The following is a 72,089-nucleotide window of genomic DNA, read 5'->3' as shown; positions in this document are numbered from 1 at the left end:
CCTCCTTCTTCTTGTCTCTTTGACACTTAATTCTTAACCTTTAATATAACTGTACTTTGTATTTATTATTGTATTGACCTCTATTTGTAGTAGCAGTGCTATATAAATACAAATATTGATTTGCTATAAATATTGATGCAATTGCTAGTGATATTTTAAAGGGGTCTAGCATTGTGTAGAAATAGCTTTACCATATAAATGAACTGGAACTAGGGGTAGACAGACAAGACTTCTGCCAGCCTGGACCATTGGGGCACATTTTGGTGAATCAGAAAAGAATAAACAACAACATTGTACTGCATCTTTTTTGAAGCCTGAATGTGTTGCTCTTGAGTATCACGGTGGAACTCTCAACACTGAACTCGCACCCTGAGTGAATTTGGTGAACAGCTATAAAGTATTTGTATAACTCTTCCACTATATTGATAGAGATTGGTACTGACATGGCTATGATAGGTACTGGCTTGTGTTCTTGGAGATTTGTTTGGGATGATCTATGCAGCTTATACTGTATCAACCAATAACCACTGGAAGGCAAATGGCTTGTTATAATTGCTTTTATTAAACAACACTTTTTATGCATTTTGCCAAAGCTGTCCTATATTTCTTGCACTGTTCCATTCTTGCTGGGTGTTTTCTGCCTGTGTCCCATCTTCAAGGTACTATGAAGAAGCAACAGATTAAATTCAGCTTAAAGAACATTCTTATTTTTTATTATATCAGAGCACTCACATTATGCCCATTTTTAAAGGCTTTGAGTGCAAATAAAATGATATTTTAAGGAACCGTGTATTGTGTCTGTGCAGCTCTATAGGCAGGTCCAAGGATAAACTGAATTATGAGCAACTGTTGGGGACATTTGCAATATGGAATGAGGGATAATTACAGTTATATATTGTGAAAGATTTTTAATGAAGTTGCACAGTATTTAATAAAATCATAAAGGCTGTATAGTAAGGATATAGTGGACCACAAGACTTTGGAACTACTTAACAAGATGTTAAACATCTACCACATGTGCCTTTTTTCATGGCACCATAGGCAGTGGCAGGCCTTTAGTAGGAAGGCGTAAGAGTAACACATCACACTAAGGTAAAAATATAATTTTATATTAAAAAAGTGAAAAAATCTAGTGAAAAAAAAAGTACTAAATTTCCCTTTGTGAATAAATATTATATATGAAAAATCTGGCGTGGCTCTTTAAAAGATATGCAGAAGGGGTACCCTGGAAATGATGCAGTTGTGTCCTACCATCTGACTATGTGAAGTGCACTGAAATCAATGGGGGAATAAAAAGCCAGAAGTGGTGTATTCAGTAAAAATACACAGCTTATGTTGGTTTTCTAACTATGCCGATACCTTTTTGCACACCACTTTTACTTGAGGCTAAGCAGTCCCACACCAGTAATGACAGTAATTAACAGTAATGCTTACTACACTACCATTTGTCAATATGACCATACACCTATAAACACTTTAATCTAAAGTCAAATGCCAGATATGCATCTATGGTATGACAGGAGCACCCATCTTTCACTGGCTATATAGGCACATGATGTTTGTCTAAAGGCTATATAACATAGTATGTTTTGATTGTGTTTACTATCTGTACATATAGTATATAGGCCTTATTCACAAGCAGTGGATTCCATACAGCATTGTACTTTCCATCATATCAGCCCATGTGCTATGTATTATAGTGTGAGCTTTTAACACATTAGTGCCCAAAACGCCAATTGGAATCTACTCCTTTGCTAGTGGGTGGTAGATCACGCATCCGAGCACTGGCTACTAACAGCTCTGTTATATCACCCTCCTCGGTACCTCCACTTATTTGGATTTGTAAGAAAAAGCATCTCTTACTGTAATGCAATCAACTTACATTTTCCATGGCAGTGTAATATTCAAAGTGGTAGATTCTAAAGTGGTGCCATGGCTTTACTCCATGTGGGTAATATGGGCACCCCTGCCATAATGCATCACTGATTCTCAATGGTGTACAGCAGTGATCCCCAACCAGTGGCTCGTGAGCAACATGTTGCTCCCCAACCCCTTGGATGTTGCTCTCAGTGACCTCAAAGCAGGTGCTTATTTTTGAATTCCTGGCTTTTGGGCAAGTTTTGGTTGCATAAAAAACAGGTGTACTCATGTAGGCTGTCAGTCCATATAGGGGCTACCAAATAACCAATAACAGTTATTATTGGTACCCCCAGGAACATGTTTTATGGTTGTGTTGCTCTCCAGATCTTTTTACATATGAATGTTGCTCACGGGTAAACAAGGTTGGGGATCCCTGGTGTACAGAGAGGAAATATTTATTCTTACCAAAGTCAGGAAGCCATTTTTAATATGCCTTTTATTTATACACATTAGTCAATATTGGGGGTGGGTACATCTTTGCTAGGTTCCTATACCTTCCAATGCATTCATTTTGAGATTACTTACTTTATAGCAGAATTGTAATTACTGTAGTTTGATGTATAAACCTCCGGTAATACCAGTTCCTATTCCTATGGTAAACTGAGAAAGAAAAGGAATTTTAGTGACCGCAGAGCAACATTTAATTTACAATAAGTTATTGTTTGGTCATTATTATTGTATGGGGTGGAAAGTGAACCAAAATATGACCTTTCACCAATGTGTTCAAGGACTGGTGCTGGGAGTTGAGCATGAGGATGAAGTGCTGGGAGCTGTGCATGGCAATGACAGTGCTAGGAAGGGACTCTGATGTGGGCAGTTAAAGCAAAATAATAAAATTGTGGGGTATAACAAGAGGGTATCTGATTCCAAAAATATGCAGAAGAATTGTACATTTTTGTACTGCATTGTAACAAATAAACACCATAGATTATAAAGTATAATATACCCTTTCTCCTTGTAGATTGTAAGCTCTTTTGGGCAGGGCCTTCTTCACCTCTTGTATCGGTTATTGATTGCTTTATATGTTACTCTGTATGTCCAGTGTATGAAACCCACTTATTGTACAGCGCTGCGGAATATGTTGGCGCTTCATAAATAAATGTTAATAATAATAATAATAATAATACACCCCATTCTTCCTGCACATGAGAACAAATATCTGCAGTTAGGGAAAATGCTATTTTTAATCCAATTTGCATCAAGGGAAAAGCAATGTTCATAAGTTTGTCCCTGAGATTACTTTACCTCTCCTCTTTCTCTGTGCTCTGAACTTTGTTTTAGACCTTTTGTTCTTTCTTTTCCATGTTTGTCCTCTATTCCAACACTGATAAGAATGACCTGAAAAGAAACCTATTTCACCACAAGGATGTCATGTAATATACAACATGAAATATGCAACTTATAATATGCATGAAACCAGCAGGTCCTGCAGTAGAAGGTGACCAGTAAATGTTACCTACTGATTTCCTATAGGTTATTGAACCTGAGCAAATTGTATTCTCAGTTATTACATGTGTTCTACTTATTTATTACATTATGCTGTGATTAGCAACAAAATTCTTGAACTTAGTAAACTGTAAACTGATAATGATCTGACTGGTTAAACTACTCAACTACGTACATTAGAGTACTCATTATGTTCCATACCTAGTCTATAGTTTCCATTGTAGTCAAAGGCCCCTTAGTTGTTTCTTCCCGGACTGCTAATTGACATTCTGGAAAACTGAGAGGTCAGTCTTCTTACTGTAAGAAAAATGGATTTTTACAAATTCCCAAACCAGAAATCAATGAATTCAGTTAAGAATAAAATAAAAAGAAGATGCTAGCTGTAGCCATGTTCTCAAAGCTTTACTTAATATTAGTCTCCTGTGTGGGTATAAATTCAAGAGAGTAAATTCAGAATTTCTCTGCTCTACATAAATTGCAGCAGGTCTCTGTGCTCTGTTTTGGAACATAAAAGACCTGTGGCCTTCCCCATGAATACAGTGATGGAATGGGGAGGCACATAGGCACCCCTCCTTCTGCCATCTAACTTGCAGTCATTCAGACACAGCACAGTTAAAAGTGTACTCTGCATGAGCTTGAGGGGACAGTCTTATGCTTCTTATGCTCTTGCACTTCTGCCTGGGGATATAGTAACAGAGCTGTAAACAAACCCAATGTCATGAGGGAGATAATGATCCACTCCAGGCCTTCTTGACACCTTATTTCATGTTATCATGTAGCGTGAAATGGAATTCAGGCCTTAAAAAAAGCCAGGACTGGATCATTATTTCCATCATGACATGGAGATGGTTGACAACTCTGTAGTAATGACCCCTATATCCAAAATAACAAAGTAACTAGTAAAATGCATACCTCCCAACATTTGAAAATTAGAAAGAGGGGCATATCTTATTGAACCAGACACAGCTTTTATCCGCACCCCACATATACCATGACCTTAAAAAAACATATATATACCCCCTTCAGACAAGTTTATAAGATCACTGCAGAAATGGCCAATGAGCACTCACACATGCCAGTAAAAGTGCTGCAGAAGTGGCCAATAAGCATTCTGTTAAGCCCACCCATGCCAGTACAAGAGCTGCAGAAATGGATAGACTGAAAGCATTACCTACAAGAAGAATACCATAACCTTGTGCTCCCACCCTGCTTGTCTCTCTATGCCTCCCTTTCCTTAGCTGAAACCAATGTGAAATATTTAAATTCTAGGGGTTGGTACTGTGTCTGTCCCAAAAAAACAGATGGAAGGTATGAAAATGTACTGTTATTTCAAAGAATATTAGAAGTCACTACTAAGTCACAAAAAGCACAAAGCCACAGTCCTGCAGAGTTTACATTTTTATATTAAGATATATATGAAGTTTTAAAATGATATACAGTGACTTCCACTAGGATAAAACCTTACATTACACAAGGCATAAAAGCAGTAAAATATATGTTTATGAATGGCGCCTAGTAATGCTATCAGATTTAATTGTTGTTTCATGATATAGTTTGTGTCATGTGGCTCATCAGAACTTGTGTATTTTGAAATGTACTTCTTGCAAAAATATGATGATATCAGTAGTTACAAAGAAACCTCCATTATTAATGAATACCTTTATGATTAGGAAATCACTCACCTTCTTGAAAATCCAGGGCCTTCAGACTTGTTGAGAGGAAGAGCTTGTTTTGAAAGTAGCAAGTTTTTGTCCTGTTTTTGTTTGTAATCAACTGTCCCCCTCATCATCTGCTGATTAGATCCTCTACCAACCAGGTGATCAATTTACTGAATATCATTGGCTAATAGAACAGTGCATGTTGTGAAATTTATATTTGAGTCCAGCTCAATGCACTTATACCACAATTTAACTTCCCCGACTTGGTAATTTTCCCTGATAATGGTAGATGGGAGACTAGTTTATATTGCAAATCTACAGATTGCAGTGGGTTTCTCCTGAATATGAGTTGTCACCATAAAAGGTGGTTGAATATTGTTCTCTATTCCCTGTTCAATAGGATATAAAGAAACTGTAGAGGTAAGGAGGACTATGAAAAGGAGTGCCAGGTGTGAAGAAGAAGGTTATGACACAAAGTTGATTAGATAAGATAAAAGGACAATAAAAATAGAAATACAACTAAAAAACATTGTATATCATAATGAGAAAAAGAGATTTACAAAAACTTCTTAGGGATAATCATACAATTTTATTTATAAAAAGATACAATTGTATTTATAAAAAGCCATATACATTAAAAGGGATGCTCGTCTTTCAACAGGAGCCCAGGAGCAACAAAGAACAATTTTTCTGCAATAACTGTTTATTTTGTTTTATTTGTGCCAAAATAAACTGCCTAAAAGATACTACTCCCCCGTGAATTGTGATTGTGCCATGGGCTGCTGTACCCCCAGAAAGCTGGTCCCAGCTACATAACCCCTGACAGTATATATGTTTAAGTGCCCATGTAACCTGCAATATGTAGGGAGGATGAACCCTGAAAACTAGGTTATGAGAACATAGAAGAAATATTAAGAAGGGACTGCGACTGTGGAGAGCTTGCCACAGTCCACCATTCCCCAATGACACTGCTGCTCATTTATCTGTAGCCCTGTATAAACTAGAAAGGGAAGTTTGAGGACAAACTTCATGTTGGGTTGAAAAACGTAAAGTCACTGAATGAAATCTGATCTGTTGTTGGCTCCACCCACTTTTTCTAACCTTGGAGCACAGTTATAGAGTAAAAACCACTGTGCAAAATTTGGGGACCCTGGTTTTAATAGTGTCTGAATGGCAGCAATTTAAATTTCCCCACTGAAAGTCAACGAGTGCTATCTGATTGGTGGTTGGTTGCTCCACCCACTTTTTCTAACCTGGAACTGCAGTTACCCAGTACTAACTAGACTAACTCTGCAACCTAGGATTAATAGTTAAAGAACGGCAGCAGTTTAAATTTAGACCAATGAAAGTCAATAGGTAAATTATGATTGGTGGTTGGTGGGTGTGCCCACTTTTTCTAACCTTGAGTAGAAGTCACCCAGTGACAAACAGTGGGCACCCTGGCATAAATAGTGTGAGAATGGCAGCATTTTAAATTTAAACCAATAAAATTCAATGGATGATATCTGATTGGCTGTTGGTGGCCCAACCCACTTTTCATATTTTTGAACTGCAGTCCCCCAGTGACCAACTTTACAAAGTTTGGGGACTCGGGCATAAAAATTGTGAGACTGACAGCATTTTACACTTCACCATTGAAAGTAAATAGGTGAAATGTGATTGGCTGTTGGTGGCTCTGCCCACTTTTTTCTAACTTTGAATGGCAAATACCCAGTGACTAACTTTGGAAAGTTTAACAACCCTGGAATTAATACTGAAATAATGGCATCAGTTTAACTATGAACCAATGAAATTTAATGGGTGGAAATGGATTGGCTGTTGGTGGCTCCACCCACTTGTTCTAACCCTGAATATGCCAGAGCCAGAGACTGACTGTGCAAAGTTTGTGAACCCTGACATAAATAGTGTGAGAAAGGCAGCATTTTAAACCCAAAACATTCAATAGGTGAAGTCTGATTGGCTGTTGGTGGCTCCACCCATTTTTTAAAACCTAAAAATGCAGTCCCCTAGTGACCCTGGTGTTAATACCATGAGAATCGCAGCAGGTTGAATTTCTCCATTGAAAATCAATAGGTAAAATCTTATTGGCTGTTAGTGGCTCCATCCACTTTTCCTAACTCTGAACAGCAGTTACCTGGTGCCTAATCCTGCAAAATTTGGGGACCCCGGCGTTATTACTGTGAGAATAGCAGCAGGTTGGATTTCTGCCAAGTCAATAGGTAAAATCTGATTGGCTGTTCACAGCTCCGCCCACTTTTGGGCATCCAACAATCATCATATTTTCATTCAGGCTGACCCCATGACTGTGATTCAAGTTTGGGGAGTGTAGAATCAAAGCTGTAAGATTGGCAGCAGTTTCAATTTCCCCATAAAAGTCAATGGGTGAAATTTGATTGGCTGTTGTTGGCCCCTCCCACTTTCGGATCATCCAACAAATGTTGCTGTTTCATTTGGGGTGACCCCATGATTATGTTATGGGGGGGGGGTGTAGCTTCAAAGCTGTAAGAGTGGCAGCAGTGTGAAAATCTTCCCTGTCAAAGTCAATGGGAAAATTGGGGTTCGGAGCGGCGCCACAAAAAGACGGGGGGCAGGGTCGCTTAGAAAATCACAAGCAACCTGCTCCACTATAGGGCAAAGAAGTGTGGAGAGTTTGGGTGTTGTACCCCTAAACTGTAGGAGGAGTAGCGTTTAGAAAATGGGGGGCGCTAAGAAGAAGAAGAAGCGGAAGAATAAGCTGCAGTCAAAGAACATTAGGTTGGGGTTTTCAACCAAACATAATAAATAGAATATATTCAGCTCTATAATGTAAATCTTTTTGCCTTTATATCCATTACACTCTGTGGCAGACTGGACTTTTTCTCTTTTCCTATCTTTAATTCCCCATTAGTCTTTCTTATTTCCAGGCTTGACAGTCTAGTGAGCAATGTAATATAACCTACGACAGGTCTCAATGGCATCCTGGCCTTCTGCCTGGACATTCCAGACCCCATATCCCTCCTTAATTTAGAGTTTTCACTTCACGTAAAGGAAAAAAGGAAAAATAAAGACCCTTTAGTCCTTGTTTAGTGCTGTTGATAATGGTTGTGCACCCCTCTCCTATTGCTTTGTGGATGCCACCCTTTCAATTTGTGTCTTGCTCAAGTACTCTGCTAAAACTCTAAAGTTTATTAAAGTTTCTTTATGTGCTGTTAATGTAACTTTTCTCTGAATTACATGCCCAGCAGAGAAATTTCAGTAGACATTGAAAGCATTAAAACCTACGACTGTGAGATGTTGAGTATATATTACCTGTGATATTCAGTTTATGGACATCAGAGCTACATTATAAAGTCTGTGTTCGAACTTTAAGGCTCATCCACAGATAGATTCTGTATTTGCCAAGATTGCCGCTTTGCCCTAGATAGTGTATCTTGCAACCAAACAGGGTTTTCTGGAAACACAGGTAGAGAGAAGGGCATTTATAAATTGGGCTTCCTTCATAATTGTGGTGACATTTACCATTTCATTCCATGTGTGTCATACAGTAACACATGTGCGCAGGCATTTGCACAAATATAGCAAGCTATGCAGTAGTTCTGGGTGGATCTAGGAGACTTTACTCCCTATGCAGGTCACCGTACAGATCTGCCCAACTAACACACTGCAGCAGGTATTAATATCACTCCAACCACATCAGACACAGGTTCAGTAACTTGATTGCTAACCTCCCTAACACAAAGCTATAACACAAAAGTTGAACTTCATGTATGAAACTTTTAAGCTTAGATCAGCTAATTCAAGAATTTTAACATTAAAAAAAACATAGACTACCATGCAGACACAGGTATGGGACCTGTTATCCAGAATGCTGAACTATAGGTCAACTGAAAAATCTTTTAAACATTAAATAAACCCAATTAATGCCTCCAATAAGCATTAAGTATATCTTTAGTTGGGATCAAATACAAGGTATAGAGAAAAATGACCATGCACCGGATTCAAGATTGCTTAGGAACGTGGGTGTGTGGTCGCATTCCTACACTTCAACTCCAACAGTGAGCCATGCCTGATCCATAACATCAATGCCCAACCTTACTGAAGCAAATCCCAGCATCCCCTAGTTGAAAGCCCAGATGAGTGAAGGCTTTTATAGGGAGGGCCAACCTGATATTAAAGGGGTGTTTACCTTTAAGTTAACTTTTAATATGTCATAGAATGTTCTATTCCAAGCAACTGCGCAATTGGTTTATTATTTATTTGTTACAGTTTTTAAACTATTTGCCACCTTCTTCTTCTACATCTTTCCAGGTTTTAACTGGGGGGTCAGTAACCCCATCAGCTAAAAAAACTAAAAATGACTATTGTTACTTTTTATTCCATATGTTTCAAACCATTAAAAGCACTGCCTGGTTGCTAAGGCAAACAAGACCCTAGCAACCAGGTAGCTGCCAAAATTACACACTGGAAAGCTGATGAACAAAAAGCTAAATAACTAAAAAACACAAATAATAAAAATTGAAAACAAATTGCAAATTGACATGGTCTGCATTATAATAACTTAATAATAAATTAAAGGTAAACAACACATTTAATACCCCTGGTTTGGGAATGAGATGTTGGACAAACAGGTGTTTGAATACTTTGGGTCATGTAGTATATGGGGTTTTATGAAGTGCCAGGAGGGAGTTGTATTAGATAGGTTGTAGGAAAATAAATGAGCTGCAGATTGATTAACAAGTAGGGAATTGGCGGAAGCCATGGGATGAGGTAGTGTTTGAAGATTAGACAAGGACAGATATTTTGAGATGATAGGTTACGTCAGTATTAAGATATCAACATTAGTGGATTGTGAAGGATTAATAAATGAGAGTTCATAGGATGTCAATATATTGTACTTCCATAGGTATTTGTAACATTTAGGGGACGATTCACTTAAGGAAAAAACGAGTGATATTTATAGCATGCATTCAAAATATTATCACTTCTTATATTTTGAGAATTAACGATCGATTCACAAAAAAGACACTTGTCTGAATTAAGAAGCGATGTTACTGTCATTATTTATCTGGCGATGACATATTTTTAAGCGTTATTTTAAACCATGCAATATATTTATGTGTTATTTCGTAGCACGCGATATTAGGCTGATGCCACACCAGGCGTAGGGCTGATTTTTTCGGCAAGCGGAAAAACGCTTGCCGAAAATTCAGCCCTACGCCTGCTACTTGTGCCTGCACCCGAATGAATGGGATACGCTCGGGTGAAGGCACAAGTAGCCGATATACGCATGAAAACGCGAGAGAATGCAAAGTCTCGCGTTTTCATGCGTATATCGGCTACTTGTGCCTTCACCCGAGCGTATCCCATTCATTCGGGTGCAGGCACAAGTAGCAGGCGTAGGGCTGAATTTTCGGCAAGCGTTTTTCCGCTTGCCGAAAAAATCAGCCCTACGCCTGGTGTGGCATCAGCCTTAGCACACGCTATTACGCACGTAACTGTTACCTTCTGAAAACCACCGGTCTGAAAATTACCATTTCCCTGAAACACATACTTGAAAAAATCCGACTGCAAACTCCATGTTGTCACCACAGACAATCACCAGCTGCAATGTTGTTTAGTAGCGCCTACTCCTGGGAGGCGTTAAGTTTCACAGTAATTAGCGCCACATTTTATGCTTTTAACGCTTAAAGTATGTTTGTGAATTATGAATTAGTATTATTTCTATTAGATAATTACCGCAATGCAATGGAAATAACGCTTTGCGATAATTGGGATTATTGTGCATGCAATATGAGTAGTAACGCATGCAAAATGAGTTTGATCAATCAGTACTTAATTAACAAACACTTTTTAATGCATAAAACTATGCGTTAAGCATTAACAACTTTTACTGAATCGGCCCCTTAATATTTCTCAAATATTGTTTGAAACTGTTGGAAATGTTTAAGTCTCCCTTCACAGCAAAAGTAATGGCTGTTATACAAAGTACTGGATGAAACAAAATGAGGATTTTGATCTACTGTCATAAAAGAGCAAACTACTGGATTTGGGGCACGCTTCACAAATACCGAAGATGATTAGACCTGCGCTAAATTTGTCAGTCATCTGCTTTGTAGTCGTTACATGCTATGACATATTCTATCAAACACCACACTCGGAAATTAGGCCATAACTGCCACCCTGTGTTTTCATGTGGCCTAAAACACAGAAAATGCGCAGGGGTAAGACAGCATTTGACAGCTTAGCCAGTTATCTTCTGTTCTGCCAGGCTTGGTTCCGTGCTGCTAATGCAGGCTGTGCTTACAATAATGTCTATCCACTGTTTGTGGTGCTTTTAATTAGGTATTGTCTAACCTTGGCCAGTACTCTAGGGGTCCGCAGAGAATTTGGTTTTACTCATCTGCTGCTTTGACTGAGCCTGATGGATAAAAATGTAGACAAACTGTGATTGTTCAGTTACTGTTCAGCGGAAAGATTTATAAAAAATGAATATAGGGCTCACACAGGAATGAGGAAAATGCAATTGCAGCCACAATTTGCATGTTTTTTACAGAAGCATTTTCCCATAATTTTAGTATTATTGTCAGGGTTAAACTGGCCCACTGGCTTAACTGGAAAAATCCTGGTGGACCCCATACCTGTTGGGCTTTGCCACCTGGTGCAAGCTGGCCCCAGTCACCACTGTTCCCCACTCTGCTGTGGTACTTACTCTGCTGTAATAAAATAAAGATGGCTGTGCGTTCCGCAGTGTTAAAATGATGTCTGTGTGTTATTCTTTAGGAGCAAGTTTGCTGAACCTATTGATGCAAGCTGCCGTGGGGACACTAATTTACCACCATCTTGAAGGTGGCAGTAGTGGCAGGGTTCCCCTGCATCAATAGGCACACTTGAACAAGATTCACCAGAACAGACTGGGTGGCTGAGATGGTGCTTAAAACAATTACAGACAAGTGTGGTGAGCTTATTTACAACCAAGGACCTTTATGAATGGTGTCAACGGAGGCACTAATTGCATCCACTTTTGTGCATCCACATCTGGGCTGCAGCTGTAAATGAACCTTTTTATTTCTGGCACAGTATATCAATCAAATACATTTCCAGGTATTACGGGTGACTCACTGCTGAAAAGCTTCCTAAATCTTTACCCTGCTTCTGCTGAGAAATTATCCACCATTTTTGATTTGCAGAGATTTCTTAGCACAGCAGGAGTGTTACAATACAGCTGCAATTAAATTGTAAATTCTATTAAACTGGTCAAAGCAGTTAGGCCTAATTGTACTGGATATGCACTTCAGTTGCACTTTCATGTGAAACAAGATCTGTGCATGGGTAAATAACAGAGAAAACATTTGCCAAAAATGACTGCAGCCAAGTGTTTCAATGCAGAAGGAGCAGTGGAGGAGCTAGGAATACACATATACATATATTTACAGTACAGGTATAAGACCTGTTATCCAGAATTCTCAGGACCTGGGGGTTAAGGGGTCTTCCTGTAATTTGGATCGCCATACTTTTACTGTAATAAACAATTATTTTAACACTAAATATACTTTATCTGTATCTCCAAATTAGACATTGCGGTTGATTCAAACATATATTTTTTATAGGGCATGCTACACCCCAGATAGACTACATCATATCAACGCATACCAGATCTATGTACAAGGTGTGCGCTAGATAAAGGTACCTTTATACATATGATATGTTGTTGTGATAAGATTGTTCCATACTAGCTGAGAGTATTAGATACCTGAATATTACTACCTGAATTTAAAAAACAAAGAAACAAACAAACAAAAAAAAATTAAAAACCCAATAGGATTGTTTTGCCCCCAATAAGGATTAATTATATCTTAGCTGGGATAAAGTATAAGGTACTGTTTTATTATTACAGAGAAAAGGGAAATTATTTTCACAAATTAGAATTATTTGCTTAAAGTGGAGTCTATGAGAGATGGTCTTCTCATTCGGAACAGATTTTTGGATAATGGATCCCATACCTGTATATGTATACCAACATGGAGGAGCACTACTAACAACAAATGCCAGTTCACCAGGAGTCACAAAATGAAAAAAAGATATATTAAGGAAACAGTTTCTACATTCTGGTCACGTTTCTTCCTCGGGAAAACAAATACCAAGGCAGATGAGTGAATATGAACAAAATGTTGTGTGCTATGTTATATGAGCTTTGTTGTGTTATCAGTGAGAATAATTTTATTTTCTTTTTCATCTTATAATTAATACCTATACTAAAGTTGATATATTCTATTTGGTGCACTGCTTTTTGTGTATAGCTTTTTGTGTATTGCAGGATGTCAGCTGTAACAATTCTACATCTAGTCCCAGGTTTATATCCAAGAACCTGCCTATCCCTAAACTGTAAAGAACAGGGTACAACTTTCAGAATTCCTTTGCAAACCTTGATTTGGGTCACACAGAAATATTCATTGATGGTATGAAAGTAAAGGGTATCCATTCCAGAACATGCTGTGTACTGAATGCCTTTAAATTCCATTGTTGAAAAGTGTGTATTAGATTCCTATTAAGCCCACTGTGAAGAACGCACAATGGCTCCCTTGTGACTTGGAAATGGAGACATAAGCACTACATGTAATTCTGGAAATTAGACATTCATTATGAATATCTAACAGCTGGAGCTACAAATAAGTTCAAGTGTTACATGTCTACATTCTCATTCCTTACTTCATACAGGGGATAGAGTTGCAGCAATTTATATGAGGTCTCTTACAGATAGGATTTTCTGTCTTGCAAGTAGACAGATTGTTTTTTGCACCTGGTGGCCTCTTCAATGTGTTACCGAACCTGCTGCATAATTACACTGTTTGATCCTTTCCTAGAAATAAGCCTGGTCACAAGTAGAATGACTGGCAGCAGTTGGCAATGATTAACACCCTAGCAGAACAAGGTGAATTACACTAGCTTGAACTTGCCTTTCAACCAGATTTCTTTAGGCTTTTTGTTTATGAAAAGAAGAATCTAATATTGACCTTTCTGTGTTCTACAAAAAGTATTCCTGTTAACCTGAATCACACCTAAATGCCTATCAGTTCCCACCTTAAATGACTTAAATGCTCAGTGCCAGAATGTACCATTAAAGGACATGTAAACCCCCCCACAAAATATTTAATTAGTGAACTGGCTTTTTGAAATATTTAAATATCTGTCCCTCCAGTTGTTAAAAGGTTAATAATAAGGCTGCAGCATCCCCTTAATCACTTATGATTTTTTCTCCTCCTCTAACCCACTCAGCCCCCTCCCTCAGGAATTGAATTTGGCTGTTGGCTACTGGGCATGCTCAGTTCTTCACAGCTGAGATTAGTAAACATGCCCTCCAGTCTAGCAACCAACGAAGAGATAGCATTGTTGGTTTCCATAGAAACTTTAGCTGTCTGTTCCTATTTTTTCTTCTAGCCTCCTCACCTGAGCTCAGCTCAATCCAAGCAGGACTTTTTTATCAAAGTAAGTTCTGCCTGTGTAAGATAGATGGAACAGAACATTGACACCATGGGAGCAAATTATATTAGAATCAAAAATGATCAATAAGCCATTTTCGAAAACCTATAGGTACCTATTAAATGCCATGCCCTTATCAACCTGGTCATTCTGTAAAGCGTGGGATAAGGAGTTGGCCTCCAATATACCAGAAGAGGCATGGGAGAGAATCTTAAGCACTATGTATAAAACATCTAGAGCATCGAGAACAAATGAGGCAATTTATAAATTGGTAACACGGTGGCATTATACACCAACAAAGTTGAATAAAATGTATCCCAACACCTCCGACTTATGCTGGAGATGCAACACACATAAAGGGAATCATACACATATTTGGTTGACATGCCCAAAAATACAAAAATACTGGACGGAAGTACTGAACGCAATAAATGCAATCACGAAATTTAATATAGATATCGGTGACCCCGCGTTAATTCTACTCAACATCTATTTACGTAACAATGTCCCTATTTCAGATCCACTCACATTACACCTATTACAATCCGCTAAATCACTAATACCCAGAAAATGGAAATCAGTCGATCCCCCCCTCTTTACAGAATGGCTAGCTAACACGGAAGATATCAGGCAAATGGAGGAAATAACCTTCATGATACATAATCAAAGCAATTACTACAGAAATATATGGACTCCCTGGTTAGATTATTTAAGATCCCTATGAAAAAATTACCACATGTCAGTCATTCAAAAGAAGCATTCTGGAACTAATGTTTATAAAGTTTAGTTAAACGAATATTTACCTGAAAATGTAGAAATAACTTGATGACAGCTTGCTTGAAACTGTAAATGTATAAGAAATGTCAAGACTACCATATGCAATGTTCCTTCCCCCCCCTACCCCTCCCTTTTGCCTTCTGTATCCCTTCCCCATACCTGAAAAATTGCAAAATAAAGAATTATAAAAAAAAAAAAAAAAAAAAAGTTCTGCCTGTGTAAGCCTGCATTCTTGATAAAATTTACATTGAATAAGAGTCTTTGGGCACATATGTTGTCTGCAGATGTGAGGTATAAATTTACTGAGGCAAAGGCATAAGTTCCCACCACCTATAGGCCTATGGCACACTTGATAAACCTTGGGCCAATTTTTTAAGCACCACAAAATGTACTCCTATCACCTACCATTGTGTTCAGTGGGAATTATCTGACACTATTTAGGAGAATGTCAGTGCTGGTGCTTCTTTGTTGTACTAACTGTGAGGTAGAGGGGGCGATCAGGGAAATTTCTGACACCTTAGGCCCATCACAGGGCATTAATATTGTTTATGTCTTTGGATCACTGACCTCTGCATAACCAAGCCATGCCTAAACATCAACAGTGCATTTTACTTTCAAATAAGTTACAGGTACTTGTTGGCAGAGAAGGTCATTTTAAGAACTAAATGCATAAGTGGAATGTCTGTGAAGTTTATTGTAAGTTAAACCAATGCAAAAATTTGCTGTAGTCACCTGTCTATATGTTCAGCTCTTAAAATACCTGCCACTATAGAACTTTCCATAATGTCAAAATAAACCAAGCAATTACTTAATTTACACTGGAGCTTGTAGTTTAGAGTCCAGAGAGCTATCCAGTAAGTCAGTCCACCTCTGAATTCACCCTATTGTTTAGCTCACATGTTGCACTTTTTTCTGAGATGTTTGGGCAACTAAAAATGGTCTGCAGCTAAAGCAAATCCACAGAATCCAAATTATAATCAGTCATAAGAACCATAACCAAAATGTGTCAATGCGACAAGGTGTCAATTGTGTTAAGGTGTTGGTTTTGTGAATGTTTGTGTTGGCATCACTTGATTCGTAGCTCCCCCTCCCCATAAACATAAATGTGGACATAAAGAAAGAAGGATGAAGCTATGAGTGAATTCCTGAAGAGATTTCTTCGACCATAGCTATAAAACCTATTTCTAGCAAATACTGTAGCAGCCACTGATCTCACTGTGTGATATTATCTGCAATGTGTTATTATAAAGAAACAAACAAAGTAAAAATTTAGATACATGCTTCATTTCCCAGCAATCAATATTGTTCTTCTATTAACACTTCCCATGTAGATTTACTCCTTTTCAACTTTACTGAAATGGAAACCCCAAAACTCATTGTGAAACTTCGAGGTAACTTTTCCCACCCCCACTTATCTGATAATGTTGTGTGCATGAATCAACTGGAAGCTCTCATTCTGAAGTACAGCATAACCACAATACTTCCCCACAACCCAAAACAAACGGCAAATTCCATGCAACGCAAAGCATATTAATAACCACAGACATCATCAAAAAATAGTGCCAGAGCACTAAGGGGCACACAGAATAGCACCACTTAGTGCTCATTTACCCCACATTTATTTCTGGGTTATTGTTGTGCTCTGCACCTGCATCTAGTGATACAAAGCATAGCACTGGTGGGCACAAGCAGCCCTGCTGTAGGGCAAGCAGTAAGGACATGGCACGTTTGCACTCTGTGCCTAATGGCATTCCCTAACTTGTACTTCTGAATAACACACCAGTTAGGGGGTTTAAAGAGGCTACTCCTGTGTGCCTCCCCCAGCCTAATCCTAACCTGCAAAATGTACACTAATTGCCCCTTTATTTGTACATGAGAACTTCAATTGTTCTAGAACAGTGATCCCCAACCAGTGGCTCGGGGGCAACATGTTGCTCACCAACCCCTTGGATGTTGCTCTCAATGCCCCCAAATCAGGTAGTTATTTTTGAATTCCTGTCTTGGTGGCAATTTTTGGTCGAATAAAAACAAGATTTCCTACCAAATAAAGCCCCCTGTAAGCTGATAGTGTGCATAGAGGCTCCCTAATAGCCAATCTTAGCCCTTATTTGGCTCCTCCATGAACTTTTATGGTGCTTGTGTTGCTCTCCAAGTCTTTTTACATTTGACTATGGCTCACAAGTAAGAACCCATGTTCTAGCAATACTCCCTGCATTACTTGCATTTTAACACAAGTGGTCATTACTGTTATCAGCCCACAACTGTTGGGGGTCATTACAAAAAAAGGCACATTTTTTTCTGGCCTAGTAATATAAGGAAACCAATCAGCAGTTTTTTTTAATGCACTTGATATAACCAAAGAATCTTAATGGGAAAATCATATCCTTGTTTCTGTATAAACCTGCTAGTGTTTTAGGTATTTTAAGTTTAGTGTAAAAAATGAAAAAAGATCTTGGGGGTGCCAAAAATAGGTTTTTGTAGCCCATTTGTGGACTGGCAGCCCACAGGATTCTTAAAAATAAGCTTACAAGGAGCAACATCTAATTGGTTAGTAAGCAACACATTGCTTGCAAGCCACTGGTTAGGGATCACTGCCATAAAGCAACACCTATAACATTCTTGATAGCAGGAGAACTCTTGAAGGAAACACAGGTATTTTTGAGACTGAATATACTTGAGCAGGGAAACAAAAGTCTTATAAACTGAAATAAAATTAACCTTTGTCTAGAATACTCACACTACAAACGAACAAATCCTTTCTATAAAACCTTCCATGACTTCATTGCTGAAAAATGAGTGTCCTCTGCAGTATCTTGACTGCTAGACAAACAAGTGCATTAGCAAAAGTTTTGCCAAAGGAACAATCAAAGGGAACCCAACACCCAGGATTAGTCTTTTTTTTCCTGTTAGAATGATTTGGCCTGCTGTAAAAGTAAAAGACTCGTTTGAAAGTCCCAAAAAGGAAGCCTTTGGAAGCATCATCTGGAAACAGAATTACTGTTCCTAACATACAGCAGTTATTATTTGATAGAAGGGTTAAGAACTGGAAACTTATACCAGATGATGAAATGTAATGTTCAGCCTGTCGGTGGCCTACAGAAGGAAAGGATAATGCAATGTTTAAGCACCACTCACTGGAAAAAAGATGCTGGCGAGATGTGTGATACGTTTCCAGGCCAATAGGGGCAACCCAAGTTTCTGTGACATATTTATTATACTGAGCAGACAGCTCACATTACATGCCGGAAAGGACTATGCATAGAGGCTTTTTAAAGGGGGAAGTTAGGAACTCCTAAAAGAAAACACAAAAAGGAAAGTAGACGACAGTAGTTTAAAATACGTATGATTTTTCAGCTCATAATTCCCTGCTTTATACATCTGGTCTAGATCAGGCTAGTACAGTCTTAATAACATTTACATCGCTAATAAAACAAACACATTCATTCATAATACTGTGGAATATGTGCTTATTTCTAGTCAAAATGCATATAAAGAATGCTATCCCTTATTCAGTTAGTGGGTAAACATTTGCTTTCAACTATTTTTGCTCCCATACTGGTTTTCAGCTCCCATTTTGTAGGGCAGAGGACACAAGGAACCTTGCTTAGTCTTGGCATCATATGTATACTGTATACAATGTATGGAGTTGGTTATTTTGCTTTCGTAAGGGTTCCAATTTAAATCACTTATTCTTAAGGGGTTTGTAAGTGATGTACAAAATGCACATTAGGCAGCATTGGTGACCACTGGTCTTAATGTTCTAAAGATATTGTAACTAGTCATAGCTAACCATAGATTAGCCATAAAGTGTGATAGAACTGCTGCTTTGTCAGAGAAAGTAAGAAAACATTTAATTAGATTCCCCTACAGAACAAAAATAAGTTTACACCCCAAACTATTTTACTTCACTAAATGTTGTTCAAGTTTTTTTCGTTTGTTTGTTTGTTATTGATTTTACAAAAAAGAAGAAAAAAGAAAACCATCCAGAACAGAACATTCCAATATAATAAAGCTTCTACAACACCGTGCGTCTTAGTAGTTAGTCAAGTATATGCAGTACAGTGCAGTACCATTGTTACTTGTATATATAACAAGCAGGGCATCAGTGATATAGTATAGACAGTTCAGTATTTAATCAATTCCCCTGTTGGCATGGTGTTATCTCAGAGGTTGTGCGCTTGGGTTAGGGTTCTCAACAGGTCACTATATTGTTCCGGCCAGAAAGGACTAATTAAACAGGTTAAACCTTAGGGTGTCAGAATGGAAAGACCAATAAAAAGTCAAGAAAGAGATGATCCTGCCCAGAGGTTTATAAGCAAGAGAGATTCGTGAAAGCAGTTCTGTTGCAGGGGTCTGTTGTCCCAATGTTATACAGGAATTTGATCCAGTTCCATGCTGCCAGCTACAATCACAATTCCAAAGATCTGATGCCAGAGCCTGGGGGGGTGCGGGCAGCCAGCGTTTTCTACAATATAATTTCAGCAAAGAGTATGATTCTGAGATGGGCTAGGTTGGCAGGGCATGCAAGCAATACTCCTAGTATTAAATACTTTATTTAAGTGGGATCAGAGCTTAGATAGCTGTGTCTAGCAGTACTGGTACTAGTGGTTTTAGAATAGGACAACCCCCAAAACATGTGTGTTAGAGCCCTTAGACTTTCTCTACATCTTCAGCAGAGAGGCGAAACTGAACTGTACATTTTTGCCAGTTTTGCAGGATACCTATACTATTTAGTTAGTAATTTGTAGTTCAGCTCTTGTATTTTAGTGCAGGGAGATGATGTATGTACTAATTGTATCATTTTGTACCATTGGTCACTATCTATGCTAATGTTGAGATCGTTTTCCCACTTCTCCTTAAATTTAAGTAATGGGCGAGCACTAACTAAAGTCCTTTGTTTAGAAAATACAATTAAGTCAAGTGACACAGCAAATTCAGACACATAAAGGAAATAAAAAAGCTACAGTAGTGAAGTAAATTACTAATCCTTGTTCCTGTTATATAGGAACATTCATTAACTAAGCCATAATACATAATTATTGCATATTTCTTTGATCTTAGTGTACATGAGTATGGGCAAAAAGTGTGGGAAAAACAAAACATATGGATCGAAGGTCTTAATAAAGAATTATCAAATGAAAAATCATGTAAAAAAAACATAATACACTTTTTTTCCACTTGGAAACAACCTGGGACATGTGCCATGTTATTCTTCCAAGGTTTAGGTCTTGGAGAAGGTGATGATGCAGTTTTTCCCCAAAGCATATTAAAGACATTATGGTGAAGAGATGTCAAAAGCTCTTTAGTAAATTATCTCAAGCTTTACTTTTTTGGGTTGAAGTTTGGATTGAATGAGGGTGGACGAAGCCAAATAAGAAATAAAGAGTAGACTGTTTTTGTTGGGTCTCACCAGAGGTCTGGAACAATGTGAAATATCAGAAAATAAAAATGGGAGTGAAAAAAAGAAAAAACAATCAAAAGCAGCAGAGTGGAAAGGCAGCTGAATGAAATTAGGTTGGAAAGGGCATTGAAAAAAATAAAGGAAAGGAATTCAAACTGAAATTGACTCGGTCCTTTCCATCCACTGTTCCAAATGAATTGCTGTTGTGCCTACTGACGCAGGAAACCCATGGAGCTACACCCAGAGTTAATAGGACTGATACATCACCAGAAATTACACCAGATGGAGTTCAATGTAACCCCGAAAATTAACGCAAGCTGACTTCCACGCAATTGTGTCAAATTTGCGCCATAATGCAGGTGCACGCTGCATTGTGGTAAAAAAATATGGTGATTCCACCAGAAACTTCTCTTTACTCACTGTACTTGTGGACTTAAATGAGCCCTTATATGTTAATAGCCAATACTTTAAGTGGCTGAAAAGTAAATTTGTTTTTAATGTCAGCTGATTTTTTCGATTGCAAGGCTATAACTGCCCCAATATCAAATTTACCTAAGACACCCATTTATTTTTTACAAATTCAAAATGGGTGAATGTATCGTTCTACTCTGAACCAGTGAAGTACAAATCTATGATGAAATTAGCAGTTTTAATGAAATGTCGGAAGTGCATCTGAATACTTGCACTTTACAGCATCTACCACATTCCCATTCAGGGTCGGACTGGGGGGGATAACAGGTCCCATACCTGTAGTCGTTAGAAGTCAAAGGAAGAATTTACATAGAAGTAAAGTAAAAGAAAAAAAAAGTCTGGGGACATTTTAAACTGAAAACACTTTTTTCCGTACATTTTTGGTGCTAGCATTTATTTGTGTTCAGAATGGTAGATAGTAAAGGGTTAAACTAAAAAATAACATGGTTAAGGCTTGTGAAAACAGTGCATGTAGAGTTATTTGTAAGGCCCAGTAAAACATAAGCCCCAATATGTGCTACAGTAGTTAGAAAGTAATAATGTAGAGATAATAGGAAGTAAAGTACATGGATAGGGCCTGTCTTTTACACCTTCTATTATTATTATTATTATTAGTTTTTTCTTTAAATAGATGCAATATATAGAAAACATATATTGGTCCATATAGTCCAGCCATTAAATGTCTAATTCAAATTGTATATTTTAATTCCTTTTCTAAATTAGTTTCCAACATATTGTAGGAATGTTGTTCACTATATTATGTCACCCTTTTCTTACAGTACCTTTTAGGTTTCCCTCCCTCCAGTATCATATTGTATCCCTATTTTTTTAAATGGAGTGCTTTCAAGCTTGTGACTTGGTATTTTTTTTATAGGTACATCAGTGGGTATTCCTGTTGCACCATTGGATGCCAACATCCCTGTAGAATGACTAAAGAAAATGCCCATGCTGCATAGCTGATATGGTGGGCATGGATCCCATGAAGACTTTGTGAATTTTTGGGTTATTTAAATGATAGTGCTCAAGGCAGAGTTTAAATTTAAATGCAGACAAATTAGGGTTCCAGTATGAGGAAACATAGGGTAGCCTTGCCAACATGTTTTAGAAGACAGAGAATGGTTTTACAAACACTTAAGACTGACTCTTGGGCCTAGCATTTACATATTCTACTTTCTTAGGTTTTATTAATAGAAGATAGGGATAAAGGTTGGACCTGGGGGAGGTGTCTCTTGGGTGTTGGTGTTTGTAATCCACTTGTACTTCTTTAAGGAAATGATCTTAGTTAGCAAATCTTTACACCATTGATGGTGTGATACATCGGTTTTTGTACAGAATGCTTGGGACACTGGGTTTGCCGGATAAGGGGTCTTTCCAAAATTTGGATCGCTTTACATTAAGCCTACTAAATATTAATTAAGTCCAATAAGGATTAATTATATCATAGTTGGGATTAGGTACAAGGTACTGTTTTATTATTACAGAGAAAAAGGAAATCGCTTGATTAAAATGGAGCCTATGGGCTGTAATTTGAAACTTTTTTGGATAATGGGTTTTTCTGATAGCGAATCCCATACCTTTATAGCAAGAAAGCAGCATTGTGACTGCCCTCAAGATGTTTAAAGGAACAGTAACACCAAAAAATGAAAGTGTATAAAAGTAACTAAAATATAATGTGCTGCTGCCCTGTACTGGTACAAGTTGTGTGTTTACTTCAGAAAGTCTACTATAATTTATATAAATAAGCTGCTATGTAGCCATGGGGGCAGCCATTCAAAGGAGAAAAGGCACAGGCACATAGCAGATAACAGATAAAACACTATTGTATTCTACAGAACTTGTCTGTTATCTGCTATGTAACCTGTGCCTTTTCTCCTTTTTTCCAGCTTGAATGGCTGTCCCCGTGGCTACACAGCAGCTTATTATATAAATTATAGTAGTGTTACTGTAGCAAACACACCAGTTTTACCAGTGCAGGGCAACAGTGCATTATATTCTTATTACTTTAAAGCGCTTTCATTTTTTGGTGTTACTGTTCCTTTAATGTGATTTTACTTATCTTATCTACAATAAGACAACTTCTAGGGTAACCTAGGCTTCCTGTGGCACCTTCTGGTCACATGGCTACACAAGAGAGTGCCTTCCTGTTCAAGACAGTATTATTTACAGCAGTAGAGCTATAGGCATGACATTTTAAGCACAGCACTTCTCTTGACACAATATAGAGGATTACTGTTATTCAAAGGATCAATATTAGAATCTTAGTATTAAACACTTGCTGACTTTATAGGATCCCTGAAAATAGTAGGTTTCCATTATGAAGAAGAATAAGAACAGAAGCAGGTTTTTCTTTCACAACAGCAGCTGAGGTTTCACCTCATTACCAAATAGAGAGACTACAAGTGAGTTTAGTCTAGTTAATATACAAGTAAATATACACATACATTCTTCCTAAATTACGAAAACAAACAACATTATGGCAGCAAGGGCATTCACTCACTTTCTGACTCAATGAGCAAGGCAAACATAATTAGGCACCTGACATTTGCACAGATATCCATAACAGGGCAGGCCGCAGGGGCAGCCTCTTGCATGTACTTCAAAATCGGCTCAACAGCTGCAAGAAATATTTACACTTGACATAATAACAAACCCAGTAGCTGCTTATAATTCTTTAGTGTGTCAGCTGTAGCGCATCACCAAGCACAGAAATGCACTCCCTATGGAATATTCAACAATACAGGCTCCAGGACAGACAGTCTACCAGTGCCCTCATTATTCCGCGTCTGCAACAGAAACCCAAAAGACGAGTGTTAAAAAATCACAAAATCAGTTATGGTTATGTGAAATGTATAAGTCAAATAATGACATTTTTTAAACCTTACAATGCCCAGGTAATTCGTTACAACCTTTCTTGGTAGACAAGGGAATAGGAGTATACCCTGGGGCTGCAATTTTTTAGAGAAGAGGGGCACCAGCTGGAAACAAGGCCTGCAATTGTAACTACCTGACATATAGGCACCCCCAGTGATTTTCTCCTTCTCCTTTAAGGAGATATTATAATATCCTAAAGTCCTGTGTCTTGGAATAAGCGTAATAGTAAAATTAAAACCTGGGAAGCCAAATGACTTTTATTTAGATATGGCAGCCCCTTCTCTCGCAGAGGAACATGGAATGACCACCTTAAACTTACATTTTGAGACAATTAGTGATTTGTCTTCATTTTTTATTATTTGCGTTTTTTTAAATTATTTAGCATTTTGTTCAGCACCTATCCAGTTTGGAATTTCAGCAGCTATGTGGTTGCTGGGGTCCAATTTAACTTAGCAACCAGGCAGTGGTATAAAAGAGAGACTGGAACATATATAGGAGAGGTATAAATAGAAAGATAAGTAATACAAAGTAACAATAACAATCATATTGTAGCCTCACAGCGCAATAGTTTTTTGACTGTAGAGGTCAGTGACCCCCATTTGAAAGCTGGCAAGAGTCAGATGAGAAAGGCAAATAATTCAAAAACTGTAACAAAAAAAATAAAGACCAATTGAAAGGTTGCTAAGAATAGGTCATTCTATAACATACTAAAAGTTAATCTGTAGGTGAATCCCATAGTGGCCATGCACTGAAAAATCTGCTTGTTTGGTAAACTTTCTCCAGTATTCCCACCTTAGGGAGGTCAGTATTGAATCACATGACAGGGATGCATGCTATCGGGGTGAGGACTGCGTCAGTGAGCCAATGAGGCTGGCACCATTACACTGGGCATGGAGTTTTGTATGGTCTCTGTAAGGTGCTGCACAACATTTTGGTGCTATATAAATAAAGGATATTTATAATAGGAACTCAATCAGATGCTGCTCAGAAATACTGAGCTCCAAAACAGCTGATCTGTAGCTGAGAATGATCCCTATAAGTGCCTTACAAATTCAATGGATGAGATCAGTTTATAGGGGATTCTTTTCAGAAAACTTAAACCATATAGAGCAAAGGTGGGATAGCCAGCATTAAGAGCCAGGGCCAACAGGAACATAAAGTCTAAAGAATCCAGATAATAGGGCTAAAAATGTGCTCCAACAGAAAGACAGGACTATATACAGGTATGCTAGTAGATTGGGACAATAATAAATAATAGCTAATAATGTGCATCAGCCAGCAATTAACATAGTCCAGTTGTGCAATAGAGTGCACTTCATCCCTTATTAAGATACGTTGATAGAAAATGTATTATAACTATTTAGATGTTTAAAGGATTAGAAGAGGAGTGCCCATTGCAATCTAAGACAATGTGATGAATCTGTGCCAAGGATCTCTATCAAAGTATACTGAAATAGTAATATTTTTTTCATAGAGAGGCAAAAAATTAGACCTCCCTCTCTATAAGTCCTAAGACAGAAGGGGAGATGAAAGTACAGAGAAACATCATGGAGTAAAATGTAGGAGAAAGGAGCAACATAGAGACTGGGTGTGATTGAGCTGGAATTCTGTGCTTTTATGCATAGCGGGAAGTAGTAAATCATTTTTTTAAAATTCAAATTATTTGATTAAAATGGAGTCTATGGGAGATGGCCTTCCTGTAATTCCAAATTCTGGATAATGGGTTTCCGGATAACATATCCCATACCTGTAATCTGCATTACCCTAATATTTATTGTCTTTTCAGTTTTCTGCACCCAGCCTCTAGCTCTGACAGATGGAACAAGTATATCCGGCTGAAACACAAGTGCACATTAGTAACATAATTATCAGGTTAGGGAAGTGTCAGAAATATGTTTGATAGACATGAAGGCTGAGAACAGAGAGGAATATACTCAGCTGGACTGAAATAAAACATTTACAGGTCTTTGTCTCTCTTAATCTAGTAAATACATTACTCATAACATCTTCTGGAACTGGCTTTGTGGCCGGGTTAGTATAGAAGCAGGACATTTTAGCAGTGCTGTGTGGCAAAGGCTTTGTTTATATGATTTATAATTATACAACGTGTTGATGACTTCTACATTTGTTTGCATTTATACTTTGAGTTCCTCTGCCTGCCACTCCCATAATACTTAAGAAAGAATGAAAGCCATCCACGCTTTATAATAACCCAAAAAGATTACATAAATTCCGCCCAGTCGGTATGGTAGTGGAATGTTGTGATGTGTTAGCCATTGATCAGAACAGAAAATGTATAGTATTACCTTTTATTGGCTAACTTAGTCAATTCAAAAATCCAAGCTTTTGGGACTACGTAGGTGTCTTCTTCAGGCATTGATACCATGCCCAAGGGCTAAACTACACAGGAGATTCTGATCAATTTAGTGGGTTAAATATGTTATCTGACACACCAAATATTGTCATGCAGTAGCACAGTATTTTGTGGGAAATCTGAAACCCCCCATTCTGTAATTTAAGTCGGATCAGATAAAGTCTGATGGAGGGTTTTAATCCTGCATCTACATTAATGTATATCAATGAGAAGAAAAACTCTGTCAGACACCATCAGATTTTATCTTGTCGGATACAGTTGCAGCATGCCGCGTTCCCTTTCAACAAGCATGTCGCGTGGGATGGCAAACGTATCATGGAGTTTACACATCAGATTTTTCTATTAGTCCCATTATATTTTAACCCATGCAACTACATCTGACTTGTAGGGTGCATTATGTCCATCCAACACCATCCTACAAAATCTCCTGTGTATCTTAGTTCTAAGGAGGAGATCTACATAGCCCACAAAGCTTGCGTTTTATAATCATATATATATATATATATATATATATATATAATAACAATATAAAAATGCTGTTCTGATCATTTTCATGATTGTTATGATTTCAGTAGTTTTTTATACTGCTAGTATAATGAATGTGTAACAGAAACACCCACTTTTATTTGGTCTAGGCTAGGGCAGAAAGTCTTCTTCTGTCTCAGTGAGAAGTAGAACTAAGTAAAGAAGTGCCAGGAGATGCCTCCTGCATTAGTAAAGTAAGCTTAAATCGTCAAAGTGTAACCATACTTGCACTGAAGTGAGGCAGCTACAGCGTGGGCCTAGTCCCCCTCCAAGAACTGCCATTGGGTGGGACAGTCCCAGGCCTGGTGGGTTTTTGGCTGTTGGGGGGGGCGCAGTTATGCTGATTAGCGCCCCCCTGTCAGTGAGCTGCAGACTTCAGAGGTGAGGGCGGGAGCTTGGGTGCCTGCATATTCATTCCTCTAACAGGAGCAAAGATTAAGTCCCGGTAAAGCCGCGTGGGGATTGGATGGACAGGAGGCAGGGCCACCATCAGAAATCACGGGGCCCCTCACAACAAAATTTTCAGCATCATCCCCAACATCCTCCAGCTCCCCCCTAGCATCTTCCAACTCCCTCCCAGCGTCCTCCCCAGCATCCTCCAGCTCCCCCTAGCATCGTCCAGCTCCCCCCAGCATCCTCCAGCTCCCCCCAACATCCTCCCCAACGCCCTCCAGCGTCCTCCCAGCATCCTCCAGCTCCCTCCCCAGCATCCTCCAGCTCCCCCTAGCATCCTTCAGCTACCCCCAGCATCCTCACCAACACCCTCCAGCTCCCCCCTAGCATCTTCCAACTCCCTCCCAGCGTCCTCCCCAGCATCGTCCAGCTCCCCCTAGCATCGTCCAGCTCCCCCCAGCATCCTCCAGCTCCCCCCAGAATCCCCCCAACACCCTCCAGCATCCTCCCAGCATCCTCCAGCTCCCTCCCAGCCCCCCCACCAACATTCTCCACCTCCCCCATTGTGTCCTCCAGTTCCCCCTGCACCTGCCTGCTGCGTCCACCTGCGTCCTCTTCTTATGGCCCCCGGTTTGATGCTGCATCCACTTTTTATATGGTGGCGCCCCATGCGTTCTGGCATCACACATACACATGGGAAGCAACCAATCAAATTACCTGCTGGCCACCAATGACCCAAGGGCCCATAATTCTTTAAAGGGTGCTTGAAAACTGTATCACGGCCGGGAACCCTTTAAAGGAACGATCGTCTGGGCCCGGGACAACTGTCCCCCCTGTGCCCCCCTGATGGCGGCCCTGACTGGAGGGAATTCAAACCTCACCTGCCAACCCCTATGCAGTTCTACTGGGACTCAGACTTTAGTGAGAAAAGGAGCAGTATGGAAAGCTGTGCAGTGGAAAGAACATGGAGGCACAGGAGCCCTGCCCTCCCTTCCCAGGTCTGCAGCTCACTGACAGCAGGGGGACCAGCTAATCGAGTAAGTGCAGCACTACAGGGCCCCCTTGGGGAGAAGGTTAGTGACTGGCGTGGGGGGCCAGTGAGGTGACAACCCCAGTGAGCCCCAGACACCCCAGTTAGACACAAGGCAGCTAGCAGGAAAATATTGGCACATGCTCTGGAGTTATTTGGCGGCCACCTTTGTGACTCTGCATGGGGGAAAATGCCAGCTGCGATTAAGAAAGCAGCAACGTTTTTACTCCTCACATTGTAAATAAAGTTAGACCTGTAGGGCAAAGCAAATGTAGCATTTGTAAAATGCCAAGGGGAACACAACTAAATGGTAAAATCTGGTTTGGGGGAGTTACCTTGTCCTCTAATTATTCCTTATTCCGTCCCTTGTCCAGACTGAATAGCAGAGTGCTCATCTGTAGTGATTAGTGATTTTTTCGCCAGGCATGGATTTGCAGTGAAATGCCACATTTCACCATCTGCTTTTTTTTTCGCAAAACGGGTGCAAAATTTTGCCACAGAAATTTATGGTCACTGCAAAAAAGGACACAATTGCATCAAAAAAGTTGCGGTCGCGGTCATGATCCCATAAAAACGACCAGCGCACCAGAGGTCACCCCTATAGATTAGAGGAACAGAGTTTCCATTTGAAGCAGCGTAGGTGGTTTTTCACGGTGAGGGCAGTGAGGTTGGGGAATGCCCTTCCTAGTGATGTGGTAATGGCAGATTCTGTTAATGCCTATAAGAGGGGCCTGGATGAGTTCTTGAACAAGCAGAATATCCAAGGCTATTGTGATACTAATATCTACAGTTAGTATTAATGTTTGTATATATAGTTTATGTATGTGAGTGTATGGGTAGGTCAGTATAGGTTTGTGTGTGCTGGGTTCACTTGGAAGGGTTGAACTTGATGGACTTTTTGCAACCCTATGTAACTATGTAAAAGGTTGCATCAAAAAAGTCACACGTGTCAAAAAAGCCAGGTTTTGCAAATTTTTCGCCATTAGGCTTATTTTTAGAGGTTTGGCAAATTTTTCAGCAAAACGGGACAGATTCTCTCATCACAACTCATCTGTTACACATTAATGATACTAGCATAGTAAAAGCTGTTAATATTTGAATATCTAAAAAAAATGAATGTAAATTGCAAAATTTTCAGATGAGTATGTACAAAGCATAACGCACTTACAATCATAGCAAGAGCAGCAATGCTGGTACAGTTATGTGGCCTGTAATCTCTCTGTGGGTATAAAAAAATCTCCCATTGCAGATACAGTGGCTTCTCAATAGATGCTATAAGGCTAATGGCACAAGTGGCGTTTTTACGCTGCATTTTCAGAAATCCCCTCAGCGATGTAACTACACCATTGCTTTATCACAAGCAGATTTAAGCTGATTTCAGCCAGACCTTTTCTTTTAACTTTCTTATAACTTTAGCAAGTTATACATACACAAAAAGCATCCCTTTAATTGAAAAGAATATGGAGCAAATGTTTGGTACTAAAGGGGATATTTTTAGCATGCCTGGAGAAGTAATTAACTAGCTACTCCTCATTTATTTCTGTACTTTGGCACATTAGCCCACAGTGCATTACAGCTTCAGGGCCAGAAGTGCACTGAATGATAAGGGCTTTATCAAGGTTGTGTAGGCAGTCTATTTTATGTGATCAACTATTTTATTTTGTAAGAAAAGACTGCAATAGATAAACCTTACCTAAATCTGTCAGATATTGGTTGTAGAACAGAGTTGGCCATGCACAGGTGTATAGACTTGCATCTCATGTGCTCAATGGGGTACTTATATGTAACACTTTGAAATAATTACAACACAGATAGTTTATTGCCTTTATGGTATAGAATATGGAGTTTGTCTATGACTTTTCACAGATCAAGATATCTGAGATTCCTTTCAATAATTTATTATATGTAGAAGTGAAAAAATAAAAACAACTATATCATATTGAGTACCTACTTAATTGCACTATTGCCTATTACATCGTCGTGCCTCTTCCCTTTTTAACTTTGTACTCACAGGCATTTGCACCTGCATCACGGCAGGGAACGCGGCATAAAAACGCAATGCTTAAAAAATAGCTCAGGTCACCTACAAGCCCCCCGTACAGAGGAAGCAGATATGGGTCCCCCCACAGTCGCAAGGTCTGCTTCCTCTGTAGTTACGCCACTGAAAGCAATACTATACGTGCGGAAAAGAAGACTTTTGAACTCTATACACAGCCAGTCATCTGTAAAATGCTGTTTTCATCATTAGTGTTCCCTTTATTGATCTTTTTGGAGCAGGAAGAATAAATATCTTAATTCTGCTGCCACTATAAAACAGCTCTCATTGTAAGGAAAAGGCGGAGTTAGTTTACATTTCTGATTTGCCCAAGCAAATTCTATGAAAATGAAATCCTATCCTTTATTGCACAATCCCCACTGTGAGAATTAAGCAACAGGTAAACTCCTTACCAACCTGCTCTGTAGGGGAACACAGGAAAGCTCAAACACAGAGGAGAAGGGTTAAGGCAATGCACAGATGCTGTACTTCTAGACATGGAATGCAAGGAGGGTTTGAAACAAGAGTTGTCCCCTGTGTGTTTTTCTTGTTTGGTACTTATTAATCTGCAGCATAATTAGCTTCCTAATTGACAGAGTAAATGAGATGTGTAAAGACATTCCACTGACAGACTTCCATTTAAATTACCCAGCTCTGAAGTGGCACCAATACATTAATATTGTGACTTATGAAGTAGGGTAGAAGGGGATGTTATTAACCTCTACTTGCATGTAGATAGGGTTTCCCAATATACATTTAATTCGGCCAGATGAAGAGCTGTAACAAACCTGCCACAACTGTACTTGCAGGTCATAAATGACCTCTAATGTATAATTAGAACCCTTCCTAGGACCATCTTACTCCTCACGTTTCCCCAGTGGATAAACACAGATCTCTTACATTTCATAAAAACAGGTATGGGATCCCTTATCTGGAAGCCCATTATCCAGAAAGAAAACTATCTCCTACAGACTCATTTTTAAGCACATAATTCTAATTTGTAAAAATGAATCCCTTTTCTCTGTAATAATAAAACAGTACCTTGTATTTGATCCCAACTAAGATATAATTAATCCTTGTTTAAGGCAAACCAATTCTATTGGGTTTATTTAATGTTTAAATGATTTTATGGTAGACATAAGGTATGGAGATCCAAATTACAGAACAATCCCTTATCTGGAAAACCCCAGGTCCTGAGCATTCTGGATAACAGGTCCAATATCTGTATTACAAGTAGTAGTTCATAAACTCTAAAAATCTTTTTTGACATTCAAAGAATTGTTGCTTCTTACCAGAAAGGAATGTGGGTTGGGTGGATCGGGGCATTGTTAAGCTGGCCATACACGCACCAATACTATCGTACGAAACCTCGTTTATAGCCATAGAAGGCGCCTGACCAAAATCTGCCGTCGGGGCTGAATTGGCAGAAGGTAGAAATCCTATTGTTTCTACCTCCTTATCTGCTGTTTCAGCCCTGACTGTGTGTGGCGGATCTGACGATGTTTCGTGCGACCGAAACATCGCACAAAACATCGTCAGATCGCCACGTGTATGGCCAGCTTTAGATGTATCGGGCAATTTTTTAAAGAGACTATTTTTAAAAGAGAAATAAAATACTTGGTAAAAACAATGGTAGTTGTACTTCTTAATTTTTCAGCCAGATGGTAAGTCTGGATTTGGTCTATGCCAGGAGGATGCTACATGAATACACTGAATGTAACATACAGGAGTGGGACCTCTTATCCAGAATGCTCGGGACCTGGAATCTTTCAGACGGGATCCCTCTGACGGGATGGGGGGTGGCATCCCATACGACGCCTCAGGGCAGCACTAGGGGCTGAAATGACCTTGATGGGAGATGGTTGTTCTATAGTTCAGAGCTCTCTGAATAACAGGTTTCTGGATAATGGATCCCACACCTGTATAATTATTTTTGTTATTCAAATAAAAAACATGCAATAAATTTACTTAAACAACAATGAACATACCTCATAATTGATTTGTTCCAGTAGCCTAACCTGACTTTGCTAAACACAGATTATATTATACTGTTAATAATCTCAATTTATCAGCACCTTCAGGTCCATCTCATTCTACTCCTACCATGTATACTGCAAAAAGTAAGATAGACAGTAGCGCTCGGCACACACTTTGCATTCCCATATTATTAAGTAGTCCTGTAACTGGGATCCTTTTGAGCGCTTGTCAACTACTTGGCACTGAAGAGGCAAAGATGTGAGAATACAGTAAGTATTTCTTTTCAGTTCTGCTGTACTTCTCAGCTGAACTGACATGGCTAGCTGAGAAGCAAAGGCACCAATCCAAGACCAGCAGCTGCAGTATTCATGGCTCTGTATGGCATGTTCATTTTCAGCCTTGATAGAATTAGTATTTGGTTGGGTATTACACCAACTGGGAAAAAAGTAAGCTTAAATGTATCCTGGCTGCATTACACTACTCCCACATACAACACTTATTAATCAACACCATTCCCCAAATAACCAGAGGGGAGGCTTATGAAATCTACAGACTCTACAAGTAAAGTTACGTTTGCAGGACCAATAAAATAGAGAGTGTGAAGACAGAAGATAGAGATGCAAATTATAGAAAGATCCCTTATCTGGAAAACCTTAGGCCCCAAGCATTTTGCATAAGTGGTCCCATACCTCTATACTCCCACCTATGGCACATAATAGGCCAGATTCAATTCAGTGAGAAAAAGGTTTATCACATGTTCACGTGATAAGAGAGGTACTGTATGTTTGGAGTCATCTTATAGCAGACACAAATGTAGTAAAAAATGGTCAGTTACATAGTTACATAGGGTTGAAAAAAGACCAGGGTCCATCAAGTTCAACCCTTCCAAGTAAACCCAGCACACACAAACCTATACTGACCTATCTATTCACTTACATACATAAACCATAAATACCAACATCAATACTAACTGTAGATATTAGTATCACTATAGCCTTGGATACTATGCTTGTTCAGTAACTCATCCAGTCCCCTCTTATAGGCATTAACAGAATCTACCATTACCACATCACTAGGAAGGGCATTCCCCAACCTCACTGCCCTCACCGTGAAAAACCCCCTACGCTGCTTCAAATGGAAGCTCCGTTCCTCTAATCTAAAGGGGTGGCCTTAGGTGCATTGATTGTTTTTATGGGAAAATAGAACATTAGAGGTGATTATAGGCAGATAGAGATCTGCCTATAGTCCCCTCTAATGTATTTGAACAGAGAAATCATGTCCCCTCACAAGCGCCTTTTTTTAGAGAAAACAACCCCAACCTCGACAGTCTCACCTCATAGTTAAAATCTTCCATCCCCTTTACCAGTTTAGTTGCACGTCTCTGCACTCTCTCCAGCTCATTAATATCCTTCTTAAGGACTGGAGCCCAAAACTGCACTGCATACTCAAGGTGAGGCCTTACCAGGGACCTATAAAGCGGCAAAATTATGTTCTCATCCCTTGAGTCAATGCCCTTTTTTATACAAGACAGCACTTTATTTGCTTTAGTAGCCACAGAATGACACTGCCTGGAATTAGACAACTTGTTATCTACAAAAACCCTTAGATCCTTCTCCATTAAGGATCCCCCCAACACACTACCATTCAGTAGATAGCTCGTATTTATATTATTTCTACCAAAGTGCATAACTTGTCCAGAGTGTCATACAGTACAGTAGCGTTGTAACCCAATATTGGACACTGAGCAAAACAACTGAATATCCAGTGCTATGAGAAGGAATAACACCACTAAATTGTGTTACATGCTTTGTAACCCACAGATTGCCTATGCAAAACTTTTCCCAGGAATCCCTCATCCCTGTTTCAAGGTAATACTTTCATGTTTTCTAGGTTTTTACAATATCATTATGCCATAATTTGTTTTTTTATTTTGTTTTGCAGTTATTCCAAAGTAAGTCTACATCTGACTTGTTATCCAGAAAGCTCTCCCATAGAATCTATTTTAATACAAAAAAATTACATTTTTAAAACTGAATAGTTCATCGTAATAATAAAACAGTACCTTGTACTCGATTCCAACTAAGATATAATTAATCCTTATTGGAGAAAAAAACAATCCTTTTGGGTCTGTTTAAATGATTTCTTAGCAGACTTAAGGTATGGTAATCCAAATTACTGAAAAACATGTGCCCCCAAACCAGGTAGTTATTTTTGAATTCCTGACTTGGAGGCAAGTTTTGGTTGAATAAAAACAAGATTTCCTACCAAATAAAGCCCCCTGTAAGCTGATAGGGTGCATAGAGGCTACCTAATAGCCAATCTTAGCCCTTATTTGGCACCTCCATGAACTTTTATGGTGCTTGTGTTGCTCTCCAAGGTTTTTTACATTTGACTGTGGCTCACAAGTAAGAAAGGTTGGGGATCCCTGTTCTAGCAATACTCCCTGCATAGAGGCTCCCTAATAGCCAATGTTCATAGAGGCTCCCTAATAGCCAATGTTCATAGAGGCTCCCTAATAGCCAATCTTAGCCCTTATTTGGCACCTCCATGAACTTTTATGATACTTGTGTTGCTCTTCAATTCTTTTTATATTTGACTGTGGCTCACGAGTAAGAAAGGTTGGGGACCCCTGTTCTATTTAAAATAGATATATATTTACAAATTAATTGCAAACTTGTTTTGTTCATAAAATGTTAATGTTAACACTAGAATTTCCCCTTTTAAATGTTAAATGTATTGAAGATGAACTTAGCATTTTTTATTCAGGGTATCTGGTTGTTTGCTACATTGTAGCGTACAGCTGCTTAGTCAATTATTGCTTGAATCAGACGAGCGACAAACCCAATGATATTATTCTGACCATGAAAAGAAATAAATACAATTCCCAGACAGAAGTGACCGTAACCCTTCCTAACAGAGATGGCCACAGCTCCTGCCTCCCTTCCAGCATCATTTAGTCATTTCAATGTCAGCAGATAAATACGGTGCATGCCCAACACACAGCTGTCATACTGGTTCAGATAGAATGACTAGCATTGCTGAGCTCTTCAGTCATTGCCAATGGAATGGCTAGCTCATGTTTCATACCAATTGGGATATGCAATGTGGTTAGCCTATGGGATATTTTTTATCATAAGGCCCATGCTGCCCTCCCCTTCTAGCTCCCCACATGACACAAGATCTGGCTAGTTAACATGTCTGGAATGACAACGCACCTATCTCTGTCTGTGAGCTAGGTCCGTAGCTGTTGCTGTCCCAGGTTGGAATATTACCTCATTCTCCTTTCTCCGCACACACTATAAAAGCTAACCTGGAGGGGGGTTGTGAGAGCAACAACTTGTCTACCTAAGGTTAACATCAGAAAGGATACTTCAACTTCTCACTGGCAAAAATGTTGCTGAAAATGGAAGAAATGGTAGGTTATAGATTTTTTTTTCTTTAATTAAGACATTCTGGCAGTTTAAAGAACAAATATTAGTCAATAGGTTACATAACAAGGTTAATATAACCATGTGTGTGCCTTTTACTAACCATATAGTAATGGGACTTATTATATAATAAGTTTATCACCATTTAATTCTATTGTATAGAGCTACAAGTATCTAATTAAAAAAATATCTGTACTGGTACATTCCCTATTTCAATTAACATTAACTTTTTTTTGGAACATTTTTAAGAAAACATTAGGTAGATGTTTAATTTCAAAGGTAATTTGTTACTTGTGACAGAAAGTTTTCGATATGTTCTCACCCTTCCAGTAATGCAAGTTATCAAAATTATTTCCACTTGGAATCCAATCTCTTTGGGAACAAATGGCAGCCTCTGTTACTCCTGCTAGCTGATGCAACATGAACATCTGTCGCACAGCTCAGCTTCAGAAGCTCACTGCTTTATTACATTATTATTTCACGTCTTTGAAATTTTTATTTCCAGGAACATGTTAATATTTTAATTAGTGATGTAGATGAATCAGCATTCATTGTAAGCAATGATTTCATTCTCTGGAATAATCATAAATGGTTGTGACAGCTGTCGTAGGATAGTCCCACATTTATAGGAATCCATTTTTCATGCAATACTTTCATGTAAATGGATATTACTCTATAGTTTCTTGGTTTAAAAATCACTGGTCAGGGCTTTTGTAGGGGTTTGTCTTAAGTATAAGATGGAGTGTGTGAATTGTAGGCATTTTAAGCTGGAAGTCATAGCAGATATCTGAGGGACACGATCTTTAGCTTCACTGAAGGTTCATGGAAGCCTATTTCGGGGGAACTTGATTCTTTATGGACAGTACCCATGACTATATATTATTGATTCATGTACAATGAGTGATGACAGGAGCAACTGTTAATCTACACATTCAAGCACAAAGACTGAATGCCATCTCGTTGTGGGCAACTCTACCAATATATTGCTTTAACTGTTTTTAATGATCATACTTTGCTAATGTATTGGAACTTTCAAGTCACTGATACCCCTTTTTTTTTAAACAGGTACCTGAAAAAAAGAATGAAATGAAGAAGACTAGTAATTTTGTAGCTGGTGTTTCAAAGAATGGAGAATATGAAACAGCTGTAGCTCTAGAGAAACAGGAGGATCTGAAGACCACATCGAAATCCCTTATTGAGCTGGAAGAAGAGAAACAAATAAAGGAAAAACAGCTAAAATCAGAGGTGTGTTTTGTTGGGAAACCACAGACAGCCTTTTTAGTGGTATCATTGAATTGCATTTCGGTAAATTATATCTCAATCAATAAGCTATACATTCTTGAAAATGTGGTATTGAGATAGACAGCAGGTTACATTGCTCAATAAAACACTCCCATTCAACATAAGTTCTCTTAATGCAAGGGCACAGTTATTAATACACAGTTAATAATGCAGAAACCTTTAATTACAGCCCTCTGCAACACGGGTTTTATTTGCTTCCTGAATCACTATTTCAGTGGTGATGGAGATTATACAAACCATTGGCAGATATGGTGTTACACTGCCAAAACATTTCCCTTTAAAACAGGTTAAGACATAACCCATTGAACTAATCACAATGGGAAACTCAGACTGTCTACCCCCAAAACATATACAACCTTGGAGATAATTCTAGACTTTGAACTGATTAGGAATTTATTTTTTAGCACAAAAGCCCTGATTATGTCCTTGCTCTAAAAGTAACTTTTCTAAAAACTTGAGAAGCGACCCTTGTTAAATTTTAATTGTCCCTACTAGTATTTGGTGAATTCTTCCATCCAGTCTGATATTGTCTAAACCAGGGATCCCCAACCTTTCTTACTCATGAGCCACAGCCAAATGTAAAAAGACTTGGAGAGCAACACAAGCACCATAAAAGTTCATGGAGGTGTCAAATAAGGGCTAAGATTGGCTATTAGGTAGCCTCTATGCACCCTATCAGCTTACAGGGGGCTTTATTTGGTAGTAAATCTTGTTTTTATTCAACCAAAACTTGCCCCCAAGTCAGGAATTCAAAAATAACTCCCTGGTTTGGGGGCACTGAGAGCAACATCCAAGGGGTTGGTGAGCAACATGTTGCTTCTGAGCTACTGGTTGGGGATCACTGGTTTAAACATATAAGATACTTCCAATATTAAATATAATATTTCTTTGTCTCAAGCTCCTTAAGAAAAAACTAGAGGAACGGCCAAAGTTGGATAATTTGGAAGATCTACAAACAATTATTAATCTGAAAAAAAGAAAACGAGTCAAAAAAGTGCATGTTCCTGTTGTCAAGGAACCAGAGCCAGAAGAAATTGTAAGTCTGTTAAGGAACTGTTTAATACTAAAAGCTATGGAGGAGAGCAGGCACATCTAATACAAAAATGTTTTGCTTTACTCAGATTGAAAATGTGGATCAGACAACATTCTTCAAAGCAGCATTGGATAATAAAATGCCAGTCATTGAAAAATACTTAGCAGATGGAGGAGACCCAAACACATGTGATGAGGTAGCCCTTATTTCTGCTTCATACAACTGAAAATGATGTTGTTGTTGACTTTAATAACTACTTGTAATGAGGTAACATGGGATCCATTGTTTCCTGTGGGTGTGTCAGCTCCACATTTGTTTTAGTTCGTGTAGCCTGCCCCAAAGAAAACTATTCTATCTATTTTCAACCTCCTACAATAAGTCAGTTGAAGTGTAATCATAAATGAGCCTTCTTTACATGTTGCCTAAGGTTTGAAGCAGCTGTTCAATACTGAAACATCCATTATAATATCGTTGCATTTCTCTTTCAGTATAAGCGCACAGCTCTGCACCGAGCCTGCTCAGAAGGACATACTGACATGGTGGAGAAATTAATTGAAGCTGGTGCGAATATTGAATTTAAAGATATGGTATGTTGGAATTTCCTGTTATTAAATTACAACTTCAGGAATAAATGTAACTGTAAGATAGGGTTGTAACATTCAGTAAAGCCTTTGGTATCTTGGCAAACAAGAGAGATGCACAAAAACGGTTATTTGTACATGCAGCTATGGAAACATCTTTTTATTTGTGGATTTTCTAGCATTAATATATAAGAAAATGGCATTTTATTTTCAAGCCACCCTTTTGAGACATTCAATCTTTCCAACTTACCACCCCTTGATCTATTTAATATATGATCATATACTCTCTTGCCACTAAACTTAGCCTTATTCACCCCGGTATAGTAACCCACAATGACCAATCAGCATGACCCATAACAACCAGTTTTTATTGGTCAAGTGCAGAATAATGAAAAAAACGTTTTCCAGAGAACTAGTTGGAAACTAGCAATAGAAACAATTCCAACTGACACATTACTGCCAAAACTGAAAAAACATTTTAAAATCAGCATGGAAAATCAAAGAATAGAGGAATACTGCCCAAGACTTCCTGCTTGAGTGGAAGTGGAGCCAACAGTTCATCTAGTGCTCGTGACCACTTTCCATGCTACACATCCCCCTATTAGTCCTGCCCTGGAGATGTGCGCTGCCAGCATAGATAATAGATGTGCAGCTGAAAACATTGAGAATCTGTCCATTTTTAAAGTAGGGAACCTTTTCAGATTTGCCTTTGCTAATGTGCCTGGACCTCTCTCTTGGTCACAGCTTGAATCTACAGCCCTGCACTGGACATGTCGCGGTGGAAGTGTTGAGACGTTGAAGTTATTGCTGAACAAAGGAGCAGCCATTAATGCTAGAGACAAGGTATTTTATGTCACTGATTGCAACAAACCCTCCTTCCTATGCTTGGGTTAAGTCAACTTCCATTGCAGATGTAAACGATTATGAAAAGGTGCATGCAAATAATCTCTGCAATCCGCTGTGGATTGGGCCCATCTGTAAAGCTGTGCAAATAGTTCTGCACATTGTGATTGTAAATTGAATCTGACAAGGAGTCTTAATCAGATTAGCTACACTTCCTTGTGTGTGCATGAATGCGGGTGTACTATACTCTCAGCGTAGAAGTGGGTGCTGATTAGACTCCATGGCACTGGCAACACTACACCTTTTACACTTGTGAAAACCAAGGTCACTACTGTTTTGGTTTGTAAATGGAAACTTTTTTCAATGGAAAGGGACAAAGTACCACAGTCAATCCAACCAGAATAATTTACACAATAATAACAGGTGTTGCCTGTACAGACATATCCAAATCTGTGAACATATAAGCCACCCCCCCCAATACTTCACATTACTACTGAAAACTTCACAAATGTTTATTTTTTGTTTCATTTAGTTGCTCAGTACTCCCCTACATGTTGCAGTCAGGACAGGGCACTATGAATGTGCTGAACACCTCATTGCCTGTGAAGCAGACTTACACGCCAGAGACAGAGTAAGTAAATCCATTTATTTATACAGTTATTCTGTAGGAAGCAGCAGTTGTCCCTGATATCACTGTACAGGCAGATTAGGACCTTTAAGCAAAAGTGGCTATGAATGTATTTTATATACAACCATCTTATTCTCTGCTTTATTGGCCATACACCATACCTATTCTTGTGTATGACAAATTCCCATTGCAGGGCCAAAGTAGGGGTAGGCAGAAGAGGCACTTGCCATGGGCGCAACAGTTGGGGACATTAGTCAGGTACTTCTTCTACCTACCCCTAGGGGCTGATTTACTAACCCACGAATCCGACCCGAATTGGAAAAGTTCCGACTTGAAAACGAACATTTTGCGACTTTTTCGTATGTTTTGCGATTTTTTCGGATTCTTTACGAATTTTTCGTTACCAATACGATTTTTGCCGAAAAACGCGAGTTTTTCGTATCCATTACGAAAGTAACGAAAAATTCGTAAAGAATCCGAAAAAATCGCAAAACATACGAAAAAATCGCAAAATACCAATCATTACGAAAAAAACGCAATCGGACTCATTTCGACCCGTTCGTGGGTAAGTAAATCAGCCCCCTAGTCTGAGCTCTTTTGCTCATGCTGCCCCCCCCCCACCGTGACGGCATCCAGAGGCGTGTACATGTTAGTGAGCATGCTGGGGGAGCGGGGGGATTGGCCGGCTGGGTTGCCTAGGGCTTGGCCTGCCCCTGTTCCATTGTACCTTGGGTTAGACCAAGTGAAGATGAGCCTTTGCATCAGTTATTTATGCTTCAATGTGGCTGCAACACTAGGGTGAGTAGCAGGAAGCCATTTAGGAAGTCCATATTGTTGTGCATATTTTAGGAGATGCTTCATTTCATTCATTTTTGGATTTGCAGTTTCAAGCTTATTCCTTATTTACAAAAAAAAAACATAAGTGGCTCCCTTTTGTTTGGTTCTTGTCCCTTCTTTGGATTGCATGGAAACAGCTAATGTTGTAGGTGCCTAGCACTCTGACTGATACACACATCCCAAAATCAAAACAAATGTGTATATTTTAATGATTTACTTCCAGCCCAAAACCTGGCTGATATGGGGGTTTAGCCGGGCCAAAAATTGGGTCCAGGTCAGGTGTCCTTACTCTGCCAGAGGTCTGGGCTCCTCCAAAGTTGGTGGGACAGTGGAACTTCCTGGAGCCGGCCCCTGCGATATCATCTGTATATATATATGTACATCATCTTGGCACTAGTATTTAACTAGTATTTCTATTCTGCAATTTGAAAATTCCAATCTCCCAGTTAACACTTTCAGCATTGTTAATCTCAAGCAGGACTGTCAGCCCTATATCCCTACAGCAGCTGCAAAAATGTAACCCCTGCTCACACAATATAGCTGTAGCTTTTCTTCAATTTCCTTAATGTTTTTTATTTCAGGAAGGAGACACACCAATGCATGATGGGGTGAGATTAAATCGCTACAAAATGATGAGACTCCTGATTCTATACGGAGTGGATCTAAACATCAAGAACAGTGTACGTTTTCAGATTAATGACATATGGGGCTCAGATTCTCATACACAGATGGTGAACACTGGAATGGTGCAATGTACAGGAGCAAAAGTGCCACTGTCACATCACTGTTTCATTGTAAATCCCAAATATAGTTTATAAGAATTAAGAACTTCAGTTGAAAAACACAAAATCGATGTCACATGGGAAGGCAGATTTATTCATTATAAAATGTGAGTCTTTCCCAAAGAAAATCATATTGTTCATGTTTTTTTTTTTTTAAATCTGTTTAAAAAACTTCAAAACTAAAATAGAGTAAATGTTAAAAATGCAAAGTTCTTCACTGAAGTCTTTTTGAATATTTCATGAATATTTGAGTTTGGAAACTTCAAATTCGAAAAAAATGGACAGTTGTTTTTTGCCCTCGCTTTTCTTGAATCTCAGAAAAAATGCAATCCTGAATTTTAATAAATTGACCTTCTAGAAGGTTGAAAAACATTTGGAAAAACAAGTATGGGAGCTATTATCCAGAAACATTTACAGAATCCTTTAGGATCTGGCAATGCAATTCCCCTAAGCGATACTATCTTCCTGTAGTAATCAGACAATACAGGTATGGGATTATATGGGTTATTCAGAATACTCAGGACCTGGAGTCTTTCAGATTAGGGGTTTTCCTGTAACTTGGATCTCCATAGTAAATCAATATAGAAAAAAAACAATTATTTGATTAAAATTGAGTCTATGGGAGATGGCCTTCCCATAGTCAGGTTTTACTGAATTTCATTTATCTTGCTCCAAATGATTAAAAACAAGCACTGTAGATAAGAGATCAAGCTATTTTGAAACAAGGCTTAACAAAAGAAAACCAGTACTTTAATATATGAACTATCAAGACAACATCTTCAAAAGAGGTTAAATACTTGTTTCCAATTTATTTTAGGAATTGAAGCCAAAGAGGCATCAAATACCTAATTATTTGTCTGTATCCAGTGTGTTTATGGTTCTCATTATTTTCTCTGGCCCATTTCCATTTATAAACTTATCTACTTATAGATTGCCCTTAGCAACTGGTTCCCAAGGCAGTTACTATGGAGCTGTCAGATTTGCTGGTCATACTGAGGCTGATACCTCTGGAGGGCAGTTTCTCGCTCTTATTACAAATGCTCACAGACACTCTAATGTCCAAGAACTAGTGTTCAGAGCAATGTAAAGTATTTAAGGTACTAAGACTCTCTCTTTTCAGGGTTAAACATATCCAGCAATTCTAAATACATGACTGTATGTTTGAAACACTACTTCAAAAAGAGAACTGATTGTGAAACTAACACTCATATTCAAATACATGATGAATGACTGATCTCTGTCACTTTATTCCATTCACAGGCTGGGAAGACCCCCATGGAGCTGGTAATGCAGTGGCAGAATGGGGCAAAAGAGATATTCAATGGGCTCCAGAGTAAATCCTACAAAAACTCACACATTTCTAAATTCTAATGAAGAATATTTCCATCGACAGCACTGAAGCATTCATAGAGACAGGAATCTCTGAAAGGCATTAATGTGCACATAGGTTTCCTGCTTTAATGAACCTATGGTTTATGACTATTCCAATTTTTTCTAATTAATTTATTGCACTTTCATTTTTTAAATCTGTATTGTATTTAATGTTTGCAAAAACATATTGCAATTTCGCTTCTTACTAATATAAACTTATATATATTTATGGCTAAAATGTACTAAATATTTCTAAGTATTCTAAGTATCATTGAACAGACAAAGCTTCCGCACATATTCATACTTGGCTGTCTGTTGAATGGATGATTTATTGCAATACAGAAAGACTTTGACCATTGAGGAGACTGCCAGAGGTAGATTCCTGGCTGGATGTGAAGTTATATTTAATGCTAAATGGCAGAAGCTCATTGGCTTTTAAATGAGCTACAGAGGCTTAATGAGAAAGTTTGGCAGTAAAAGGATATGGAGAAACAAAAGTCACAGTCCAATTGGCTTTTGGCAAAGAGATCCAAGTCATTGGACTGCAGTATATGTGTTTAAAAGCCTGTACAACTGCACCTCTCATTGACAGAAACCGGTCAATGAGAAACCTGTTATGTTCACAAGGCTTCCAATGGCTGTGACCTGAAGATTCTAGATGGAACACAAGGAATGTTAAACAAAGGACACGAGGAGAATTTGCAATGGCAAATAAGAATGTAGAACAGTGTGATGTTCATTTTTTTGTATATTTGTATTGCATTTTCTGTACATTTTGTATGATGTCCCTATATCGATGATACAGTTCTTGATGTTATACACTTTATTGTAACATATTGTTCTAGCAATGGATAATGAACATGAATTCTTATGAAACCATTGAGATACAGTACAAAGCAAGTTAAAATGTGGAGCTCCCGGACTGTGCTTTTATTTATAGCACGTAGGTATGAAGCTCACAGCACTGTACAGCATCTCAAATTTTACAATGAGTTCTTATACTTTACTTAACTGGCAAATGCAGGTCAAGGCCCTACATATCACTGGGCATCTTTTGACAAAGTGTTTTTAACTAAATGTGTAAATGTTAAAAGGTGACATATGTAAGAATTAGGAGAGACCAATAATGATCATTGTCATTTTATCTGGCGGTCATTCTTTGCCCTCTAGTGGTGGGTACAGTGTAACTGCACTGCTCTTTCATTGTCTCATCTCTGTATGATAATATGACAATTAGCAAGACGTGTATACACTGCATCATAATGGCATATAAATATATTTAAAGCAGAGTAAAACAGAATATGGAGGTTTGAAACTGTTTCTAGAGACAGACTAAAGAGATCTTTAATTCATTGTATAATGGCTCTTTAATAGAAATACAAATCTCAAATGTTCTGCAGCAGAACTGCGTCAAAAAAAATACTCTGTAGTCAATCTATTATTATTGTTATTATTTAACAATAAACATTAAACAAAAGGCAAAGTCTTTTCTCCATTGCTATTTATTGGTTTACAAAAATAGCTGCCCTGGATATAAATAAAAGCAAAAATAGGTCCATCCTGCAATGCTGGGTAGTAATTCTGCAACTTCACTTGTTAGGATTAACACTGCATCAGGGAAAAGCAAAAATGAGTAGAAATCTATGTAACTAAGATTTCTTGGCTTTTTTACAAACTGGTTCCGCTTCTTCCTCTTCCAAACATGTCTTCTTCACAGTGTACACGACACCAAAAGCAGTCTTTCTTGTTTCTGCATGGGGAACAAGATACAAAAATTATATTGGTTTGCAGGTTGGTTATTCGATGCTTGACAGATGCTGAGACTCTGAACAGTCTTTAGTATTCCATCTGCTGACCCACTAATACATATGCCTGTATGTTTTTGGACTACCTGTAGGAAACCCATGAAAACATGAAAGAACCTACATACTCCTTGCTGATAGTGCTCTTACTAGAATCAATCTTAGGTCCCTATGGCTGCTAATTTTGGAGCCACAGACAAGCCCAAAAAGGGATTCTCTTAAAGATGCCCTAAAACTCGTATATGCAACTTATAGATTGTACCACAATCTTTTAGAAAACTGGCAAATCCTATAAGAATGTAGGGGCTGTAGGTGCTTTACACTGCTTTCTGCAGTGCCCAAACACAATGGGGGCCATTTAAGAGGCCAAACTTGGAAATATTTCTTTGTTTGGTGATTTTAAACAGCTCTAGCTGCAACACTGCTCTTACATTACATATCCAAGGCATGGCTTACCTCCGTGCAGAACAGCAGAACGGCAGTTTGTAGATACGGCAGCCTTGGCAACTCCTTCTGTCAGTCCAAACAGCAAGCCTCTGTCAGTGATTTAAGGGTATTAACTAAGAATGACATGAGAAATACTTTTCAACAGCAAACATTTGACCTATTATTTTACTAATTTTGTTAGAATATTGGCAATTAGTGCATGATGTATCTCACCTTTGTAAAATGTCTGCCTGCCCTTTTTCCTTTTCCTAATACCGTCCTCTATTTATAGACATAAATTCCCTTTCCCTTCTTTTTTACACCAGAATAGTTTTTTTTTGTTCATTCCTAAATGATAATGCCCTGCCCATTAAGTCTATTTCCCAACTGCTTCATTAGCTTTATCTATGCACCTTCTTATAGATCTGTACAAAACTCACTTCCCCCTCTGTCATCAGGTTACCCCTCTATGTACTCCACTGAATTTATACTGACAATTCAATTTCTACTCCATCTCTTATTCCTCAGTTTGCATTTTACTTTACCTATTATCCCTATATATATTTAGCCACTTATGGTAACAAGGCCAGTGACTGGCCCAGCAACTGTACCTAAGTCCATTTTTCTAATAATTCAGCAGCCTGTTTTTATAATTAGTTAATAGTAAAGTTTCTGAAGAAAACAGATCTGTTTTACCAGTGCATGGCATACATTATATTGTAATTACTATAAAACACTTTTTTTGTGTTACTGTTCCTTTAAGATGTGATTGAAAATGCGATGTCCTGGCTCGTTCTGCCTGAAACGTCAAACATTTACAGTCCTTATTTCCCTTTAGAACTGTAAGACTCACTCACTGAAAAAAATGTTCTATCTTGAGCCAGCCAATTATATACACAAATCCATCATAATGTTTTTGCCCCTATATAACAAATGTTAGGAATGTACTTACCTCTACTCCCATGAGAAAGGTTCCACAGAATTAATTCAATTAAGTTACAGTACAAATGCTGGAAAAGGATACAGTGTTGCAATATCATAGGGGCCTCTCATTTCCAGTGCCTATAATTTAAGAAAAAAAAAAGTACAGAAGGCATATGGTGTTGCAAGTGTAATAAATCTTAGAATGCTTCTGTAAGTGAAGAATAACATTGGAGAAGCCACACTGAATAGTATCAGGCTTCTCTTGCCTAACACAGATAAAATGAATTGTCACTTATTCCTGTAAGTTTGTTTAAGAAGAGAATGAGCAAGTTAGATAGATACCTACTGAATGACTCCATTAAACTAGAATTGTATAACACCAGTGTTTCTCAGTCAAGGTTTGATATGGCACTTTATTTGGAAAGTAAAGAGACAGAGTAGTTTCTACTCTTTTTTTTTTTTACAAACACATAATAATTCCACCTTTCCTGATATTGGTTTAGCTTCATACACTGACTTGTTATTTAATATCAGCCTCCTCCTACAAGAACACTGGTACAGTTTGTATCCCACAGGTTATAGTGCAGGGTTTGATAAACTATTTCACAGTTAAATTGAAGATTAGTTGTAGCTAAATAATGACCAATTATTAGGGTTAACCAAAAATGCAATGACTTTTTTTTCTCCTGCTATGTTACTTTGTGTAAGGGGAGCAGGAATGCTAGTATTAGCAGCGCAAGAACCAAGCTTACTAGTGTAAGTTGCACTAGGTTGTAAGGCCACTGAACCAAATGCAGGTTTTCTGTATCAAAAAAGTCATTGGAGGGAATCTAAGCATGTGCAAACTGCTCAGGGCCTGGGCCATGCATTAGAGCTGGGCAGTGCACAACTAATACTAGTTAGGTAAGTAGGAAGAATGAAGGAGCGCTCAACAACATTACAAATATTCACTGCTGAATTATGTAGGCAGTTCAACAGTTAAAGAGTATAAAGGCAGATAATGCTCTATGAGAGGGAACAATGGGACAGCAAGCAGTTTGAGGAGTAGGTAATATATAAAGATAGGAGATGGTGTCTCTACCAGTGGGGGAAAATCATCTGGAAAGGGATTATGTATATGGGATCATAGGTATAGTGGGGCAGTAGGTGCCTTTGTAAAAGGACAGTGTGTATGGCGTTGTGGGTTTAGTGAGGCAGGATTGTGCCTGTAGTAGCAGAGGCCATAATGGTATCTTGAAGGAGACGGTTGACCTGGGGATTTATTTTATTAAAGAAATGTTCTATTATGCTCCAATATAAGTGACTTACCCTTTCTGCTCCACTCGATATAATAATGTTCTGAAAGCAAAAACATCTCCATTAGAATTAGGCAAGTCAAGGACACAGAAAAATTGACAATACCCTGCATAAGAAGCGCCACAGAATGAAATAACAAAGATTAAACTTCTAAACAAGGTTTTCCGAATTATCAAGGTTTTCCGAATTATTATAGTGTGAACCAGAAAAGTAGAACTACGTTGCTATAAAACATACCTTCCCTTTGCAGACCTGCATTAAACTGAGCGCATTGGAAATTGTGTATCGCCTTAAAGTTGAATCTTTGATTGCTGGGGTATAAACAAGTTCAAAAAAGATGCCCCGTTGTATTGCCTGCAAATAGATACAGTTTTTTCAGTAGAGAATTTTTAAGAACAAAAAGTCTTATCAGTCTTTTGTGCCGCAATGTGCCATACAATAACCATCACAAAATTATTTTGTCATACAAAGAAATCTGTTTAGTCCTTGGGCAGAAATACCATGGAGGGATATGATCACCCTTTGGCAACTCTGCAGTTCTATAGCTCTGCCCTAGACAGTTATTGTGAGCCACACATTTGTGCTTATAAAATGTATTTATTCTCTTTTCCAGAGTGAGGCCTTTGGCATGTAATTAGCTGCTCTAGTTGGACAGTTAAAATAAGTTTTTTTTTTTGCATGGATTTAATTTGTAAATGTAACGCTCAGATAAAAGAGAATTAATTATTAGATGCTTCCAACAAATCTCAGTGTCAGAACTGGGCTGTAGCAGAGATATACTGTAGCTAGATACCCTGAAGTCCACAGCACATGGGCATTTAATATTCCTCTTGTAGTCTTAGGGACAAAACAAACGTGTCAAACCCATTCTTAAACTACCGTCCCGTCTCTCTCCTGCCCCTAGCCTCTAAACTCCTGGAACGTCTTCTCTTTTCTCATGTCACTAACTTCCTTTGCACCCATAATCTGCTGGACCCTATGCAGTCTGGTCTTCGGCCCGCGCACTCCACTGAGACGGCCTTATGTAGACCATTCTGTCCTTATGCAGATTCTCTATTCTCTGGGTATCTGGGATCAGGCAGCATCCTGGTTCTCTTCCTATCTCTCTAACCGCTCCTTCTCTGTCGCTCTTGCTAACAAATCCTCTACCCCAGTTCAGCTTAGTGTGGGGGTCCCTCAGGGCTCTGTGTTTGGCCCTTTGCTGTTCTCCCTGTACACTCTCTCTTTAGGAGACCTTATTTCTATTTTTGGTCTTAGATATCACTTATATGCAGATGACATCCAGATATATTTAGACACCCCTGCACTAACCACTGATGTTCAAACCCAGATTGGTAACTGCCTCCTGGCTATCTCCTCCTGGATGAACCGACACCAGCTCAAACTTAACCTAGCTAAACCTGAGCTCAGGGCCTTCCCACCCAAACCTGGCCCTTCTCCTCCTTTTACCGTTACTATTGATGGCATGACCATCAACCCTGTTAATTCTGCACGCTGCCTTGGGGTCGTCTTTGACCAGTCACTCTCCTTCTCTAACCATATTAATAACACTGCCAAAACCTGACATTTTTTCCTCCACAATATTGCCAAGATACGCCCCTTTCTTTCACAAGTAACAACTAAAACACTAATACATGCCCTTATCCCCACCTCTCTCCCCTGCAATCAATCCTAAACTCTGCTGCCAGGATCCTCCTGCTCTCTCCAAAGAGGGATCCTGCTCAGCCTCACTTAAGCTCTCTAGCATGGCTGCCTGTTAAGCAAAGGATAACTTACAAAATCCTTCTGCTGACATTCAAAGCCCTTCACTCCTCTGCTCCTCACTACATTTCTTCACTGGTCTCCTTGCACGTTCCTGGTCGTCTCCTCCGCTCCTCTCAGAGCCTCCGTCTTTTTACACCATCCACACCCACTGCGCTCTCTCGTCTTAAACCTTACTATCTCGCTGCTCCTTACCTCTGGAACTCTATCTCTGAATCCCTCTGTAGGGAACACTCACTAACTCTCTTTAAGAAAAAGCTCAGCTGTTACCTTCTGGAGCACTAAAACATTATTTTGCCTAGTCCTGCGCTTAAGGGCAAATGCCCATACCTGGTGCACTCTTACCTTCAGATTTGTGCCTGTATGTAACCCAACCACTTAGATTGTAAGCTCTACGGGGCAGGGACCTCCTTCCTACTGTGTCTCATACCACATTGCACTTATTCCCTGTGCATTTATATATATTAATTTAACACTTCCCTGTGTGTAATTTTGTACTTTGTAAGATTACAGCGCTGCGTACCCTTGTGGCGCTTTATAAATAAAGTTATACATACATACAAAACATCTGTACCCACTTATAGCTACTTCTCGTTTAAGAGAAATTTTTAATGCCATTAGAGAGTGTGTTCAAAATTATAGAATGACCTCTTATCCTGAATGCTCAGGACTTTTTTTTTTTTGAACACCAGTATGAGTTGGTGGAATATGCAATATATTAATGAAAAAACACATGTGTGCCCACAAGGAGCCCCAAGTAGATCCATCACAAAATACCAAACCTTACAGCATTAATAGGAGGCCTTCGGAAAAAGAAGGGAGCTTTTTCTGTTACGTTGATGCATATGAGGTCCACGTCAATACTAGTGCAAGCAGCCTGGCAGGATAAACACAAAGAATTGTAAAAAGTTTATCAATTACAAACAATACAATTCATTGCAGTTCTCCAGCTATTACATAAGTACGATTCCCTGCATTCTCATGCAGTCATAATGACAAGATACAAGTTCAACTAGCAGGCGAATTCATGTAACTCAGACTTATAAAGCTGGCTGTTGCCATAGAAACTTCAAGTGATATCATTTTGACCCAGGGTAGGCTAAATGAAGAGGTTTATTCCAAACATCAAGCTGGCATAGCTGTAATGGTCTTGATATCACGTTGCTTGAACCATCTCCAGCAATAATAATGAGTTGACGATATCAGGGCAGTACTAGCACATTGTTTGATGCCATGGAGACTGGTTTGGTTGCGAGACAGAAGCACCTGTTACAAACGATGCCTCCATAAAAAGGTAAAGAACACATTAAGGAAATTATGCTTTCAACAAATGGAATGGATCATTAAAGGGGAACTCCGGCTTCCAAATCAAAATTTTCTCAAGAGCCCCACACAACTTAGAAACCCCTAATATACCAATCACTGTATTCCGTTCCTTTAAAAAGTAAAAAATAAATACCATTTTTATGTGCTAAAATCCAGCTGCAAAACAGTTCTTCTCTTTCTGCATCGTTTGAAATCCTGGCAGGAGGAGGGACTAAAACTTTGATGTTACAAATTGTAACAACGTCTCCACTGCTTACAGACAGCATGCGGGAACTACATAACCCACAATGCATTGCACTGTGGTGTTCCTTTTTTTAATGACATTAGATGTGCAGGCAATTGTAAAATTTGGAGGATGCAGGCTGAAGGCAGGCTGAGGACAGTCGACTACTGTTACATTTAAATTAGTCAGCCAAATCAGGAAACAGGGGGGCAGGCTTAGGTAACTGTTTTAAACCTTATTATTACATTAAAAATAAGAAAAAGGCTGCATATTTATTTAAATAATGTATATTGCAAAGTTGCTTGAAATTATTTTTCTTTTCAAAAAGCTCAAGTTGTGTTTGGGTGCTTAAATAATTATGCCTCAATATGAAGTCTATATTTAGCCCTCAGCCCCAAAAAATGTCGTGCAAACAGAACAAGAAAAGCTGACCAAGAGAGATAAATGGCAGTGAGAGCTGAGATTTCCAGCAGCACCATGGGAGTTGCAATCTGACAACAGCTGCAGGTTAATGATCACTAGTGTATTACTGCGCCTGTGATCATCCCTCTGGAATCACAATGGTATCAATCTTCTCAAAATGTCCTACTTACATGAAACAGCTTCTCTGTCTTTGGGAAAACAGCCACAATATCATACAACCGGGTAGATGGTGAGGTTGATCTCTGTCAAACACAAAGCGCAATCACATGTAAATTAGCTAACAGAAATGGGGTTGAAGAGCTTTAAAATGAACATATTTAACTGTAATTACAAGTAATTAAAAGTATTACACAAGAATGTAGTTATAGTCTGTAGTTACAGAGTTGCTAATGAAGCCCCTGATGGACTTTATAAGGATCCTAGTAGTCACCAAGCAACGTGAACATTTATGCCTCTGTGTGAACAAGTCTGCCTTTGCACCAAATATGGGCTTTGCGAACACAGAAACGTTTTTGCAACCATTTCAGACAGTGGAAGAAAGTTTGTGAATATTATTATTTGCGACAATAAGTGCACAGTGTATATAATAAACCTTCTTACTGAAAAACTTGTTAAGTTAGCTCCAAAAGGTTATACCCCTTCAATATACCCCTTCAAGCATGTCTTAAAAGTTTGCAATGCAATAACAGTGTAATTAACAATATTACATTGCAAAATGCAAATTTTTATACTTATTTGTGTGAACTTTTGCTGTTTAAGACTTTTATTACATTCCCCTATTTAAGTGTAGTCACTGATGTAGAAACACAAACCTATGTTGTTGGATAAAGGTTTATAAAGTTTTAGAGTAAGGGTAGCCAGTGGTCACTAGAATAAATGGGTGAATAGAACCCTTGACTTTTTGGGAAGGCCACATAGGACCAGGCCTAGGGTAGCTAAAGCTATTAGTGGTGGAAAGATTCAACCAGCTGTTAAATTGCGCCAGCTGCCGGCCACAAAAGAAGCAAAGAAAATGGGTTGCGCCGATAGAACCTTAAAGCTAATTGAAGAGGGGGATGAAATTGAAGTTGCATGGGACTGGAACTCACAGGAAGTGGCACAGCAGTCACATTCATTAATGCTAACAAAAAACAACATATACTTTTCTGGGGCCTTTAGTTTCCTTTTAACTTTAAGTGCATAGAACAAACCTTAAGCTATTTGCACATGGTGCAAGAATCAGCCGATCGACTGGCCTCTGCTGGCTCTTGTGACTGCACCAAGAGGCAATGCAATGGCCTGGAGCATACAAATGAAACAGATTTCATCACAGAAACAAGAGAATATACATTATCATACCGAAATATGCTCTGTGTGTCTGCACCCAGGCCTCTCAGTGCAGTCACAGGAGCCAGCAGAGGCCATTAGATCAGCTGATTCTCGGCTTGCAATTATACTCAGCCAGTTATAAGCCAACAAGAAAAGACAAATAAAAATGTATTTTAGTTTGCCTCACATAGCAGTAATTGATTTTTTATGTATAGTATTTAGGCTAATTAATGATAATATTTAGAAATGTGTTTATTTAGTGAAACGGTTACTATCTATGCCAGTTTCTACATGGGGCATTTTGTTCACATTATTATTTCAATGGCCTCCACTGTGATATAAAATAAATGGCAATCATTCCAGTGTAACTCTACTAAACAGGTGCACAGGAGTTCTTACATAACAAGTTTAAACTCAAAAGCAAATGCATACCCTAATGTATAACGTCCCTAATAACATAACAATATGAAATAACATACATAAACTTTAAATCTAAGGCTAAGTTGCCCATGATAATTCTTCGATACTATGGACGACTAATCTGCAAATGTTTTCCTCAGATTTATCTCAGGCTTCTCTTATGTATCTTTCTATATGTATAGCTCAACCTGCGCTCAAGTAAACACATACATTAAGAAAACAAGCAACCTACCAGCACATTGCAGTGAGAGGGGTCTGATGCAATAATTGTTAGTCTGGTGAGGATTTTGATGGGTATGGATTTTCCCTGCAGAGATCAAAAGGAATTTTAATTTACTGAAATACATTATTTAAAAAAAAACAAAAAAACACTATCATTTATTTTCCATGTTGCTTGAACTTTTTAAGTACTACAAAATTCTATAAACATTCCTACTAGCAAAAAATCCACCAGGCTGTATGTTCAATAAGCTAAAGAAGAAATATCACGTGCACACCCAGGCCTCAGTACTGTATGCTTGGTGCTCCGTATTTTGGGAGATTGCACTCCTTTTGAAGTATCATGCAAAAATGGCTATTGGCACACAAAGACCCTTGGATTGGCTTTGGGGGTTCAATAAGATGGACAGTTTTGGAGGCATATATTGTTACCCAGAACATTTCTGTTGTTGCTTATGCTGTTTGTCTCTGATGCTAGCAGGGATTGAAAAGCATTATCCAATTACTGACTCATTTGTTGCATCGGGTAGGTAAACAGTGATTAGAGCACTGTAGCCCCAATATGTAATCAAAGGCACAGTGGGTAATTTAATATGTACAAAGCAAAGTAAAAAGCAAAAACAAACAAAAAAAAGCCGGTGCAATTTGCCAATTTCTTTTTTAAATTTTGGGTCCAGTAGGTTGTGGGTAACTCCCCTCCTGCTCATTCATACTCCAGATAGAAGTGCTCTTTAAAATGCACTTGTATTTCAGCCCCTTTGTCTCTTATCATATAACTCCATAAATAGGTTTAGAAAAAGTACAGTTGTGAAAGAATATAATTATGCAATTTCTTCAGGAACATTTGGCTTCAGGTTCAAATCCATAAATAACCTTGTAGTAGAGCCCAATCTGACCAAGAACAAGCCAACAACGATTTATACTTCTAAACGAAACATGTACAAAATCAATAGAATATATTACCGTATATACTCGAGTATAAGCCGAGGTACCTAATTTTACCTAAGAAAACTGGAAAAACTTATTGACTCGAGTATAAGCCTAGGGTGGGAAAAGCAGCAGCTACTGCTAAGTTTCAATAATCAAAATAAATACCAATAAAATTACACTAAATATTTAATTCAAAGAAAAACAGTAAATTAGCTCTGTATGTGGAGAAGAGGGTCAACAAAAACAATATTGTATCAACAATGATAACTTACAAGTTCTACCCCCTTAGCTCAATCAGCAACCAAGCTAAAACACAAAGTTAAAATCCTTCAAAACTATATATAGTTTACATAGAATATAAAGTGCAATGTCTAGTGCAGAATGGGACAGGTGAGGATGGTAGATGAAGATGAATTTGAGAGCGAGCCAGGGCACTGGAGGGTCTGGTTGCGGGTGGCCTAATTTGCACACAAAGGACAGAGGGTGCTAGTCTAGAGGGACCCATGGCACCCGACTCGAGTATAAGCCGAGGGTGACTTTTTCAGCACATTTTGGGTGCTGAAAAACTAGGCTTATACTCTAGTATATACAGTACCTCTTCATGGCTATCAGAAATAAAGCATGTTTCAGTGGCAAGCTTTCAAACTTGCATTAAATGTATGTTTTTTAAAATTGTTATGCTGTTAGTAAATTTGCCCTTACACTTTACAGTAGTACAAGTGACCTTGTTCTATTTATTATTCAGCAGCTAATCTATTTATACAAAGGATTAAACTATTCTAGTGGGAGAAAGAATAAAGAGTTACGTGCAAGCTATGTCAAGAACGAGGCTTCTTGAGATAATTAAACATAGAAAGGAAAGGCAAATATAATATTTAGAAAGTCATGTCCTTAAGTGTCTTGTCTTTGACCTCATATAAGTCAACAGATGTCAAATAGATTGTATTATAACAATCTAAACTATCTTTCCATAACATGCACAAAGATATTCACTCGTGGTATGATTTATCTTACATGCCCCTAACCGTAAAGGAGGAATTTTTTTGTAAAAAAAGTCTTATATCGGATCTGCAAAGAAGAACAGAGGGAAGTTTTAACTAATTGTACAAATGAATAAGACTATTAACAATAACAGATACAGCTGGTAACTATGCTTTGAAGTGATACAGATACTAAAAAACTACTGTTCAAAATATTAATGTCTGTTAAATGTTACCAATAGGTTGTGCTGATCGTTTTACACTGATAGAGATGCTTTTGCAAGTAATTGTTACTTAAAGTTCCTTTAACCTGACTGTCCCTTCTCAACCTGTCAGTTATAGCTTCTAAAGCTAATGGACTCCTGCTGCACAAATATGGTCGCCCCCTCATAGAGGAACTTGGGGGATCAGATAGGTTATGTAAAAGCTTCAGGCAAAATTATAAACAGCATGCAAAGACAATGTTAAAAGAGATTTAATTTCTGGTGTCAGTATCGCTTTAATAAATGGTTTCATATCAACCTGGACTGTAGGTAGAGTTGAAAATAATTCTTTTGTGGAGATTGGTTTTCCGATTTCCTGAAATAAGAAATGCCAGAAATGTAAATAATGCAAAACTATCACAAAGACCTAAACAAATACATATGAACATCAGTTTTTCTATTGGCAGAATTTAATCTGTCTTGGAATTAACTCAATTGAAGGCAATTTTCACATGGTTTCTCCAGGTCTTCTCAACTGCTTTATGTAAAACATAAGAGAACATGGCGAGGGCTGAAAAGTATATATCCTGTTTGATCTTCTTTGCTTTTGCAATAAAGATTTCATACCTATTGTAAGCACAATAGTGGACTTCACTAACCCAATCGAAGTGGAGCAGGTCCAGCAGTCAGTGAAGTCTACAAAAATGAATGTCAGTGTGGAATATTTAAAGAGTCAACGGCTTTTGCAATATGTTTTTTTGAGCTAACACTGTTGTTGGGAACCTTTTATACTGGTAGTGCAGTAGTAGGGGCCCTGTGGTTGGATATCCGCTGTTTTTTTCTTTCTATTTGCCTTGATTGTGGTATTATTGGCTGCAGATGTTTTATTGGTCATTTTCATAGATGAAACCCCACTTATCAGGCTTTGCCTTCTGTAAACTCCCCCCAAAATATTTACTTATGTAGGTGTTTTGTACTCCCTTGTCATTTTATTAGTTTTCACCAATAATTCTCTTATAAACTTAATATGTATCAAGGCTAATGAATAATGTTCATCTATTTCCGCCACAAACACATACTAAAAACAGCAGCAAAGAATTGTCAGAATGACCTTACATATTTCATATTTTTACTTTTTGGTTTTGCAGTTTGCCATTTAAAATTATATCTGCTATAATGCAAAAGAACTGTCATATCTTACCATCTTCTTGCTTTCAAATTCAAAGACATGATTTATGGCAACAGTAGAGTATCCAACTAAAAAGAAGAAAACAAAAATATTATAAAAATATTCACGCACATTCACATCTTTACATGTAGTTTTTTTACATTCTGTTTTTAACTGGATGTTGAAAATCATGGTATCTCGATTTGTTACTGTTTCTATGTATCTAATTATGATCTAAGCTAGCTTTTGCTTCCACTGCCCATAGAAAGTTTGATGCAAACAGTACATGTGGGAACTACAAGCTTCAACGATATCAGATATTGTTCCTTGAATGAAAAACAATTATGAGCATTGAAAAATGTAAACAGCAAGCAGAGGTCCACCCAGATAAATAAAACCAACATAAATCTACAACTAAAAAAAAAACACTGATGCTTTACACATCCCATAAATGAATTTGCACATGCTCTGTTTTACTTTGAAAGTGACGAGCAAAATTACAAACATATACAGTGCTAGAGCTTTTTTATAAGCTAGGGAATTTGATAAAAGAACCTGGAAATATGTGATACAAAATCCATGTTCTTCTCTGTACCCCAGAAGCACTCATAAAATAAATTTGATTTGCTACCCCAATGAGACTAGTATGCCCTGCAGTACACTATTGTAAATAATACTTAACTACTTAAGGAATTAAGACTTTAAATGTTCAGCACCCCCTTCTGAGGTTCCATGCTCACCTGAAATCTCAGTAAGGTAAATTTACTCAAGCTCATAGCTGTAGGACAGTTGCCAGTAGCTTAAACATGGCAGCCTTCCAGATAACACCCATTTGTAACTAACAGAAAGACACACATACATAAATACATAAATATTTGGACAGGGACAACTTTTTTCTATTTTTGGACCTGTACATTATGACAATGGATTTTAAATGAAACAACTCTGATGCAGTTGAAGTGCAGACTTTCATCTTTAATTCAGTGGGGTGAACAAAACGATTGCATAAAAATGTGAGGCAACTAAAGCATTCTTCCTTCATTTCAAGGTGTCAAAAGTAACTGGACAAATTAAATAACTGGATATAAAATTGTTACTTTCTAATAGTTGGTTGAAAACCCTTTGCTGGCAATGACAGCCTTGAACTCATGGACATCACCAGATGCTGGGTTTCCTCCTTTTTAATGCTCTGCCAGGCCTTTACTGCAGCGGCTTTCAGTTGCTGTTTGTTTGTGGGCCTTTCTGTCCCAAGTTTAGTCTTCAACAAGTGAAATGCATGCTCAATTGGGTTAAGATCAGGTGACTGACTTGGCCATTCAAGAATTTTCCACTTCTTTGCTTTAATAAACTCCTGGGTTGCTTTTTCTGTGTCTTTTGGGTCATTGTCCATCTGTATCATGAAACGCTGCCCAATCAATTTGACTGCATTTTGCTGGATTTGAGCAGACAGTATGTCTCAGAACACCTCAGAATTCATTTGGCTGCTTCTGTCCTGTGTCACATCATCAATAAACACTAGTGTCCCAGTGCCACTGGCCATGCATGCCCATGCAGTCACATTGCCTCCACCGTGTTTTACAGATGATGTGGTATGCTTTGGATAATGAGCTGTTCCACACCTTCTCCATACTTTTTTCTTGCCATCATTCTGGTGTAGGTTGATCTTGGTTTCATCTATCCAAAGAATGTTTTTTCAGAACTGTGCTGGCTATTTTAGATCTTCTTTAGCAAAATCCAATCTAGCCTTTCTATTCTTGAGGCTTATGAGAGGCTTGCACCTTGCAGTGCAACTCTGTATTTACTTTCATGCAGTCTTCTCTTTATGGTAGACTTTGATATCGATACGCCTACCCCCTGGAGAATGTTATTCACTTGGTTGGCTGTTGTGAAGGGGTTTTTCTTCATGGAAATGATTCTATGATCATCCACCACTGTTGTTTTCCGTGGACGCCCAGGTCATTTTGCATTGCTGAGATCACCAGTGCTTGCTTTCTTTCTCAGGATGTACCAAACTTTAGATTTTGCCACTAATATTTTGCCTAATATTATAGCAATTTCTCGGATAGGTTTTTTCTGTTTCTAAGGATGGCTTCTTTCACCTGCATGGAGAGCTCCTTTGACTGCATGTTGTCTGTTCACAGCAAAATATTCCACATGCAAGCACCACACTTCAAATCAACTCCAGGCCTTTTATCTGCTTAATTGATAATGACATAACGACGGACTTGCCAACACCTGCCCATGAAATAGCCTTTGAGTAAATTGTCAATTACTTTGTCTCTGTCCAAATATTTATGGACCTAACTGTAGGCTTAGCCATACTGTTTAAGTGATTTACTCTATTTACTGGAAAGAAGATGGGTAAAAGGCAATTTTGGTAAGAAGATGGGGGCGGACCACACTCTATTGCACAGGGGTAACCCTATATACATCCACAGTTAGATACTCACGGTGTGCTGCCATTTCAATCATATTTTGCAACTTCTTTACATCTTTACAATTCGTAATGTTCAGATCTACAAAGACAGCCATTCTGTAATTCAAGATATAGATGGTCAGGCATTCATAGTCATTTAACATTAAACAGAGTCAGATTATTTAGGCAGCTTCATTAGACAATCTGACAGTTGGCTATTGTGAGGAATTCCTTGACCCTTTCAAGAGCCAGCTACCAAAGAAAGACAAAATACATGATCTGAAAACTGCTTGGGTAGCAAATGAAATTGTATACAAAAAACAAAACACAAAAGTTTTGTCCAACAGAGTATATCCTGTGCTCAACAATAGAGGTTTGACTGCCATGGTTACATAGGTGGAGGGAAAAATCCATGAATGGGATTGGGAGAGTGTGCCCTTATGCCTTTTGTGCTTTTACTGCCTTTTTGCATATTGCAAAAAAAGCAACTTGCCGTTTTCATGCACAGTGGAACATGAATTTAATTTAACTCCCACAATCCCATTCATGGATTTGCACACAACATGTCTAAGACTGGCTTCTTGATTACCAATAAAACCAGAGTTGTATGCAACATGGAACCCTTTCTGGTAAACCAAGCCAACAGTGTGAACAGTTTAAGGGCTGTGACACACGGGGAGATTAGTCACCCGCGACAAGGGAGATTTGTCACAGGCGACTAATCTCCCTGAAATGCCATCCCACCGGCGAAAATGTAAATCGGCGGTGGGATGGCATATGCGGCGCCGCAATTTCCCGAAATTGCGGATATCTCCTCTCAATGCAACTTTCGCGATTTCAGGAAAACGCGGCACCGCGTATGCCATCCCCCCACCGACTAACATTTTCGCCGGTGGGATGGACTTTCGGGGAGATTAGCCGCCCGTGACAAAGGAGATTTTGCGGCGCCGCATATGCCATCCCACCGCCGATTTACATTTTCGCCTGTGGGATGGCATTTCAGGGAGATTAGTCGCCTGTGACAAATCTCCCTTGTCGCGGGTGACTAATCTCCCCGTGTGTCACAGCCCTTAAACTGTTCACACTGTTGGCTTGGTTTACCAGAAAGGGTTCCATGTTGCATACAACTCTGGTTTTATTGGTAATCAAGAAGCCAGTCTTAGACAGTCTAATCTCCCCCATGTGCCACGGCCCTAAAGGTAACTTCTTAAAAACATCTTATTGCATTGCTCTAAGGGCAGTGATACACGGGGAGATTTGTCGCGGGGGACTAATCTCCCTGTGTATCACTGCCCTTAATCTCTTTAGAAACCTCTTAGACCCACCATCTGTTGTAGCTGTGCAATAAAAGTTATTGATTTAGTTGATATATTTAATGATGGTGTTGGATGTTTATTTATGACTGGGTGTTAATATAATAAATTAAACCTGATAAGGAGGCATACATTATAGTGGTTATATGAACTGTTTATTTTATTGGAAACTCCTGTTTGATCAAATAGTTTTTCTGCATGGATCCACATAACCATAAAGCATATATTTGCATTTATAATTTCCTGGAGAACTGTAGCCAACAAAGACTATCAAACATCAAGGAACAAGTTTGATATCAAAATGTTGACAAACAGGTTTGCAAGTCCACCCCTTTATATACTGTTATCTAGCTCAAAAAAGAAGAGAACTGGCAAGAGGTAAGTCCCATTCCTTTACTACATGAACCAGCTCCCTTATTACAATGGCAGTTATGTTGGCAGATAACTAATTTATAACATTTCAATACAATTTACACATGCTTCTTCCAGAGCAAGATGCTGGCCTATACACTGTTAATGTTTGTCCTGCTACTACCAAGAAGCAATTCTAGAGAATGTGGTGAGTGATCAAAATATTGGTTTGTTCTCTTATATCACAGCCTAGGGCCAATGGCACATGCCAGAAATTACCCTTATTTACATTAGCTGTTACTAAGCACAAAAGGCAGTTTTCAAAAAAAAAAAAAAAAAGAAAGAAAATAATGCATGCTTCAGTGTTTTGGGGCTTTGTGTGCACAGTGATAGTGGAATGCAAGCAAAGCTAAAGGTAGGAGGCAAAGACATTAATTCACTGGCAGATATTTATGCTCAGGTGAAAAAAAACGCCAGCAGAAAATAAGCCATGTGTGCCATATATCTAAGGCTCATCGCACACGAGGTGTATTTACCACAGGCTTGTTTCAGATGGAGGGAAGATAATTGCCAGAAAATGTCATATGTTTCAAAGGATACCAGACAAAAACTTGGGTTTTCCCCATAATGATACCTTATTAGTAATTATATCTTATTTCTTTGATTTCCCTATTTAGCACGATTGTTAACATATATTGTAAACAGGATGGAAAGGTTGCTGACATTTGGCAAATGATGAGCTGTTGTCTATCACAAAATTCAGCAAAAACCATTCAATTTAACATAGAACATGCTGCCTACCAAAGTTCCACCTACACGTGTTTAACTGTCAAGCAATTGGACTTTATATGTTCTCTTTTGTGGCCTTGGCATTTGCGAAGGCTTTATGGCACATGCTTCTTGATATGTATTTAATCTACCAGAGACAGGATATCAACTTAAATTTAATGTACCACTATACCCTTATATAAACACAAAGAAGTCCTTCAATCAGTCAATCCTCACACCATATCTTGAGCCTCTTTTAATGGTCATTATTGATTGAATACAAATGTTACCAGTTGTGACTCCTTTTTGGCTCTTTATGTCATTAGAACAAGCTTCAATTTCTGAAAAGAAGCAGAGAATTCTGAACCTTCTGGCATGCTGGACAGAGGATATGGCAGACAACAGCTTCCCAGGCAGTTCAGGAGGCTTTCCAACTGGCAGCTATGGCTATTCATACAGTAGCTGCTTGGAAATCAAGAAGTCAGACCCAGCAGCTAAAGGTAACTCACCAAACTATGTCTGTGCTCATTAACAGTTTTGTGGCAGCACTCAAATGCTAATTTAAGGGAAACCTATCATATACAACTGAAGCAAGTGCAGTAAAATAGAATGTTTCCAGGGCTGTGGAGTCGGAGGCAATTTTGGGTACCTGGAGTCAGAGTCAGCAAAAAATGAACCGACTCCGACTCCCACTAAATTTAAATGGGAATAAAAAAAAAAAAAAAGCAAGTTTAAATGTCCCAATTCACAAACAGTCATAATTAATTACTTCTCTGCTATAACAATAAAGCCCAATGCACGTAGTGCATGAACGAACACGTTGAGTGACCATGAAGCATGCTTTTCATTGACTGTATGCTTCACTAAATGGGACATAACGCACAGTTAAGGTGCGGCAGCTCCACTGCGTCGTGTTCCTCTGTTACAGGGAACCCAATGCCCACTGGGAACCTAGCATAACTCTTACTGATAACTAATTAAGTAAAAAAAATTTGCAGGACTAGAAATACTTGTATATGTGAAGGGAATGGATAGTCAATAGTTTAAGACTGAAGCTTTAAAACATTTGAAAAACTGCTGTAATTCAGCTGTATAGTATAGATAAAATTGTCTATCAGTTTATTATCAGTTCAGTTGTGTTTTAAGTGCGCCTTCCCCCCTGCCCCTTCCTGGATGTATAAAATACATTAGCATATTAAAAACAGAGGAGTCGGAGTCGGAAGTATCAGAAACTGAGGAGTTGGAGTCGGAGAATTTATCTACCGACTCCACAGCCCTGAATGTTTTACTCTCTGCACATATGCTTGTTCGGGATTGCTGCAAGGAGCCCCTGAAAAATCCATCAAAGATTGCTATTTACGAGTTCACACAGAAGGTACCCCATTATCCAAGGTTACCAATTATTTTTACAGGGAGGTACTTGACAGATTGGCAGCAGATTATTTTTAGTATTAGAATTTATAAAGTGTCAACATATTCCCCACAGCTGTTTATGCCTTTCCTTGCCCCTTGTGAGTGGAGAGCTCTTTTATCTGTGTAGTATACTGCCACTTAAACATTGCCTCAGCTCTATGATCCACAATACTCAAAGTGTTAAAATTGAATTTTAAAGAATTTGCTTTTGGCAACTCTGCAACTCTGCTCTGTTCAACATGCTGTCCTACACCAGCCATGTCCCCTAGTTTACCTACTCCAACAATAAGACTAAAGCATACCTAATAATATTTGCATAACCAGAGGGCCACAATAAGTATGCCAGGCTACTTTCATTCAATGGCCTCCCCAGTTTCCAAATTCTTTTGGAACAAAGATATTGGACACACTGAAGTCAACATTCTTGAGCTACACTTTTACGCTTTTTCACGGTGAGGGCAGTGATGTGGTAATGGCAGATTCCGTTAATGCCTTTAAGACAAGCCTGGATGAATTTTTAAACAAGCATAATATCCAAGGCTATTGTGATACTAATATCTACAGTTAGTATTAGTAGTTGTATATATAGTTATGTATGTGTTGGTATAGATTGGTAAGTATAGGTTTGTGTGTGCTGGGTTTACTTGGAAGGGTTGAACTTGATGGACTCTGGTCTGTTTTCAACCCTATGTAACTTTTAGCTTCTTGACTTCAGGAGAAGTCCCTGAATATTTAGGCTATTCTGAGAAACATGGGTGTGTACATCTGAGCGTTCAAAAAATAAATGGAAGTGTGGTTAACAAGCAAGACTAAATATGAGATTTGCTATTGAGCGCCACTCATGAGATTAATAGTTCTAGTGCAAGTATGCAAACAAGCCCACTTATACCGGCCTGAAATCCCTGTTTTAATTATAATTATTTCCACTTACAGATGGCATATACTTGTTAACCACTGAACAAGGGGAGACCTACCAGACTTTCTGCGACATGACAACTAATGGTGGAGGTTGGACTTTGGTGGCCAGTATCCATGAGAATAACCTGTACGGGAAGTGCACTGAGGGAGATCGCTGGTCCTCACAGCAGGGAAACAATATACAAAATCCAGAAGGTGATGGCAACTGGGCAAACTACGCCACCTTTGGTTTACCTGAAGGAGCCACAAGTGATGACTATAAGGTATCTAAACTTAAAAAATTATAGTTTTTTCAACAAGTTCTTGTTGAAATTTACATAAAATGTATAAGAACACTTTTATATTTAAGTGCTATTATTCTACTCCTCCAAAAAAACAAAAACACAGCAACATGGAATCTATTCACTAAAGGTCAAAATGAAATAATGTGTAGATTATCACCGAATATTTGATGGTCGTAACAAACCATTCAGAGTAGTACTCATTTCTGCCTTGAGTGAAGTGTTCTAAAGAACAAGACAGACAAAGTAACTCATTCTAAATATTGTAAGGGAATAATAACAAAAGTGCTATGGGTGGTTATAATGAAACTAGTGGTCAGCGGCTACTAAGCCTTCTTCGGCAAAGCTAAATCAAGCAAACACCTTCATAGGAGCTTAAGATATTAAAGCAATGCAAGTCCCATGCAGAGTAGTTAAATACTGATTATTATGATGATTAGTTTTACATGAATAAAATCTAGTGAAATAAAAGTAATCAGTGAAAAGAAAAGCACCACAAATTATAGAATAGCTGAACCAGAACACATTGGAGAGACCCTGGTTTCCCCTCCAATATCACCAGCCCCTTGTAAACCTAAATCAGCATTAAAGGAGAACTGTAAGAGGCACCGGGAGATCGGCACATGTCCCTCTGGTCTCCTATGGAAGAGCGCGCTCTGGCGCGTACTGGTAAGAGTGCACATGCGCAATAGGGTTGTCGCCTCTCTGTACTGTGCAATGACGTCAGTGGACGCGCTGATGTCACATTTGGCGCCAAATTCAAATGTTAAAAGCACTACTCTGCTTGTTTTCCTTGCCCAAGCTGGTTCCAACGTCCTGGTTCCTAGCTAAGCCCCTTTTATGTCTGAATTACTGGTTTTGACTCCTTACCTAACTTCTGGTTTACGATGCTTTGCCTGACCTCGGCTTTGATTCCCTCTGATCCTTCTGTACTGCGTTTCTGGAGGATAACCTTGGCCGCGAGTAGGATCCTTACTTGCCGCAGAAAGCCCCGGGCCCCATTAACAAAGATAATTACTACATGGCAGCTCAGAAACCAGTACACTTAGCAACAGAATTTAATAACCAGCCCTGTAGCATCAGCTTACATGCCAGCCCAACCTTATTTTCGGTTTGATAATTACAATAACAAAGTTATTTCTCCTTTAAATGTGGTCTTTTAGCATGTTTGTTGTAAGATGCATAATCATATTTTTTCTCCCTTTCCAGAATCCTGGCTATTATGACATTAAGGCCAAGAATGTGGCAGTTTGGCATGTGCCCAATAAGACACCAATGGTTAATTGGAGAAATTCCTCAATTCTGAGATATCGTACACAGAATGGCTTCCTTACTGAAGAGGGAGGAAATCTATTTGAACTTTACAAGGTAAACACATACTTAGCATCATATACACTTTATGTTTGTCGCCATCACACACAAAATTATTGCTTCTCCTTAGAAATACCCTGTGAAATATGGCATTGGAAAATGCCTTGGGGACAATGGACCTGCTGTGCCTGTAGTCTATGACTGTGGCAACGCTGAGAAGACAGCATCTCTCTACTCCCCATTTGGAAAGAGTAAGTCCTTGTGTAAAAAAAAAAAAAAATACATGATATTTACAATATGTACACTGGAAGCAGATCTGTAGTATTGTTTGTGTTTCTCTCTTATACAGATGAATTTACCGCAGGCTTTGTCCAGTTTCGAGTTATTAATACTGAGGGAGCTTCACTTGCACTTTGCTCAGGAGTGAAGGTGAAAGGCTGCAATGTGGAGCATGTAAGTCATATATTTAATAGTATCAATATATTATGAACAGATGATATTGTTTTAAATACACAAGAAACTGGATTATCCAGAAAATCTATCTTTATAAATACTGGTTACTGGTGTATTGTACAAGTATGGGACCAGTTACCCAGAATGCTAGGGGCCTGGTGTTTCCTGGACAATGGGTCTTTCTGCAATTTGATTCTCCATACCTAAAGTCTACTAGAAAATTATTTAACCATTAAATATACCCAATAGGATTGTTTTGTTTGCTCATGAGCAACAGGAAATATTTTTGTCAGTCTCACTTTAAAGCAGGGGCACCCAGATTTACTGTGGGGTCTACATATCTCACGAACACGGGGTGTGTTTTGTAATCCTAAAGCTCATGTGGTGCCAGGGCCAACATAAGGAATCACGGGGGCCCAAACACCTATGCTAGCAAGGCGCTTCCCTTCAGGGCCCTCAAATTCTTAACCCACTGGTCACATGGGCCCTGCCTACAAGTACAATGTGGCCCCAATGGGCCAATGTGCATGCATGACCATGACCCATTCACGTCACATTATGTCCATAAAACTCATTCCTGCGCCACCCAACCCCCACCCACATGCTTTGCCCCCTCTGTGCCACATGAATCACATTTGTACATCTCTTGGGGTGACCTTCGCCAGAGGAGCCCTGACTGCAGAACCCCTTTGACATTGACAACAATGCATTCAGTTTCAATGGAAAAATGTTTTATAGCAATCTAATTATGAACTGCTGGCTCTGATAGCTCACACAATGTTGCAAGACAGACTTGGGAGAGGACTGACCCATTTGTACCTTTCAGCACTGTATTGGAGGAGGCGGTTACATCCCTGAGGGAAACCCCAGACAGTGTGGAGACTTTGCAGCCTTAGATTGGGATGGGTACTCGACCCACGCAGGATGGAGTGCAAGCAAGGAGATGACTGAAGCAACCCTACTGTTGTTCTACCTTTAATCTGGAGGTGAAAAAGCTTATAAACACCCTACTGTTATTAAACCAATACTAACACATGCCTTTTAATGACTGGAGTCCATTGTGTCCATATCAGTTCCAAAAGAAGTCTGCGATATTGTTATATTTTTTACTGGGGAAATATTACTGTCTAAAGGAGAACTGCATTGCCCACAGCCCACATGACTGTCAGTAAAAAGGAGGAGTAGGGATTTAAAAGCAAAGGCCTTTGTACTGACAACTCCTAACATTGCTTTAGGCTAACTGCACACTGAGGGGCATTTTCATCAAGCCGTGTAAAATGACTGATACCTAAAAAAAAATAAACTGTAAAATAAATGTGCTAGCTATTAAATGAGAAGGAAAGGCTTAATTACTAAGGGGTGCCAAATGTTAGCCACCCCCCGTGATTAAAAATGGCTTACCTGAAACCCCTGGGGTAAATGCAGGCGAGCGATCCTTTTCCTTCCTTCTCCTTTTGCAGCAATCTCGGACCTGCGCATGTGCAGCTGAGCGTAAAGGCCAGCTTTTTTTGTTACAGTTCGGCATTTTACTCGACTGCTTATGAGTGAAGAACAAAGGCGGAAAAGAAATGCTTGCCCGCATACCCCCAGGCTGGAGAGAAAACTGCAGCGGGCATTTTTCCTCCTTCTGGCTTCCCACATGCACAGTTTCTGGTAAACAATTACAAAAATTAGGGGGCTCCCCCCAGTGATTGTAACTTTCCTTCTCCTTTAAAAAGTGTTATTTCATAATTCATGATTTAACTCACCATTTTTGGAATCAACAGGCAGAATAGTTAATAGGTCTGTGTAGTCATTTACTCCAGAAACATATGCCATTATTTTACTCCAAAGTAGTTTAATTTCTCAACTATTTAATTGCACTATTTAAGTGTGTATTTGGATTTAAACCATCATTTTCCTACAGTGGACTAGCTGAGTAAAATGTGGTGAAAAAAAGCAGTATTTTTACACCAGAATTTTACTCTCACGTTCACTGCACAGCTTGAAACATTTTACACAGTGTAGCAAAGAATTAAAAGTGGTGTATTCTTACTTTTTATCCCACACTTTGATAAACAAGCCCCTAAGCATTTGGACCTGGAAAAATGCAAAATGTGTCACCTATGGCAAACCTTTTGGTAACATGTGGACCACCATTTAAAGATGTTGCCGTATATTTCTATAGAAAAATATGGCAAGTACATAGAGGTATTTTGACTGAGATTCTCTTCCACCTGAGCAAATGATGTGAGGTTACTCATTATCATATCCCCATAAAAGTAAAGCATAAGCCTTGCATTATAGCACCATACATACCCTCACCATCATCAACCATTTCCAACAAGATCACTTCCTTTAGAGATCTGCCTGCTACCTCCCAGACCACATTGTCTGCCCCTTTACCAATTACCTTTTGCACAGCAGAGTTGGCAGCGTGCCCAAGCTCTCTGGCACTAATCACTGAACAGAATCACATGCTCTTGGTTGGCAATCACCTTGAGGGACACTGGATGCCAGATGTGACACGGCCAAATATGGCACTCGCCAACCTCGCAGTGCTGCTTTTCTCAAAGAGGTATAGGAGAAAAGAGCAGATTGGGTGGGCACAGGTGGGCTTGTGAAGGGAGTGAACTTATTGGAAATGGGAGGGGGAGGTTTGTTCACCTTTTTGAATTTTTAAAACATTTTAGTTGTAATATTGGTGTGCAGGCAGCCATCTCAGTGCATTGTTTCTGAGTCTGAGCTTTCAGGCATGCCACTCCAATGTAACTGGAGGAGTCCCAAGCCGGAACTTGCATTTCTCACTATTTAGTGCTATTCTGATATCTACTGGGAGCTGCTATCTTGCTCCCTTTCCATTGTTCTGCTGATCGGCTGCTGGGAGGGGGGCTATATCACTCCAACTTGCTGCACAAGTTTATCAACAGCACAGCACATGGCTGTGGCACCCTGGGGAAAGACTAATATGGCTAGCCCCATGTCAAATTTCAGAATTAAATATAACAAAAATCTGTTTGTCTTTTTAAAAAACAGACTTCAATGCAGGATTCTGCTGGAGAAGCTCTATTAACTGATGGGTTTTGAAAAAAAAAAAAAAAAAAAAAAAAAACACACAAAACATGTTTTCCCATTACATTATTAATTTAAAAAGAAAAAGCAAATCACCACAGTGCAAACAGTATAATGTACCATGGGAAACTGAATAACACAGAATCATACCTGCTTTCTAATGGGCTTCCCCCATACTCTGCAATAAATTTAAAAGCGTCAGGCCCTTTTCACTTCATTGCTGGATGGTAACTAGCTTAAACCTGGGGTATATTTTCACACTTTCTTGTGTAGCCCAAGCTAAGATAGGGGGGCCATCATTAACTTGAACTTGGGTGGGCTGGTCATTTTCTCTGCAGTTGGGTTGTATATAACATCCTATAGTTAGTTTCTCAGTTGAACCCCTTACTTTCTTTTGTGCTTCTTTTCAGTTTTTACGATTCTGATGTAATGCAACAAGAAGATTCAATCTAGTAACCACCATATGACTATACAACCCAGAAGTAGTTTAAGCACCGAAAGGCTCTAAAAAGAAAATACAAATAATATATTAGTAGCCATGTAATTGGCAATTACTGTAGGTCTACTTTCACGACAAGCCTCCTTTGTCAAAACCTGCTTTCTATGTTTCTTTACCATTTCTGTATAAGCCCAGCTCCCTCCTTATAATTTCTTCTCCCTATATATATATGTTTATCTCTTTTTTTCATCATACTCTCACAGGACAATTTGATTGTTGTTCAATTTAATGAAAACAAAGGTATAAAATTAAAAGCAATGCTTAAGTCTTTATCAATGCTCCCTATTATACTAGAAATAATTTATAACATCTAGAGTAACAATCTGCTACCTTCATACATCTGTTCACTTGTGTTTTTAAATATTCATAGATGTCCCCACTGTTCCTAACAAAGCCAGTGATGTACAGTATGTCACCTTAACCCTTCTCTTTTGCAGCTTCTTATCCCTAAAATGCCATCCCTGACTTTCATGGTACGGACATTTTACATCATATTAGTACTAGTAATTGTTTCAGCCCTGGCACTTATGCCCCCGCTATAAATGTGTGTGTGCATGTAAGCTCCCTGCACACTTAGGTCTCTGACACAAAGGGGGCAGATTTATCAAAATGTCAGATTCATTCCAATGGGATTTTTAGAAGCATATTTATCAGATGGTGAATTTTTTTTACCCATTGATAAATATGCTTCTAAAAATCCCATAGGAATGAATAGAAATGTGATGAATTTTTCTGTGGTGAGCTCTAACATTACGGTTTGATAAATCTGCCCCATGGAGTTTATAAGTGCAATGTTCCACATCACAGTAACGGCGGAGTTATCTTACTAGTTTGTACACACAGGAGAGAATGCAATTGCTGATCTCTGATACAATTATGCACATTCAATAGTATCAGTGTTTAGTGCCTACATGCTGGGTACACTCCCCTTATAGCATTTAGGGGCCCATTAGTTCCAACATTCCCATACAACATATAGCATAGCCATAGCCACAGCCACGCCCCCAACCTGTCAGTCACATCCATGCCCCACCCCAAATGTCTCATTTTCAAGTAAACAGTGCTTTCTTTATAATTTATAGTTCCCCGGGCTGTGGGTCCTATAGCGCACTATCCATCTCAGCCGGGAAACTGAGAACATGAATTGCAATATACAGGCCCTACAGCAAGCGAATAGTAATGGTTTCATATTGAATCAGACATGTTGCCCACCTAGAAAATGACTGTGTGCACCGCAAGGCTGCATAGATACATACTTTGCTGTAATTGACAAGACTGCTATGATGCTGTTAACAGCTGTCAGTCCTGCGCCACTTAGGAGAGTATCATACCGCCCAATAGTCCCGCTGTAGTTGTAGACCACTGCTTAAAAGACCCGCAATACCAATCACGTGTAGTTCTTTCACTTCTGCCGGACGTCACATCCGGCGTCACTAGTCTCATCTCGCGAGATTGCGCCGTCACATCACCTGTATATAAGTGCGGGGAAACCTCCTGGTGCCAGGGCGGATTAAGGCAACACAGTGCAGAAACAAACAAACAAACAAACAAACAAACAAACAGGTTATGGGTGCCACTTGGTTGATTTAACCTGCCAGCTGGTCCTGCATCTGCAGTTCAGCACAAGAAAAAAATGGGAGTAAAATGGTCCTCTGTTGGATGTAAGCCACTAAGCCAGGCTGATTTAACCTGGCTAGTTGCCACAAGTTTGACTAAGTAGCCTTCTGCTTGCTTCTCCTGCACAGACATTCATATGTGCCACTGCTGCCACAGACTAGTTGCCACAAGTTTGACTAAGTAGCAACTGAGTTCTTTAAAAAAAAAATTCTTGTGTCTGTAATTCATGTGCCAGAGACATGCAGCTTTCTGCTGTCTCCTCTCTCCTGCTCCCCCCTCCCTCAAGAATGCTAAGAACTCACTCCCCCCCCTAAGAATGTGGATCTCAGCCAGGAAGATGACTCATAGGGGCACATTTACTAATCCACGAACGTCCGAAAAGCATCCAAATGCGTTTTTTTTTCGTAATGATCGGTATTTCTCAATTTTTTTCGTAAATTGTTACGACTTTTTCGTAAATTGTCGCAACTTTTTCGTAGCCATTACGACTTGCGTGAATTGTCGCGACTTTTTCGTTGCCGTTGCGCAGAGTACGAAAGTTTCGGATTCATTCAAGCTTCAGTATCGTGACTTTCCTTGGGCCAGGTTGGAGCTGCAGAGTGCCATTGAGCCCTATGGGAGACTTTCCTTGGGCCGGGTTGGAGCTGCAGAGTGCCATTGAGCCCTATGGGAGACTTTCCTTGGGCCAGGTTGGAGCTGCAGAGTGCCATTGAGCCCTATGGGAGACTTTCCTTGGGCCAGGTTGGAGCTGCAGAGTGCCATTGAGCCCTATGGGAGACTTTCCTGGGGCCAGGTTGGAGCTGCAGAGTGCCATTGAGCCCTATGGGAGACTTTCCTGGGGCCAGGTTGGAGCTGCAGAGTGCCATTGAGCCCTATGGGAGACTTTCCTTGGGCCAGGTTGGAGCTGCAGAGTGCCATTGAGCCCTATGGGAGACTTTCCTTGGGCCAGGTTGGAGCAGCAGAGTGCCATTGAGCCCTATGGGATACTTTCCTTGGGCCGGGTTGGAGCTGCAGAGTGCCATTGAGCCCTATGGGATACTTTCCTTGGGCCGGGTTGGAGCTGCAGAGTGCCATTGAGCCCTATGGGAGACTTTCCTTGGGCCGGGTTGGAGCTGCAGAGTGCCATTGAGCCCTATGGGAGACTTTCCTT

At 39.0% G+C, this 72,089-nt stretch overlaps 3 protein-coding genes and 1 long non-coding RNA gene across 9 annotated transcripts; 2 read left to right on the top strand and 2 right to left on the bottom strand.

Annotated features, from left to right (window-relative positions):
* Positions 1-550: 550 nt before the first annotated feature.
* LOC116412075 lies at positions 551-5,139 on the bottom strand. 2 transcript variants are annotated; one of them, XR_004223525.1, is made up of 5 exons: positions 5,049-5,123; positions 3,568-3,663; positions 3,166-3,258; positions 2,446-2,520; positions 551-662 (listed from the first exon to the last, which is right to left on the bottom strand). It is a non-coding gene; the product is annotated as an uncharacterized LOC116412075 (long non-coding RNA). The 2 variants fall into 2 exon arrangements; XR_004223526.1 differs by lacking the exon at positions 3,568-3,663 and having other exon boundaries at positions 5,049-5,139.
* Positions 5,140-35,709: 30,570 nt separating this feature from the next.
* Positions 35,710-44,622, top strand: ankrd1 (ankyrin repeat domain 1 (cardiac muscle)). The gene is given in 9 exon segments (NM_001030436.1): positions 35,710-35,749; positions 36,828-37,007; positions 37,963-38,100; positions 38,186-38,293; positions 38,586-38,684; positions 39,423-39,521; positions 40,054-40,152; positions 41,568-41,666; positions 43,029-44,622. Coding segments are annotated over 9 exon segments (957 nt in total). The 5' UTR covers positions 35,710-35,725; the 3' UTR covers positions 43,140-44,622.
* On the bottom strand, positions 44,488-70,777 carry rpp30 (ribonuclease P/MRP 30kDa subunit). Of its 4 annotated transcripts, none has more exons than XM_031905090.1 (12): positions 70,579-70,777; positions 58,999-59,064; positions 56,582-56,637; positions 55,700-55,756; positions 53,281-53,355; positions 51,491-51,562; positions 50,136-50,225; positions 47,825-47,941; positions 47,600-47,629; positions 46,392-46,429; positions 45,398-45,477; positions 44,488-44,889 (listed from the first exon to the last, which is right to left on the bottom strand). In XM_031905090.1, the coding sequence occupies exons 2-12, from the start codon at positions 59,018-59,020 to the stop codon at positions 44,789-44,791; spliced, it is 738 nt and encodes a 245-aa protein (XP_031760950.1). In that variant the 5' UTR covers positions 59,021-59,064; positions 70,579-70,777; the 3' UTR covers positions 44,488-44,788. The 4 variants fall into 4 exon arrangements, with proteins under 4 accessions (XP_031760950.1, NP_001016584.1, XP_012822066.1 ...); NM_001016584.2 differs by having other exon boundaries at positions 58,999-59,081; positions 70,579-70,645; XM_012966612.3 differs by having other exon boundaries at positions 44,734-44,889; positions 58,999-59,081; positions 70,535-70,769.
* On the top strand, positions 60,735-69,327 carry LOC100127565 (uncharacterized). 2 transcript variants are annotated; one of them, XM_031904774.1, is made up of 8 exons: positions 60,735-60,836; positions 61,723-61,896; positions 63,743-63,990; positions 65,218-65,376; positions 65,450-65,570; positions 65,669-65,772; positions 66,599-66,758; positions 69,234-69,327. In XM_031904774.1, the coding sequence occupies exons 1-7, from the start codon at positions 60,773-60,775 to the stop codon at positions 66,749-66,751; spliced, it is 1,023 nt and encodes a 340-aa protein (XP_031760634.1). In that variant the 5' UTR covers positions 60,735-60,772; the 3' UTR covers positions 66,752-66,758; positions 69,234-69,327. The 2 variants fall into 2 exon arrangements, with proteins under 2 accessions (XP_031760634.1, NP_001106404.1); NM_001112933.2 differs by lacking the exon at positions 69,234-69,327 and having other exon boundaries at positions 60,765-60,836; positions 66,599-66,808.
* Positions 70,778-72,089: the final 1,312 nt, after the last annotated feature.

This window comes from Xenopus tropicalis, chromosome 7 (assembly GCF_000004195.4).
Source record: "Xenopus tropicalis strain Nigerian chromosome 7, UCB_Xtro_10.0, whole genome shotgun sequence".
Taxonomy (NCBI): Eukaryota; Metazoa; Chordata; class Amphibia; order Anura; family Pipidae; genus Xenopus; species Xenopus tropicalis.
The sequence above is the reverse complement of the archived record's forward strand: the minus strand, read 5'-3'. Positions and strand labels throughout refer to the sequence as shown.

Coding starts and splice junctions, on each gene's coding strand:
- rpp30 (XM_012966612.3), bottom strand. CDS start 59,080: ATGGCTGTCTTTGTAGATCTGAACATTACGAATTGTAAAGATGTAAAG. Junction 47,942..50,135: donor GAAGGCCTCCTATTAATGCT/GTAAGGTTTGGT, acceptor ATCTATTTGCAG/GCAATACAACGGGGCATCTT. Junction 45,478..46,391: donor CCCTATGATATTGCAACACT/GTATCCTTTTCC, acceptor AATCACTGACAG/AGGCTTGCTGTTTGGACTGA.
- LOC100127565 (XM_031904774.1), top strand. CDS start 60,773: ATGCTGGCCTATACACTGTTAATGTTTGTCCTGCTACTACCAAGAAGC. Junction 60,837..61,722: donor AAGCAATTCTAGAGAATGTG/GTGAGTGATCAA, acceptor TTATGTCATTAG/AACAAGCTTCAATTTCTGAA. Junction 65,571..65,668: donor CTACTCCCCATTTGGAAAGA/GTAAGTCCTTGT, acceptor TCTCTTATACAG/ATGAATTTACCGCAGGCTTT.